The following is a 72089-nucleotide window of genomic DNA, read 5'->3' as shown; positions in this document are numbered from 1 at the left end:
TTCCATACAAGCGGAGCAATATTATTGGCGATTAACACGTCCACCTTATTCCGTATAGGATGCACTATTCAAAGTCCTTGCCATATTGGCACTTGGTTGCCACTTAAAATCAGCAAAAGTCTCCGAGTACAGTGCAATCTTCGCACTCGGCATAGAGCGCCGTTAGCAAAGGCCTACACCCATGCTTGGGGGTTAGAATACTGCGGCCTACACCCATGCCCGGGGGTTAGAATACTGCGGCTTATATCCATGCCCGGGGGTTAGAATACTGCGGCCTAAACCCATGCCTGGGGGTCAGAATACCGCGGCCTATCGTTATGATTTGTTTGTATTCCTTTCTGGGTTTTAGCTCACTCCCCATTATCCTATGATCGACTTATATACATTTATACATACATTCAAGACATACGTACATTTATACATACATTCAAGCATACATGCAGTCATTCATTCATGCATTTTATTCATTTATTCAAAGTGTTCTTTATCAAAAAAACCTAATAGATATTTGAACAGTGTAACTTGGCAAGAAAAAAACTCTCATTCCTTCTGCCGCAGACAATGAAAGTTTTGGGGCAATTGTGGGAGCCAGAAAAAAATATATATCAGCTTATTGGGGTTAACCGAAATAAGGCCTACAATGGGTCCAGCCCAAACTAATATCACACCCCCCATCTATATAAAGGGGGGGCATCCCAGAAAAGGAGGTATGTTCTCTTTCCCTACACTACACACTAAGCACTCTACATTTTCTAGACTTTCATTCTGCTTATCAGGTGACTGACTTCACCATCGGAGTGCCTCCGGCCGGTAACCCTGGTTGGGTGGCGCCGATTATGCTCATCTTTGTAGGTCTACCAGGACAAAGTTCATCTCTTCGTTGGATCACTACAATCCATATGAGAGGATATTTCATGGTCTCACAGTTTACATGACTAAGTGCTTATGTGGGGTGAAATTTAATTGTTATATGGTAGAGGAATATATAGAATTATTGTGATCAAACGTGTAAGGCAAGTTGCGGGCACGTGTAGGTTAGTGTGCTAAATTAATTCTATTGTCATTTATAGGATGTCAGGAAGAGGTCAAACCCGTGGTGGTAGAGGCGGGAGGTGTAGTAGGGCTCGCTGAGGTGTGCATGAGGTACCAGTCCATGAGGTTCCGGTGCAAGAGAAAGAGTCCGGCTAAGCTAATGTGGCCGAACAAGTGGGACAGGCGGGAATCCCGGGACAAGCGGGTCAAACCACAATGGGGGCCCTAGCTCGAGAAATGACAGGGGCTTTAAGAGAGTCTATGAACTTGTTGAGGGTGGAGAATCAAGCCCGAGAGAACACCACGGAGTCAAGGGCTAGTTTTCTTACTAGAGAGTTCTTGCAATCCAAACCGGATGAGTTCCATGGTGGCCCCGAGCCCAAGAAAGTGGATAAGTGGCTCGAACAAATTGTGAAGACATTTGAGATGCTTCACATTGAAGATAGTGAACTAAGAGTGACTCTAGCGAGTTACTACTTTAAGGGAGATGCGGGTCAATGGTGGAAATATGCCAAGGGTAGAGTGGAGCTGACATGGGAAACCTTTGCGATTGCTTTCCAAGATAGGTACATACCCCCCACTGCTAGGGAGAGATTGAGGCAAGAGTTTAAAGACCTCAAACAACTTGAAATACCTGTGGCCGAGTTTGAGGCGGTCTTCTCTAGTTTGTCCAAATTTGCACCAGAGTTGGTGGCAACGGAAGAGCGTCGTTGCATTGAATTTGAAAAGAAATTGAAAAAAAAAATTATGTTCAAGCTTGTCGAAAATATGATTCGGGAATATGACCGTCTTGTAGAGACGGTGACACGCGTAGAAATTTCCATACAAGCCGAAGAGGAAAGGCTTCGGAGTTCGAGGTCTAGGGGCCAAGAGTCTCAAGGAGACTATAGGCAGAACAAGAAGAGCAGGAACACCTATCCATCCCAATCCCAACCACAGCAATCTAAATCCACTTTTCCTTTGCCTAGTGCGGGTCCGGGAAAAAGTGCATCCAGTAGCTTCTCGTGTTTCAAGTGTGGCCAACTGGGTCACAAAGCCTTCTCATGCCCATAGAAGGAAGGAGGGTAGTTAATATTACCACCACCTAACCGATCTCAAAGTCAGTCTCAGTTTCAGAATAAAGGTCAAGGGTTTAATTGTTATCAGTGTGGTCAACCGAGGCATATGAAGAGAACTTGCCCACTTTGGGAGGCTCATATGGCGTAATAGGGTCGAGGCAGACTTAGAGCCACCAGCAAGCTCAATCAGTCCAAGCTTCGCGAGTTAATCAAGGAACCGCTTTGGCTTAGTCAGTACAACAGGCCTATGCTCCAAGAAGGGAGCAAGTTAATCAGGGGCCACAAGAGCGCGTGTATGTTGTTACCATACTAGAGCAGTTGCCAGAATCCTCAGTTGTGAGAGGAATTTTTGTTTTGTGTAATTCTTTGGCTAATGTATTGATAGACACGGGTGCGTCTCATTCATTTATATCTACTGCATTTGCTTCTACATTGGGGTTAGAGGTAGCACAGTTAGTGCCTCCACTCAAAGTAGAGTCACCTGTTGGGGGTACAGTTGATTTAGACCGGGGTTGTCGTGATTGTGAAATAGAAGTTGCCGGGCGTCGACTTCCGTTTGCTTTTGTTTTGCTAGATATGTTGAGTTTTGATGTCGTTTTAGGCATGGACTAGTTGTGTTCTTACCAAGCTGTGACTAATTGTTATCGTCAGAAAGTTACGATGTGCACTTCGAGCAGTGATCGTTTCTATTTTCTAGGGAACCGAGTTGATAGACCCTTGTCGCCAGTTGTTGACCCTCGTAGTAGGAGCAAACTTAATGGCCTTCTTGCAACTCTCTTGGATAGTGAGAGTGATGGGGCTCGTGTTGAGTTACCAAGGGTAGTCTGTAAATACCCGGATGTCTTTCCAGAAGATCTTACTAGTTTACCACCTCACCGGGAGATTGAGTTCTCCATTGAATTAGTGCCTGGCACGGCACCGATTTCCATGTCACCGTATAGATTTGCACTCGCCGAATTGCATGAGTTGAAGATTCAACTCCAAGAAATTTTAGACAAGGGATTGATTCGCCCTAGAACATCACCTTGGGGAGCACCGGCTCTCTTTGCGAAAAAGAAGGATGGGTCATTGCGGTTGTGTATTGATTACCACAAGTTAAATAGAGTTACAGTTAAGAACAAGTATCCTCTACCCAGAATAGATGATTTGTTTGACCAACTTAGAGGGTCTCGTTGCTTTTCAAAAATAGATTTGAGGTTAACGTACCATCAGTTAAGAGTCCGGAAGGAGGACATTTAGAATACGGCCTTTCGTACTCGTTATGGCCACTATGAATTCCTTGTATTGCCTTTTGGGTTGACCAATGCACTGGTTTCCTTTATGGATTTGATGAACAGAATTTTTCAGGGATACTTGGACCGTTTTGTGATCGTCTTTATGGACGACATATTGATTTATTCAACCTCCGAGGAGGAATACGAGACTCACTTGCGGGTAATGTTGGGTTTACTTAGTGAGCACCAATTGTATGCCAAATTTGAGAAATGCAAGTTTTGGTTAATTGAGGTGACGTTTTTGGGGCATGTAGTGTCTAAAGAGGGAGTAACTGTGGATTCCTCAAAGATAGATGCCATACAGGATTGGGAACAACTCAAGAATGTTTTTGAAATCCAAAGTTTCTTGGGATTAGCAGGGTATTATCGACGTTTTGTAAGGGACTTCTCTAGACTAGCTACACCTTTGACTAGGTTGACTAGAAAGCGTATCAAATTTGTGTGGAGTGAGACATGTGAAAAGTCATTCCAAGAGCTTAAGACTAGATTGACTACCGCACTGGTTTTGATAATTTCGGAAAGGGGTTTGAATTACACTGTCAATTGTGATGCGTCCAGGGATGGACTTGGTTGTGTCTTGATGCAAGAGGAAAAAGTTGTGGCCTACGGTTCACGACAATTGAAAACTCATGAAAAAAATTACCCCACCCATGATCTAGAATTAGCAACGGTGATTTTTACTTTGAAAATTTGGAGGCATTACTTGTATGGTGAGAAGTTTGAAGTCTTTTCCGATCATAAGAGTCTAAAGTATTTGTTTTCTCAAAAAGATTTGAATTTACGACAATGGAGGTGGATGGAATTTATGGAGGATTATGACTTTGAGTTACACTATTATCCAGGGAAGGCCAATGTGGTGGCTGATGCTTTGATTCAAAAATCTGTGAGTAGTTTGGCAAGTGTGGCTATTTGGGAATGGGATATGCTAGATGTTATTGGCAAGTTAGATTTGCACTTGGGTGAGTCCCGAGAGAGTGCTACCTTGTTTACTTTGAATACTCAACCTACCTTGGTTAGTAAGGTCATAGAGGCACAACGAAGACATCATGATGTGGAATCAATCTGTGTTAAGATTTCCAATGGGAAGGAGGAGAAAGGTTTGAACGTTCACTCGGATCTGATTGTACGTTACCTAGACCGTTTGTTTATACCAGAATCTTGTAGAGATGAAGTACTTCAGGAGTTCCATCACTCACGCCTTGCGGTATACCCGGGAGGCACTAAAATGTATCATGATCTTAGTCGTCAGTTTTGGTGGAGGGGTATAAAGCGGGATGTTGCTTTATTTGTATCGAAGTGCCTTACTTGTTAACATGTGAAGGCCGAACACCAAAGACCAACGGGTTTGTTACAACCCTTACTGATAGCCGAGTGGAAATGGGAGCGTGTTACCATGGATTTTGAAGTTAGGCTTCCTAGAACACAACGAGGCAATGACGCCGTTTGGGTGATTGTTGATAGGTTGACTAAGTCTACCCATTTCATTCCGATGTGCACCAGCGACTCAGGTGAACGCTTAGTAGAGTTGTACATTAGAGAGATAGTCGGACTTCATGGAGTCTCTGTGATTATTGTGTCAGATAGGGATCCTCGTTTTATTGCCCGGTTATGGCAAAGCCTTCAAGAGGCGTTGGGAACTAAGTTGACTCTTAGCACCACTTATCATACTCAAACCGATGGACAGTCAGAACGTACCATTCAGATTTTAGAGGACATGCTTAGAGCTTCTGTCCTTGATTTTAAGGGGCCTTGGGAAAGGCACTTACCATTGATTGAGTTTGCTTACAACAATAGTTATTTGGGATGGCATCATTTGAGGCCTTGTATGGCCAACCTTGTAGATCACCGGTTTGTTGGGCCGAAGTGGGTGATACACCGTTACTGGGTCCAGAAATTGTTGGAGAGACAACCAAGAAAGTTATTCTCATTCAGAACAGGTTAGCTACGGCCCAAAGCCGACAAAAGAGTTATGCCGATAAGAGGAGACGACCTTTATTTTTTGAAGTTGGTGACCATGTGTTTCTAAAAATCTCACCAAGGCAGGGTTTGATGAAATTTGGTAAGAGTGGTAAATTATCTCCACGGTTCATTGGGCCTCTTGAGATCTTAGAGAAAATTGGGAAAGTAGCATACTGGTTTGCTTTACCACCACAACTTTTAGGAGTTCACAACGTATTTCATGTATCTATGCTTAGGAAGTATGAACCCGACCCTTCTCATGTGCTTGATTGGGTTGACTTGGAAGTAGATGAGGATGCCTCTTATGAAGAACGACTGGTTCAAATATTAGATACCTGGGAGCAAGTGCTATGGGGCAAAACTATACCGTTGGTAAGGTGTTGTGGAGACACTATGGGGTTGAAGAAGCAATGTGGGAACGGGAGGCAGAAGTCCGCTCCAAATATCCGAATTTGTTTGAAAATGCTCAAGTTGCTTTTCTTTGTAATATTCCCTAATGTTGAGGGAAACGTATTTAAAATTGTTGACCACATGTTGTTATGTTGTTGTTATACAAAGCATGAAGTAGTTACGGATTGTCATTTCTTTGCTTCATGTTTAGGTTAATGTGGACGGTTGTTATTAATGAGATAACCATGGTGGAGATGGCAAAAAAAAAAAAAAAAAATTGTTGAGAGTTAATATTGTGATTTTAAAATGAAATAGTGTGGTTTTGATCGCTAGAAACCCCGTTGTGTGGGTAGTTGGATTTGAAATTTTGGGGACGAATTCTTTAAGAGGGGAGGTTGTAGCGATCCCGATTTTGACCTGGTCAGCTCGTCGGCCAGCTTGGTCAGTCTGCCCGGTCAGCTCGTCGAAAAAAAAATGCAAAATGCATTCAAAATTGCTTGAGTCGCACATGTCGAAAACAAGGGAGGGCTTGTTTGGCTACTGCAATAAATGCAGGTGCCGGAGTGCAAGTGCGGGAGAAGCACTGCACGTGCGGTGGTGGGTGAGTGAAATTTTGGTCTTTTCTTCTCTTTAGGCTAAGTGTATCTCAGTCTTGTTAGGTCTCTCTCTCTCTCAAAACCCTTTCATCTCCCTTCTCTCTACATTTCCCTACGCCAAATTGGATCAAAACCTTGATTTCTCAAGATCCATTAGAGTTCTGCCATAGGTTCTTCATCAAAGTTGGTTAACTTCTTAAGGGCTTCGTTGTGTGCGGTAAAGATCGAGTTTCAACACCGTTGATTTTGGGAGTTTCATCTCATTTCTTCTTCAAAACTTGAAGTAGAGATTTTCTTAGAGTTATATATATATATATTTTCAAGATCTATATGATTTTTGAAATCAGTTTTTGATAGCTTTGAAAATTGATTGTTAATTCAAGAAGTTGAGCGATTTTGAAAGTGAGTTTGTCTCTTATTTTTTTAAAATGATCTTATGGGTTTTGATCTTCGTTGATTGAAGAAAAGACGATTTTGGAAAGTTTTCTTTCAAAAGATTTGAGTTGTATAGTTTTGGTGAGAAAACCTAGAATTTGGGAATTTTTTTAAAAAAACTAAAAATCCATGAATGATATTGTTATATTTATTTTGTGTGCCAAAATAAATTGATGTTTGGAAAATTTCTTATTTACATTTATATAAATGATGAATTTTAGGGAATATGAGAATTGTTGTTCATTTTGAAAATTATTGTTCAAAACGTTGAAATAGTCTTGAAATGACTAATAGTTGAGGATACATGAGAAGAGGGAATTGTATTATTCCTTGGATGATGAATTGGAATAAAAGTATTTATATTCATCTTGTGTTATTGGCATATCAATTCATTTGATTACATTAAACTTTGAAAGTTGATTTGAAAACTTGCATTGAGAAAAGAATGTTGAGAAACAAGTTTTCATGGATTGGTTTTGGGGTAAATACGTTAGTAAGTCTTGATAGGTGGTGTTGATGATATTGAATAAGTTAGCCTGAGAGTCTGGGGTGAAAGACCGAAAACTCGCGCGGATAGATGTCGAGCCTTCCGGTTAATACCGTTAAAAATGACAATTTGGTAGTACTCATATAGTCTACTTGCAGACACCAACCTAGGGATTACCAAAGTCGTATTTACCGCCTTGAAATAAATTGTTAAGTTTTAAACAATTGAAATTGCATGACATCATTGAGCATGATGGTTTTTAAAAGATAAAAATGTGATTTATCTTCAAAAAGGGCATAGCATGGCATGTGCATTTCATCTCTTGAGACTTGTATAAAATGTATATACTTTGTTAAGGATTTCCTACTGGGCTTTATGCTCACCCTACGGGATTTTTGTGCAGGAAAAGATGTAGTGATGTTGCCTAACTAAAGGCGAGGAAATGTATGTTGAGAGTACGAGACTCTCATTTTGCTGTGACTCTATGTATAAGCCAAGGGTTGTATATATGTGGGTTTGAATAACCGTTTTGTGTAACCAGGCTCAAGCCTTGGAAACTTGTAAACCCTTGGGGGTATTTATTTGTTTATTTATTTGTTGTTGGATTCATGTATTGTTACATTAAAAACTATTGTATCATGTAATGTAAGTTTGGAGATTTATATTCAGTTTTCCTTGAAAGAGCCATGATTTTTGTATTATCATTTGAGCTAGAAATTTGGGGCATTACAATTGTTGTAGAAATGCATGAGACTTAGGTAAATTGAACCACATTCCTCATTTGTTGCATTGGACGTTGCATTATATTCATTTCGTTGGAAATATATCTGTTTTTGAGAAATGTTTGGAAATATATCTGTTTGCAAAAAGATAGATACTTGGTGAATCTGGGTAAGGGGTGTAGAAACGCGCGGTTAGGTGTCGAGCCTTCCAGTTTGCTAGTAAAAATGACAGCGGTAGTGCATTAGGGCCTACTTGCAGACACTCACCTAGAGATTCACAGAGCCTGTATTCATGTAACAGAAATGGTTCAAAATAGAAATGATTTTATATCTATTGTTGCATCTCAGCATTGCATGCTTTATAAAAAGAGAGATAAACTATTTTATCATGAGCATACTCCTCTTTAGTCTTGTTATGGTCCATATGTTGTGTAGTATATCTCTACTGGGCTGTGGCTCACCCTATAAAGGAAACCATTTCAGGTACAGGTACTTTGCCTCCGCCAAGGCACTGACTTGGGAGGACTCGGAGCTAAGGCTTCATTTTTGTTTTATTTTTATTTATTGAATGTAAGCCTAGGGCTGTATTTGCGTTTAGTTGAAACTCAATTTGTTGTATAAATAGATATACCCTGCCCAATTTTTTCGGGGCGCTACAATTGGTCTTGATGAGGATAGTGGAATTGAGTATGTATTACCACTCACATTTTGAAATTTTGGAAAATTTATCTTTATTGAAAATTGTTTATCTGTTTAGAAATATATGTTTTAGGCTATTAGTGGAGGATAGCTATGATTGTTGTAAAAATTACATGACAATTACGAAAATTGAAACTAATTTCTCATCCATTTGCATCGGGCATTATTTCATATTTATACATTGGACATATTTATCGTTTTGAGAAAAATTGGTGAATTTGGGAAACATGTATTGTCTCGTTGAAATAAGTTGGGCTGAGTGTCCATGGTAAAAGTCTTAAAAACCGTACGTATACATAGGTGCCGATCCCGCGGACGAAATATCCATAAAATGGCAATAGTAGTGCTTGTATAGCCTACGTTTACATGGGTGCTAGTTCACGGTTTCCCGTGGACGAAATTCCCATGAAAGGTTGTATTTGTTTTGAGATTCCCAGAATATGATTCACTGCCCTATGTTCTATTGTAAAGGAAAATGATTTATGAATCATGATATTAACTTGGCATTGCATAGTTTTGGAAAGAGTTATAAAATGTTTTGGCACACACATTGCATATGCATTCTCCTTATAACTTTGTTAAGATTCATATACTGTGTTGGATTATTTCTACTGGGCTTTGGCTCACTCTACGTAGGAAAACATTTCAGGTGCTGATGATATGCCTCTGCCAAGGTAATAGCTTGGGAGGACTTGGAGTAAGAGCTTCATTTTGTTGATTTTATTTATTTATTTATTTATTTATTTATTGTATATGTTTTGTACGAACCAAGGGCCTTTATCCATATTGGACTTAAATTCCATTTTGTGTAACCAAGTACTATCTTGGAAAGTTATAAGCTTTTAGGGCATTTATTACCTGTTTTACTTTCATACCATAACTCTTATTGTGATATATGCTATAGATTCAAGGATAGGCTTGTGAATATATGTTGCCCTTTTGTAAACTCAATTGGAATCTATGAAAGATAATTACTTATACTGGTGTAGTTAGTTAATGTATACGATGGATGGTTTTTGCCTATTATTTCGGGGCTTTTCAACTTGGTATCAGAGCGTACCAAGTTTGAATACTTTGGGTACGCGGGAAGTAGTTCTTACCACAGTGGGTTTATCTCGCTTAATAGAGATGTTTGTATGTTCGGTATGCTATGTGATAACATGCTTATATGATTATATGGATATGGGATTTAATTTCTAAGATATCGATTGTGTCTACAAGTTTCTAGAAGTCATATTAGAAGAGTACTTGATCACTGCTATTTCTAATTGGAACTCTGGCAATGCGGCAAGACGATCATTATCTAAGAAGGAAATTCGCGTATTTATGTGACTACGTGCTTATGTAGAGTGAATTACTACTGTCCATTTTCTTAGGACACGAGTGAGTTACCTTCTGCACATTTGTAAATATGCTAATCTCTTATGTTACCTGCATTACGATGTCAAGACGTAGGCGTTGTGGTGGTAGGCATGGTAGGCCTAAACGACATGAGGTGCCATTACTGGATGAAATTATGGCGCAGGAGGAAGGGGTTGGTCAAGCTAATGTGGTCAAACCAGTTAGTCCACAGACCATGGGCGCTTTAGCCCCGTGAAATGACCAAAGCTTTACGGGAATCTATGGACATTCTCAGGGTTAAGAATCTAGTCCGGGCCCAAGTTGCTGAAGTAGGGCTGTCATTCTTGAAAAGGGAGTTCTTTCGGTCTAATTCAGATGAGCTTTTAGGTGACCCTAAGGAGCTACTGAAGGTGGATGCATGGTTAGAACAGATGGTGAAGATGTTTGAGATACTTGGCATCGAAGACGATGGACTGAGAGTAACCTTGGCATCCTTCCAACTGAAGGGAGATGTGGGTCAATGGTGGAAGTATGCGCGTGGGCACATTGGAGTGACTTGGAAGGCCTTTGTCAACGCCTTCTAGGACAAGTTCTTGCCTCCCACTGCTAGAGAGAAGTTGAGGGATTAGTTTCTGAAGCTCAAGCAGTTTGGTTGGCTAGTAGCCAAGTTTGAGAAAGCTTCACAAGCCTGTCTAGAGTTGCACCAGAACTCGTGGCAACAGAGGAACATCGTTATATCGAGTTCGAGAAGAGATTAAGGACCAGGCTTCTTTTCAAGGTAGTTGGGTCGATGATTAGGGACTACAGTGGCCTTGTGGAGGCGGCTGCTTATCTTGAGATCGTAGTTCAAGTAAAGGAGGAGCGGATGAGGGGCTCCAGGAGGAGTCATGAAGTTTAGGGGGAGAATTGAGACAATAAGAGGCAGAGGGGTTCCACCCCACAACAGTCCCAAGTTGCACAGTCTAGATCCACCTTTTCTATACTGAGTTCGGGTTCAGGGAGAGGTAATCAAAGAGGCCTTTCTTGTTTTAAGTGTGGCCAGTTGGGTCATAAGTCACTAGCTTGCTCGAAGAGAGGAGGAGGGCAATAGTCTGCACCGTCTATGGCTCACTCTCAAAACCAGAGTCAGTGGAGAGGGCAGTTGCTTACCTGTTATCAATATGGGCAGTCAAGGCATATAAAGAGGTTTTGTCCTCAGTTGGGTGGCACATCTAGTGCATCTGGTTCGAGATAGACACAGAGCCACCAGCTTATACAGTCAGCACAGGCCTCAAGGGCCAATCAGGGAACCTCTCCAGCTCAGCCAGTGCATCAGACTTATGCCCTGAGGGGTAAACAGGTGGAGTAGAGACCTACGGGGCTTGTGTATGCTATTACCATGCCAGATTTAGTGTCAACGCCTTCAATTGTGAGGGATACTTTCTTTTTATGCAATTCTATTGCCAATGTGTTAATTAATATAGGTGCATCCCATTCTTTTATCTCTTCTGCAATTGTATCGGCATTGGGGTTAGAAGTGGCTCAGTTAGCATCTCCACTCAGGGTAGAGTCTCCCTGTGGGTAGTGAAGTTGTTTTGGACTAGAGGTGTTGGGGTTATGATATAGAGGTTTCCAATCGCCGACTTTCTTTTTCTTTTGCGTTGATTAACATGTCGAGTTTTGATGCTATATTGGGTATGGACTGGTTATCATCGTATCGGGCTGTCAAATATTGTTACCATCAAAGAGTTACTGTATGTACCTCGAGCGGTGATTGTTTTCATTTCATAGGGGACAAAGTCAATAGAGCCTTATTGCCTATATGTGATCTACATAGTCGAGGCGAGCTTAGTCTCCTTCTTGCTACATTCTTGGGTGTCGAGAGTGATGTGGTCTAAGTTGAGTTACCGAGAGTAATTTGTGAATACCTAGATGTCTTTCCCGAGGATCTCACTGGTTTACCACCTCACCATGAGATTAAGTTCTCTGTTGATCTAATGTCTGGCACAGCACCGATTTCTATGGCACCGTATAGAGTTGCGCCTACCAAATTTAGTGAGTTGAAGGTTTAACTACAGGAATTGCTAGATAAGGGTTTTATCCGTCCTAGTACTTTGCTTTGCGGAGCACCGACTCTTTTTGCCAAGAAGAAAGATGGTGCATTACGACTTTGTATTGATTACCGAAAGTTAAACCAGGTAACTGTTAAGAACAAGTACCCAATGCCTCGTATAAATGATTTGTTTGATCAGTTCAAGGGATCTTGTTGTTTCTCTAAGATAGACTTGAGATCGGGCTATCATCAGTTGAGGGTAAGGAAAGAGGATGTTTAGAAAACGGCATTCTGTACGCAGTATGGCCATTACGAGTTCCTGGTGATGCCTTCTGGGTTAACCAACGCACCAACCATATTTATGGATTTGATGAATCGGATCTTTCGTGAGTTCCTAGACCGTTTTGTAGTTGTCTTCGTTGATGATATTTTGATTTACTCACCCTCCGAGGAGGAACACGAGGAACACCTGCGAGTTATACTTGAGTTGCTTAGAGCCTACAAACTATAGGCTAAGTTCAAGAAGTATGAGTTCTGGTTGAAGAAAGTGAAGTTCCTAGGCCATGTGGTATCTGAGGAAGGGGTGACTGTAGACTCTTTTAAGCTAGAGGCAGTGCATGATTAAGAACAACCTAAGAAAGCCTTTGAGATTCGTAGTTTCTTGGGGTTGGCCGAGTATTGTTGTCGGTTCATAAAAGATTTCTCTAGATTAGCCTCACCATTGACTAGGCTTACAAGGAAGGGAGTTAAGTTTGTGTGGAATGAGACCTATGAGAAGTCATTTTAGGAGCTAAGCATTAGACTTACCACTGCTCTAGTGTTGATTATTCCGAAGAGGGGTTTGGGCTATTCGGTGTATTGTGATGTTTCATGGGAAGGTTTGGGTTGCGTCTTGATGCAAGAAGGGAAGGTAGCCTATGGCTCACGTCAGTTGAAAACACATAAGAGGAACTATCTTACCCATGACTTAGAACTAGCAGCCGTAATCTTTGCTTTGAAAATTTGGAGGCATTACCTTTATGGTGAGAAGTTTGAACTGCTTTTTGATCATAAGTTTGAAGTATCAATTCTCACAGAGAGATCTGAATTTGAGGCAAAGGAGGTGGATGTTTATGGAAAATTATGATTTTGAGTTGCACTATCATCCAGGAACGGCCAACGTAGTGGCCGATGCCTTGAGTAAGAAGACCATTAGCAGTGTAGCGCGTATTGCCATCCATGAATGGGAGATGTTGGGTGCTATTGGCGAGTTTGAATTGCATCTTAGAGAGTTCATTGAGTTGGTAACTTTGTTTTCGATAGTTGCACAACCTACACTTGTGAGTCGAGTTATAGAAACACAGAAGAGTGATCTTGAGGTAGAAAGCCTCCTCTAGAAAATATCTAGTGGAAAGGTAGAGAAGGGCTTAAACGTGTACTCTGACTCGAGCGTTAGATATCTTGATTGTTTTTTCATGTCAGAGTCTTGTCAAGAAGAGGTACTCCGAAAGTTTCACCATTCACGCCTTGCGGTGCACCCGGGAGGCACAAAGATGTATCACAACCTTAGTCACCAATTTTAGTGGAAGGGGATGAAAAAGGATGTAGCCGTGTTTGTGTCGAGGTGCCTTACTTGTCAACAAGTGAAGGCCGAGCATCAAAGGCCAGTGGGTTTGTTGCAACCCTTGCCTATAGCCGAGTGGAAGTGGGAGCATGTCGCGATGGATTTTGTTATGGGTCTTCCGAGGACTCAACGGGGTAATGACGCCGTTTGGTGGTGGTTGACCAATTGACCAAGTTAACGCAATTTATACTTATGCGCACAAGTGACTCGATAGATTATCTAGCTGACTTTTACATTAGGGACATAGTTCGACTTCATGGGGTCCTTGTGACTATTGTTTCAGATAGAGATCCGCGTTTTACGACTTGGTTGTGGCAAAGCCTGCAGAATGCCTTAGGCACTAGGTTGACTCTTAGTACCGCCTATCATCCTCAGACTGACGGGCAATCAGAGCATACTATTCAAATCCTTGACGATATGCTTCGAGGTTGTGTCCTCGACTTTAAAGGGTCGTGGGAGACACACTTACCTTTAGTGGAGTTTGCCTATAACAATAGCTTCTAGTCGAGTATTGGCATGGCACTATTTAAGGCCTTATACGACGTGTAGATCTTCTGTGTGTTGGGCCGAGGTGGGTGATGCACCTATGATAGGTTCAGAGTTAGTTCGAGAAACGACGGAGAAAGTTGCACTTATCCGTAATAGGTTGGTTACGGCTCAAAGTTGTCAGAATAGTTATGCTAACTATAGAAGGAGACCGTTGTCCTCTGAGGTGAGAGATCATGTCTTTTTGAAGATATCGCCTAGAAGGGGTTTGATAAGGTTCGAGAATAGTAGAAAGTTGTCTCCTAGGTTTATTGGACCTTTTAAGATCCTAGAACGAATTGGGGAGGTAGCTTACCGTTTAGCCTTTCCGCCACAACTTTCAGGAATTCATGATGTGTTTTATATCTGTATGCTTTGGAAGTATGAGTCGGATCCTTCACACATGTTAGATTAGACTAAGTTAGAGGTGGACGAGGACGCCTCGTATGATGAGTGGCCAGTTAAAGTTCTAGATACTCGAGACCAAGTCTTGCGAGGCAAAACGATTCCTTTAGTAAAGGTGTTGTGGCGACCCCACGGGGTTGAGGAGGCCACTTAGGAGCGTGAGGTGGAAGTCCGTGAGAAGTACCCAAACCTATGTATTGATGTTTAAATATATATTGAGAACTTTGTTATGTTACTGTAATATAAACATTATATATGTTTTGGAAATGTGAATTGTATATTCAGTAATGAGAATATGTTTATCTTGTTAATGAAAATGTATGGCTGGCAAATGGGTCATGGTGATGAATTTGAATTACTATCATTGTGATAATCAATTTAAGCTTGGTTTTTAATGTTTGGCTCAAAATTTTGGGGACGAAATTTCTTAAGGGGGAAGGTTGTAGCGTTTCTGGTTAGACCCAACTCATTTGATGATTTGGATCTGAGTTTCACTGTCTTATACAGTTATTCATGTCTTGTTTCCCCTTACTTCTCTTTGAGTTTGGCTATTGGGATATGTTGGTTGTGTTTGGAACAGGTTAGTAGCTTGTTTTTCAAACTATTGTTGACTAGAATTTTGTTCCTTCGCTCGAGCTTCACTTCTTGCGCTCGAGTGGTCTTTGTGAACTTTCAGTACTTTTGCAGGTCTGCAAAACTACTAGGAAATGGCATTCTCTACTCGAGCTAAGCTTCTTGCGCTTGAGCGGTGTTGGCTCGAGCAGCCCTTGTTGCGCTAAAGCGTTGGTCTTATGTCTGTAAAACTTATGGGATTTTGTATTCTTCGCTCAAGCGAAACTTCTTGCACTTGAGGGGTGTAACTTATTGTGTCTGGTCACTCGAGCAACACTTCTTGCGCTTGAGCAATCTATGTGTATATTAGTTCATGAAAAGCCACTTTTGAATCACTTTTTCATACCTCTCTCTCTCTAAACTTTTCCAAACCCTAGATCCACACCCTCTCTCTCTCTCTCTAAAATTCTACTTCTCTCTACAAGTACACCTAGATCCATCTAGTTCCTCACTTGTGTCCCTTTGTTAAAAAGACAGAGCACGCCATGGGCTTCCTTTTGATCCGAACAAACATGGGTTTTGACATTTTTGAAGCATCTTCATTCTCTCTCTTTCGTCTTCTATGCTTGAGGTAGGGATTTTTCGCACCTTTTATGAGTCTTAACTTAGTTATTTGCGATTTCTAAACAATATTGTGATTTTGAGGATTTTTGAAACAAATCTTGGGTTTTGGATTCAAAATCAAAAGAGGGGTTTTTACAATGGATTCTTGGAAATGTTTATGGTGTTGGGAATAAAGTTAAGTTGTGATAAAATGGTTGATTTTGATACTTGGGATTGATATTGGAAGAAAAATGGGTTTTTGCCCTAATAATGTCAAATGTTGATTTTATATAAATTATGGAATTGGTGTCAATTGTTTATCTGTTTAGAAATATCTGTTTTGGGCTATTGGTGGAGGATAGCTATGATTGTTGTAGAAATTGCATGAGAATTAGAAAAATTGAAACTACTTTCTCATCCATTTGCATCGGGCATTATTTCATATTTATACATTGAAAATGTATATCGTTTTAAGAAAAATCGATGAATCTGGGAAATATGTATTGTCTCGTTGAAATAAGTTAGGCTAAGTGTCTATGGTAAAAGTCCTAAAAACCGTGCATATACATGGGTGCCGATCTCGCGGACGAAATATCCATAAAATGGCAATAGTAGTGCTTGTGTAGCCTACATTTACATGGGTGTCGGTTCACAGTTTCCCACGGACGAAATTTCCATGAGAGGTTGTATTTGTTTTGAGAGTCCCAGAATATGATTCACTGCCTTGTGTTCTATTGTAAAGGAAAATGATTTATGAATCATGATATTAACTTGGCATTGCATAGTTTTGGAATGAGTTATTAAATGTTTTGGCACACACATTGCATATGCATTCACCTTATAACTTTGTTAAGATTCATATCCTATATTGGATTATTTCTATTGAGCTTTGGCTCGCCCTACATGGGAAAACATTTCAGGTGCTAATGATATGCCTCCGCCAAAGTAATAGCTTGAGAGGACTAGGAGCAAGAGCTTCATTTTGTTGATTTTTTTTTTTTAGCTTTATATATATATATATGTTTTGTACAGGCCAAGGGCCTTTATCTGTATTGGACTTAAATTCCTTTTTGTTGTAACTAAGCACTGTCTTGGAAAGTTGTAAGCCTTTAGGGCATTTATTACTTGTTTTGGTTTTATGCAATAACTCTTGCCGTGACATATGTTATAGATTCAAGGATAGGCTTGTGAACATATGTTACTCTTTTGTAAACTCAATTGGAATCTATGAAAGATAATTACTTATACTGGTGTAGTTATTTAATGTATATGATGGATGATTTTTGCCTATTATTTCTGGGCATTACAGAGACAAAGTGTCTCAGTAACTTGACCGTTGCAAGTGCTGCCTTAGCAACTTAGTTGCTCCAGTTTTCTCTTTTGATCAGCAATTTCAGATGGCAGTTGTACCGGCAATACTTGGAATGGCGGTGCTAAGACAAAGTGCCTCACCAACTTGATCGCTACAAGTAATGCCTCTATAACTTGACTTAGACATTTTCCCCTCATGGAGTCCGCTCGGACTGCTTCGGCCCATTGTTGACCTACTTCTCCTGGGTTTTAGCCGACGCTCCTTCAGTTATTCCTTGTCACCTAAAGAGGGTGGCCGCTACACTTTGGTCCATACTTGATTTGGACTTTAATTTCTGACCCTCTATAACATGTCAAAATTTGGAATAATAAAAATTAAAATGGTGTGAGGGGGAGATAAAAGTGAAATAAGAATTTCAAAATTTTAAATATTTCAAACAATTTTAAGATACTATTTTTAAAATTATTTTTAGAAATTGATTACAGTGAGAACACATTGTCCAGAGAAGATGATCCTTACTGGAATTTCCATCTTGTTTAGATGTTTCTAGACATTCGAGAGGAGAGAGAGAGAGAGAGAGAGAGAGAGAGAGATAAAACCACATAGAAGTGTTCCTCGTTGCCATTTTTGAGTTCCTTCGTGAAGCACACTAGAGAGAGAGAGAGAGAGAATGGAAGGAAGAGATGAGTGCATCGGCATCGTACTCTATTTTTGTGGATCTATGTCGAATCTTACTCAAATCTCAGCCTAAGGTGGTCAGATCTTCTCAAATTCGGCAGAGCCACCAGCAAAGGAGGAGGAACTGAAGCAGCGGCGACAACATAGCCACGAGAAGCCATGCTAGTGACAGGAGAGAGAAGATGAAGAGGAGAGAGAGGGAGAGAGAAAGAGAGGAGGCTGAGGAGAGAGAACAAAAAACAGAGTAGTTTGGTCTTTTTTCAAAGAGATATACAACATATATATACTTAGGTAGTTTGGTCTTTTTTTCAGAAGCATACCTTTATAAACATAGTGGGTGTTTGGGAAGTTGTTATTTTAGTAGGTTATTTTAGTTTTTGAATTTTTTTGTAGTTGGATATGATGTTTATGAGAGAAAAATTAAAATGATTATAGATTTGATGTGACATTTTATCTTATTAGTTATTTTATACTATTTTGTCTTTTTGTGAATTTTAACCAAAAAAAATTAGAATCTAACTTGCCAAACACATCCTATGATAATTTAAAGTGTGAATTTTTAGATTGAAGAAATTCAATATTGGACTTATAGATCGAATGCCCTTTGATATATTCGTTTATATTCCTTTGGTGCATATTAGCCACCTTTACACTTTATAATTATTTTTGTTTATAAAAATTATTAAAATATTTTGAAAAAATTCTAATGTTTATCTCAAAAAGAGCATCTCCAATGTTGAATAAAAAATTTCATTAAATTTGAGTAAAAATTTGATGAAAAGTTTGATTTGATACCGTTCACTCCAACTTTGAATTAGAATTTTCATCAGGTTTTTTCACATCCCCGATTGTTCCGAAGGACGTTTAGGCGGATATTATGGAGGTCATCTGGACATGAACAAAAAATTTGATCAAATTTTCTCTTGGGTGGACATCCGGGAGGATGTCCAACCCAACGATAATAATTAAAATTTGATGAAAGATGAAAGGCTCTCTTCATTTGATGAAATTTTTTATTTTCTCCTCATTTGATATGAGTTTGATGCCAACGTCAAAGCAGAAAAAGTGAACCTCTTTCATCAAATTTAAATTTAATGAAAAGTTTGAGTAAGGGTTGGAGACACTCGAACAACTCAAATTATAGCTTTTTAATTATTTTAATTTTTCATTAAAAAAAACTATTTTAATTTAAACCTACAATTTTTAAAATAGTATCAATCTTAACCATCCATTTGTATCTATTAGTTATATAACTAACAAATAAAAGACAAATTAGGTGCTTTAATCACTTTTTTTCTTTTCTTTTCTTTTATTATTGATAGTCACTTCCGACTCTTGCTGTCATTCATTACCACCCTCATCTTCTCTAATCCACTACCATCTCTCCATCCCTTTTTCCCACCCATGAGTACTTTTCCCCTTCCCCAGCTTACTATCGCCTCTTTCTTTTATTTTCCAATCCATAGCTACTACCGTGGTCTAGCTCCACTAACAAAAACTAATTAAATTATTTAAATTGGCTATGTTCCGTTAATTATAACTAACAAATAGATGGTTACAATAATGAAATTTCAAAACTTGAGGGTTTTAAATTGGAACAAGTAAAAACTTAGAATTTGACTTGTTACCTAGGCCAAACCTTTTTTTTTGTAATTTTCCATAAATATTTTTATGCTTGCTAAAACTAAAAAATAAAAAAACATATTTAGTACATGAGTACATCAAAATCTTATTTTGAAAAACAAGTGAAAGAGGTAACCAGTGGAAGGTGGTAGTTTAAGGTGATTGTCGACCTCTAAGGTCATTTGTAGCAAGAGATGGTGGCCAAATATAGTTCTTAATGGTCAAAGATGATGACTAGAGTTAGTTCCTAATCACTAGAAGTGGTTATTCGAGGTAGGGTACATATAGATCAGTTTGGTTCGAATAAACACTAAATTTAGAACCAATTTAATCATGATTAAAGTAGCTAAACCACTAAGTGCCCCCAGGGGGGGCAAGACTCACTCCAAAATATAAGAAATCCTCTCCTATGTTGTGAGATCCCTAACTTTTGTAAATCCTATTTAGGCCCTCACTTTTGAATTATTATAATGAAAACCCTCGATTCCTCGTTTACTCACAATTTTAACCTTAGAATCGAAAACGCATCGCTGACGAACCAGTATGAACTCTAATTGATCCCAGTAATTTAGGAATAAATTTTAATTCCCTAATAGTAATTAATTAACTCCCTAATTAAGGATTGGTCACTCAAAACCCAAAGTTTTGGTTCACATTACATTTGTTCAGTTGATTGCTATTTAATTCGAAAAAATAAATAAATAAATGAATAAAATTTAACCGAACTAAATTCTAAAAATCTAATTTTATTGAATTCTACACTTCAATAGATTTTTCAAATCATAAATTAAAGCCCTAGCCCTCATATTTTAATTAAATTACGTTTTGACCCTAACTAGTAACCATTATATATATGCACATTTGTACCTTTAGATTTTATTATTTATTTTTTTTCTTGTACACAAATATCTTCTAATTAGATACAATTTGAACATGAAAATGAAACAAAATCTTCCTCAAATCCAAAGCCACCCCTTGAAGATATATATATATATACATATGTGCGTATGTACTTTGGGAGACAAATTGCTAGAGTCATGGGATATATTTGACCTAAGTACAAATTTGAATATATATTCATATATATATATATATATATATGCATGTACTTGTAACTAGAATAAATTAAGTTAGACCTAAGTCTGACTAGATCATATTTAAGTATATAATTAAGGTTCTAATCACCCTTCATTCCATTACATTCAAACTAAGTCAAAGAACTATTCAATTGAATTGAAACCAAGGGCATTTTAGACAATTCACACCATTTTTTCTATAACAACACCACCACCCTCAGATTTTACACATCTCATACACTCACATACCTACACATTCAACTGTGAGAGAGAGAGAGAGAGAGAGAGAGAGAGAGAGGAAGAGAGTGAACTTTGGTGGTGGTGAAGAGAAAAGAGAGAAAAATTTGTGCAACTCTTCATAAAGCTTCAAGTAAACACCATCTCTCCTTCTATTTTCTCTTTCAAATACATGTTCTTAGAGGTTTTAAATATTATTTTTAGAAGTGTTTTAATGGTGTTCTTGTGTTAAAAATTAAAAGAGTTGAGCCTTGTTCCACCCTTACTTGTGTTGTCTCTTAATATGAACAAGACTATGATTTCCAAAGGCATACCTTAATCTAAAATTCTAAGTTAAATATATATTATTTAACATATTTTCATCACAAAAGAAGTAAATAATTACCCATGGTTACCCTCTTTTCTTACTTTTTCTCTTATTTCAAGTTTTGTGCACGAAGAACCAGTATTTACAGCCCACTTGCAAAACTTTTAGAAAAATGAAAAAAAATCCCCTCAACCTCATTTTTATATAAAAACCTTTCTTTGAGTGTTATCTTTCATGGAAAATGTTTTTATTAAAAATGAGTGAGCGATTTGAGAGAAAATTCGATTTTCGTAACAGTCGACGAATCTAAACAGTGCTGGAGGATTTCTTAAATAACAAAAAAATCCAGGGAAGCTATTCCACTTCTCAAAAATGTAAAATTAGATAAAATTCTCTACAAACAATGGAAAGGCCAAGTTTTTTTTTTTGGGGGGGGGGGGGGAATCTAAAAATGTCTCTTTAATTGTGAACTTTAAATTGCACCAAATCTTGAAATTTATTTTTATTGACGAATTCATGCTCTGAACTTCATGGATGTGCTTATTATCACTTGTTCATACCTTGGTATGATATTTTCATGCGTTACGGTTATAGTCCTTACCATAGTCCTTTGATGATGCTCATACTTATGTAGAAATTATTATCTCAATAGCTTGTTCTAACCTTAACTCAAAACATCTAACTCAATGGGAAACTTAATTGGGGTGGCAATTGGGTTTTGATCACTTCAATAATTTTATGAGATAATGTTGTATAGATTGATGGGATGTATTCCATAATTGAAGATAAAATTCTTGTACAAGTTGTGTCGTGATACTCAAGCTGGCTTAGGTTTAGAATGCAGTCCTTTATGTCAGCCGTGCGATGGTCTTGCTGAACACAAATGAGAATGATTATGGTACATATGAGAATTCATTTGATAGGTCGGAACACAAATGAGAATTCTTGTGGCTGTAATGGGTTGTGACTATTTTGTAATCCAAGATGACACAACTTGGGTATATAACAATAGGTGTGGGGCATCTAGAATTGTGAACAGGACAAAAGATATCGGTTTGCCTAAAGTCAAGCTTGGAGTGTTGCCTAGAACTAACTTGATTAATTGTTATTCCTAAGAACTGAAATTTATTATAAGCTTTGATTGATTATTGTTTCCGCTATTTGATATGACCATGCCATTGTTGTAATTATGTACTGGATTGGGAAAAAAGAGACGGGGTATGTATGCGTTTACTAGGCATTCTAAACTCATGGTGTTTCATTCTAGGTATTGAAGATGATTATCTGGGGTGAAGATGAAACCAAAACATTTTAAGACATTTAGCTATCATAAAACAAGTTAGAGATTGTCCATCTATAGTCTTATCTTTGTTTTGGGAATCTAAAATTGATGGAACTTCTTGTTTTGTAACTAAGTTATAGCATTGTAATTATTATTTTGCTTATGTTGTAATCTATTCCATATTTTCCTTCAGTTTATGTAGACCTTCTGTTAATAAATTGTTAATATTTGTCAAAAATGTAACTTTTCTATCTAAGAAGATTGGACTTTGAAAGGAGGCTAATTTGACTCCTCCGATCTTTCTTAGGATCTTACTTTATTATTAACCAAAGGATTTATTAGTGACGTTTCTCAAACTTGTAACCTTAGATAAACCGTGTATTTATCTGTTAATATATTCCTTGATATTCCCGATTGTTTAGGGCATCACATATGTAATCTGAAATTCTAGTTATACCTTTATATAATCTTGAGTATTTACAATATATTTAGTATATTGACCTCTAAATTCTAAACGGATTTGGTTTGATCCCTTCAAAATCTAAATAATTTTGTATTATCACTTGAAATCTTATCCTAATTTCTTACTTCCCAATATTTTCCAACTACTTATAATTGGATATAACAAAGAGTAATGTTAAAGATCAAGAATCCAAACATAAAAGTACTAAGAAAAAATATATGTGATCTAGACTCAATTCTTGCATTGTGAAATTCATACATAAAATGAATTTGAATCATACATTTTTTTTCTTGGTACTTTTTTATAACAAGTTCTTCATCTTTAGCATTATTGCACATCTTACATCATCCGTTTTATTCAGACTGTACATGCTTTTAAACTTTGTATTATATCATTATTTTCACTTGACCCTCATCTCTTAAGCGAGAATGATGATAAGAATTTTATAACAAACATTCATTTTATGTTATTGTAGTAACATATTTCATTAATATCAAATATAATTAGGACATTTTTTTATTTAAAAAAATTTAAAAAAAATACCATCAATAAAATTGGCAATAAGTCCAATTTAAGGATTGCTTGAGGTGTTTGGTCCACTGGATAATTTTTTTGGGTGAAAATTACACACTTTGTGAAATATTGTGATGAAAAGTACCTTTTGTTGTTTTAGAAGACATTTTCTTTCCAGTTTTTCCTTTTTATGTTGAATTTTTTTAACCTATCTGTTCCAATGTTTAAAAAACTATTGAAATTACCATCTGTTGAAATTATCTATTGAAATTCCTAAATGTTCAAAAAATTTATTTGTTGAGATTATCTTTACAAATTTTATCTGTACAAATATTTTGAACCTATTTGTTAGAGCATCTCCAACGCTTACTTTTTTTTTATTATCAAATTTGAGCAAATTTTTGGGTAAAAGCTTCATCTGATACCCAAGCATTTCAAGAAAATTTTCATTTTTCATCAAACCATCGGTTGATTGGAAGAACAACCAGGTGGATACTTGGTTGGTCGATTGGTTTGTGTAAATTGACCAAAACCTATTCCCAAAATATTGGTCAGTTATGGGCAAATTTGCAAGAAAAAGGTTGTCTGGGAGGACAATCGGTCGGTCGGTTGTCCGGTATACCTACAACACGAATGATTACCTGCAACACCAACGACTACCTGCAACAATTTGATAAAACATTGAAGGCATCCGTAATTTGATGAAAAATTGAAGGCATCCTCAATTTGATATAGATTTGATATCATGGTTGGAGCAGCAAATCTGGACTTATTTCATCAAATTTAAATTTGATGAAAAAAATATTAAGCGTTGGAGATGGTCTTAGGGGTTTTAGGTTTATTTTTCTCTCTCTAACGAAATGAAAACATGTAGCAGGCTCTTCTCCACTCTTCTTCCAATCCCAAGAAGTGCCACCGCCTCGTCCTAGCGTTGCCCTTGGTACGTGCTCGTCATTCTCCTCCTCAACCACCACCATCACCACCACCACCACCACCTCTTTCATTGTCATCTTCTTCTTTTTTATTTTTTTCTTCATAGATCTAGAAGGCACAACTTGCTAGGCTAGCGATCGGTGGTTGGGATTGGGTGACGGCACCGCCAATAGTGGTTTCGTCGTCAAGATTGACGACTCATTCCCTTCTTCCACTCCCAGATCGGCCTCATCCCTCCACTCAAAATTACCCTAATTTAGAGCCTAGGTTTTCTAAATTGAAACATCGTGTTCAAAGGCAGGTTCTTCTCTTCAAACAAATCTAATACTTTGAGTCCATGACGGCTATCGACGTGGCATCGTCATCTTTTGGGAGGGACGACGATGCTGTCGAAAGAGGAAGAGAAAACCAAGGTGAAGATCGGAGCTAGGGTTAGAGATCACTTTTTTCGCTGTTCTTGACGTCGATTGAAACTTCTAAAGGGTGGTTGCTCATGTCTGCGTCATTGAGATCGGGGTCGCAGTCCCCTATCGCATAATGACCAAAATACCCCTACACTACTTATACTCTCTCTCATAGTTTAGATTTCAATCATCTCATCTCTCTCTACTCAAAAACAAAAAGTTCTCCACTTCTCTCTCTCTCTTTCTCCCGCTCTCCTGCTAGCTGATCTCAGCATCACTCAACGCTGTCTTCAATCATCAAATAGGTCGCTTCACCGCTGTTTAAGAGCTATTGTACTATTGCAAATCCGCCGCTAATCTCTCTCTAATTTCATCCACATCGATCTCTTTCTACTTTCTGTCTCTCTAGATTTACCGTCAACCCACATCGATCTGCCACCGTTATAACTAGATTTGAACCACCGCCTTGAGATCATGTACTTCTCAGTACTGATTCTGCACACTACCGCCGATATCCATCAGTCATGGAGGCTCTATCTTGTAAACCTCTCTTTCTCTCTATATATCTATATATTTGTGTTATTCTCTCTCTATATATCTCTATATCAAGCAACCATCAACAACAACAATGTTCCTAACCTTTCTCCAGAAGATGTCATCGAAAAGAACCGTCTCTTTTACAGATCTTACATTGCCCTTGGAAGCTACTAGGTTCTGCATCTCTCTCTCTCTTCCCACCTCTCTCCTTCTCCCCCTCTCACTCTCTTACATTGGATTTGAATTAGTTCAATTTGTGTTTCTTGACTCGAATACGAACTTGTGATTTTTAACTTGTAATCAATGAGGCCGATTCCTCGGCTACCACACCTCTCCAAGTCGTGAAATTGCTCACTTTGTATATTTCAAGTCCCGATAATATGAATGAAGGTGTTGGTTAAAGAATTGAACATATTTGTTGTTGTTGTTGACCAGATCTATTCAAATCTATTCAAAATTTGAATAGATCTGAGGCATAGCTCAATTAGGTCAACTGTTGGTTAAAGAATCGAACAGATATATTAATTTGTTATTTTTGTTGACCAAATCTCTAACACATTTGTTCAAAATTTGAACAGATTTTTTTTTGTAGTTATTGATCTGTTCTGGTTCTTATTGTTCTTGTTGATGATGAATGTTGTTGTTGTTGCTAATGAAACAGATTTGTAATAGCATTGAACACATCTGTAATGGCTCAGATTTGTACAAATTTATTGTTGAACAGATTAGATCACTACTTGAAAAATAATGTGAACAGATAGATTTCAACAGATATAGAAAATTAGGATAAGAATTTCAAACATATGGCATTTGTACAAATAAAAATATTGAATAGATAAAAAATTGGACAGGTAAAATTTGGACAGATAGAAAATTTACATAGATAAAATTTGGACAGATAGATAAAAAAAACATTGAATAGATAGACAAAAATTGAACAGATATACAAAAAAAAAAATTGAACAAATAGACAAAAAAAAACTTGAACAAATAGTCAATGAAAAATCGAATAGATACAAACAGTCAATGGGTAAAATTGGAAACAAAATATCCTCTAAGACTTCTCATCAAACTATTTCACAAAGTATAAACCTTTCACCAAAAAAAAAAAGAAAAAGAGAGAGACCTACTAGACCTAATGCCTTAGACAATTGTTAGAATATATTTTTCACAAATTTTCTCATAAATCTATGCATTAATTAGGTTTTTAAAATTGTATTGTTGCGAAAGAATATATATTAGAAAAATCTGTACAAAAAAATAAATAAATAAAAGTAATTCATATTTTGACCTCCCTTAGATGAAAATTCTAGTTCTTCAAACTCGAACAACCAATTGATTACTCATCACTATCATTGGTTGTTTCATTCGCCTTCCATAGGTTAATCACATTGTCTTTTTTTATTTTTCTTTTTTATAACAGTAGGACTTATTTATTATTTGAGTAAATTATGTTATAAGTCTCTAAAATTTTCATCTTTTTTTTGGGGAGGGGGGTAAAGTACCAATAAATCCCAAGTTGAGATCTTATAAACCATTTAGTCCTGCTTTTTTTCTTGTGGACTAATAAGTCTCATTTCAATGTAAAAGACCCTTTTGTACATTGGCCCCGGTATATTGTTTCCGGAAATGTAGGGGTAAAAAGGGGGTTTCGGTGATGTTGATTTTACTAATTTGTACAAAAGCTTACTGTATAGTTTTTTGGATTTCTCTACCAGCCGATCATTCCAGAAATGATGTTAATGGCAACGTTGGAGGATAGCAATGTTGCTTCGTAAAATGTTCCTGCAGTGTTTAATGATTGGGAAATGTTAGCTTGATATTCAAATTTTCCCCAATTAACATTTGGCTTCCCTTCCAAACCCTAGAAATACAAAATTCAATTTGATGTGTTGTAACATTGAACCGTCGAAATCGAGTGGGGCTATGTAAGTTTACTTCCTTCGTTGCGGTTCGCGTCGTAACAACCTGCGCCGTGAAGTTAACCACCACCCAGTATCTACGTCTCTGAATGTGTCAGTGAACGATGGCATCGAGTATGTATCATCCAACTTCTTATTTCATTATGTTTGATGGATCGTTGTCGGTAGTGTGCTTGAGTGTGTTTGGTTAACATTAAAGTATTCGATCTTAATGTTTGATGGGGGTTTGGATTTGGAGAGGAGTTTAGATTTGGAAGCTGTATTCTGGGTAGTGTTACTTTTGGTGGAGAACTATGGTTGATATTGCGTCATTTATTGTGTTGTGAGATCTTTGATTGCTGTCAATTTGGTGGTGGTGTCATTGTAGAGTTGGTTATGTTTAGTTTTTGTATTGACATAATGCGTCCCCTGTTTTTACAATTGTATATGTGGCTGTAATTTTGTGGAGTGCATGTACCTGCACTTCTTGCAACATTGTTCCTTTCAAATCACATAATGGTGCATGTTATAACATTGAAATGTGATAATGTGTGACATGTTCGCGGAATGCATGTTAGTAAACATTACACGTAGTGGTATGTTGATTGTTTTAAGTGGCATTTAAGTTCGTGGTTACATAAATGATTTCCGTTAGTTAGATCGTCCAAATATAGGTGGGTTACAGTTCATTTGAAGTTGTTAATTGTATTTGTGAATGTTTTATGGGTGACCATATTTGTTTTACAGTTCTAATGTGTGATGTATGCTAAAGTGTCATCGGTAACAACTTGAGGAAGTACATGATATTGTGTGATGGTCATGGTAATATCTAGTATGCACATTTTGTTAGATTTTATTTTGTTGATCTGCTGGCAGTTGTTGGTGTGTTGTTTTGAAAGGAACAATGTTCCAGGTTGTGTCAGGTAGTGCGGCATGCAAACGTAAGACTAGGAGAGAATGTCGCGTTCAAATGTTAGTGGCCAAACATCAACCCGATTGCCAGTCAAGAAATTAAAAGAACTACCCTTCAAGTAATAGAAGGGTCAGACCGATGGTAGTAGAACCCGTCTAGGCTAATGTATCGATCTAATGTTGCCGGTGTGATAAAGACGGTGCTTGAGCTGTATTGAAAGACGGACATGTGCGACAACTAAAAAAAAACCCATTTTGGTTGATGATTAAGGTTATTCGGGTGCATCGATTGGATCCAAAGGCTTTTTAGAAATGCAATGCAACGATGTGCCGGATAATGCAAACATACAACCTAAGGAACAAGAAATTTTACATTAGGGAGGGCGGACTCCCGTTGAGAAACAGCGACATCAAGTTGTTGTTTAGGGTTCAATGTGGTAAGGCCAAGCTTGATTTGTGGCATAGTGTGATGGCTCAATCAAATTTCATACAGAGGAGGTATCCGAACATTGGACGAATCTTATCGAAAGTTATCAAGGATTTACTAGTAATAGCAATGACAGGTGATACTGAACTTGATGAAGAAGATGTGGCAAAGCTATTATGTTTGTATGTGATAAGTTGTTTTTTGCTACAACAATTGAGTCTATAGCGTGGTCATTTGTGCATGTAATTAACAAATTGGAAACATTACGGTTGTATGACTAGACAGCGACGATACGTAACACCCTAATTGGATTGTTGAATGAGTTGCACACCAAGCCAGAGAGGGTTACGGGTTGTGTTGTCGCGTTATTAGTAAGTTTTTCTCTAATTTCTCATGTTACACAAACCTTTTCGTAACTAAATGCAATTGATTGTGTGTGAATGTGGTTAATGGTTTTTGGGTTTTGCTTGTGTTGTAGTTTTTGTTGTGTGAGCATGCATCGATCATGGAATCGAAAAGGTGTAATATGTTTCCAAGATTTTGCAGATAGAACATTGGTACGCTAATCAGCAAGTTGAAAGGTGTGGATCTATCGGTGAAAGGCTATGTTAAGGTTTGATGTAGTGTTGAATACAAATTTGTCACTTTCGGGCCACCCATCTAGAATTTACAATTACCTCATTGTGTGTAATGTATAGGTGAATTGTGAGAAAATTCAGGGGACAATTGTTGAGCGTTATTTTGTGAATCATACACTGTGTGGGGAAGGAAAAAAATAGAATGATAAAGTTGTGTTGGAGGTTTAGCCGGTTAATGTTTAGGATGGGCATCACAAAGATATGGATGTGGAACCGAGCTTTGATTGTTGGCAGCCGGATTCGCCTAATGGTGGTGATATTGAATTCAAAATAGTGAAGGGCATCGACCATCACCCCAACGGTCCATCAACTATTATGGAAAGAAAATGAGAGCAAATATTAGGTGCCGATAAAGTGTGACTTATATTATTTCCTGACCTGCTGGACATATCAAGCACCCCGATAAGTGACACAAACTGCAATGACCCCGATAATGCAGCTAAACAACTAAAGAAAGTTGTGTCCAGAATTAAAGAATTAGAGGATGATGTACGTGCAAAGTCAACACGTGTGCGTGAGTTAGATGAACATGTTGCGTCGTTGGAAAGGTTGGCCGGAGTGCATGTGACGAACTTCTTTATCGGGTTTGATAGTGTGATCGTATCGAAAGATGCTAAAATCTCACGGCTTAACAAGGTTATCGGCCAGTTGAAAAAAATAATAACCAATTTGGAGGACCACGTTGACGATCGCGAGGCGCACATAGTCACGTAATCTTTTACAAATAAGGCCTCAATTGAGTGAACGCCCTCAGATAATCCATCAAATAATAAACCTAGTTTAGGTGGCATGTCGGGAGTGACAGTGTGTAGCGTTCATATTACGTGTGGAAAGCAATGCAGGACAGTAGTAAGGGGACAAAAGGTGTGTTGATGCAGTGTATGGAAGTGAGTGCTTAATTAATGGTTGAGTCGATCGAGAAGTTGAAAATGATGTGGTCCGAACTGACAGGGCTGAAATACGTAGCATCTTGGAGGGCGTAACAGACAAAACGAGAATGGTGGACAGCGTTGGAATAGTTGAAGTGGACAAAAAATATGTCTCAAGTACTGGGCCAAAGATATCTTTGCTGATCAGGCAGGTTAAGAACAAGCCAAGACGGGAGTTCAAATTATCAGACTATGAGTACGCTTGGGTTATTAGTCGTGTCAAGCGTAGGTGCCAAATGACAAATAGTAAAGCAGCAGATGCTGCAGTAATTTACAATGTTGAGGACATTGACGTGGAGCGTAAGTCATGAAATGGCATTGGGATGAATGTGAAACACATTGTATGGACTATGCTACAATTTGACGAGATGAAGTTGTTAGAGGACATTCACAACTTTGATGGCGATGGGTAATGTATTTATCTGTTGCTTTTGTGTATGGCATGTCTTAGGCAGTTTGTAAGTGTTGTATTGTTTTTGTTGTAGACATTGAGCAATGTATTTCAGGTCTGTTATATGGGATGGTGGTGACAACGAAATACAAGTGCATTTAATGAATGTACAAAATTTGGTGCAGTCAAGCTCAATACACGGGAATGTACGTGCTACGTACAGTTTAGTTCTTTCTATTCGAGGAGGGGTGGTAGAACGTAGTGTTAGGGGGGTGATTAATGGTTAAATGGCTCGTTTACATTGATGTCGCATGTGTTGTAGGTTATCGACGCGTACGCCGTTGTGCTAATGGATTTGCAGAAGGGATCGGCCGAAAGGATGGAAAATGTAGACACATCGTACATGTACAGCAGCATATGTTCAGTATGTATTTGTAAAGTAATATTTCATCTTACAGGTCCTTATTTGAAGATGTCAACTGCATGAAATTTTTATTGTGATGGATATACTAATATTGAATTGTGAGTAGGACATATGAGGAACATGAGTGCATTGTCACACGCAAAATATCTTAACATACACGCCAAAGTAGCATGGCGGCACAAATACATCCATTACCTGATCTATCATGCCAACCATTAGACTCTAATGGTGTAGGATTTGGAAAGTGGGACATGGAAACATTTCAATTCGATGAGGCGGAGATGAGGGGTGCAAGATGAGCATTACAATGTGGCGCTGAAAGTGGTACGCATGATAATGTGTTTGTAGTGTCATGGTGTAGTTTTGAGTTGTGTAAGATTTTGTGAATATTAAAATGACAACTAGCGAACAAATGTAAAACCTTGGTCGGTTTGTTTGAGCATTATTGTTGCTATTTGAAGAGTACATCACAATGTTCATGTCTCACTACAAAATGTACATTCATTTGATAGAAAGAGTAGGTGGTCGATTACCATAATCGCTTTGTCAAACCAAGGTCGGCAACCAACAATGTGCTAAATTTTGATGGAACGCGTGTGTCGGTTGTAGACTGCTCGCAACAGGACCCGGACTCCTAAGTGTGTTTGATGTTGTCTTTGAAGTTACTTACTTTGTATTGTAATGGGTGTGATGTGGTGGTTTTGTGTTGACATGCAGGTCGGACTACACTATATTTGTCTATTTCATCATCCGGCAATACCTTCACGGATTTGAAATTGACACCACAATGGCTGGACTTTCCCCGGCTGCTATGTGTGCTGCAATTGTTAAAATCTTTCTAAATGACCTGGAAAGAGAACTGCGAGCTAGGTCCGATTGATAGATTTGGCCAGCCTACCAATGTCCCCCACCCCCCGTTGCCATTTTGATTCGATTGGATTTTGTGGTTTTGATCTAGCTGACCAAAAACTAAGACACTTGCATTGTGCCGATTTTTGTGTCTGTTAGTTGGTTTCAAATATTTGGCAGGTGGCGTTTAGCCAATTTTTTTTGCGCAATGTTATGTTGTGAATAGTAAATGCAGGATTTTGTAGAAATGTTATCGTGGAATAAAGCCAATGTTTAGGGACTACATCAATTTCTGACTATGTTGTGTTTTATGTGAAGTGAGTATTGTGTGGCAGACTGGTATGATTGAGTATATTTGAATTCGAGGTCACCTTTATCATTTTGGCACATTACGACAGATGTAATGTCAGTATGATCTTCATGTACTAATTTTAGAAATCGAATTTGTATCAGTTTTACAAGTACGCAGATGTTTTTTTTTTTTTTGCTCTCCCATGTTGGCGCGGCATAAATGTGTGCTATAGATGTTTAATAGTTGGTCTGGATGGCTGGCAATGGTCTATGATTTTCATGAACCCACCAAGTGTTTTCATTTTGGGTTTTTAAAATGAACTAAACACCCCGGAGCATTGAAAATGACCATCCAGATATTTGGTATGTACTCACTCCCCTATGTCGCACAAGTTCATAAGAGTTGATGTTCCAAACTGGTGACTACACAAAGTGCAATAGTTGCCTAATATATCTGAAAAATATGAGGTAATAAACATTGCAAAATCTTGCCTTTCGGATGGTCTATTTTAATGGTTGAAACCCACCTTACCCTAAGAAGAAGCAGAACAAGGAAATGGTGTGTTAAACATTGTACACACTGTCGGATGTGATGCCGGTTGGCCATATTATTTTGTAAATCTACTGAACAACATTGCTAATGGTTTCTAAAAAATGTAACACCTATCCATTCCCCATAATTCCATCGCACCCTACCTCTCATTGTTGTAACCCAAAACCAGTTAATAAAACAAACACATCTGGGTGCAAAAAATTGCAAAATCAAACATAAATTCTTATTATATAATCAAATGTATTCCACGATCCAACCAAAACACAAAACAAATATTTAAAAAATGTCATAACCATGAACTAAAAATAAACATTCACCTGTTCCATAGTGTTAATGTGAATGAGACAATAAATTATTATGTCTGATAATGGAAGATGTATTCGTGCTAAATGTGTCCTCCGAACATTCAACGAATGTGCACTACATCAATTCCTTATATGTTTTCCTGTTGTGATTACCCATTTTGCCATATCGGCCGCAACAAATGCGTAACACCACCTTCTCCTTGGATGGGATCCTCTTCCGTTAGGGTCTTCCGAGTGGTCGCTTAACAGTAGGTGGAGCACTGAGGTAATCAGCAGGTGTGAAATTGGGTTTGGCTACTGTCGGAATTGGGTGAATAGACCCAGCATATGCTACTTGGAATTCTTTAACATGGTAGTACGGATTAATGGAATCGTATATGTTTTTGCCGCTATTCCAAAAAGTAGCGACCGCATAGGGACACGGAAAACCATCCAATTGCCACTGAAAACATGAACAGGTACGCGTACTGACGTCGAGCAAAACTAATGGGTGCGAACATACCTTAAACACATTAGCGTCGGCCTAGCTAACAATCCACGATCGAGTAGTTTTGAACGCCGATTCTAACATCTTTTCCATCTTCAAGCAAATCTCCCCACCCCAAACGCTACTCTTAGCGTTCTGCGTGTTCATTTGTTCCATTATTTGGCCCCTAATTGCATCCACCAACTGAGTAATAGGGAGATGGCGAGCTTTCCGAATCCAATTGTTGAATGACTCGACAACGTTAGACCACATCTCGCCATACCTGCAGCCCCTACAAGTAATACAATTTTTTTAATATACACCAAACACAACAGTAAGTTCAAATTAAGACCACCTAATCTCACTACAAACTACCTGAAATATGCATTTGCCCAGTATTGTGGATGCAAATCTTTTAAACAATTCCCAACAACTTCTAGGCTACGTTGTTGCTGTCATGACCCGAACCTGCCCCTATAGATTAAGGTCATAACCGGCCAGCAATCATGAGATTACCTACGGCTTCAAACAGAAATCAATTAAAAATTAATAATATGGAGCCAGATGCAGAAGTAGACTTAAAAATTTGTCCAATGAGCTGTGCTTATATGGCATATCAAAACATTTCCCATATACTTAATAATAACTCACACCACATATTAGTAGTTAATATCTTGTACACCCAGGATTATTCAAACACATAGTTAGCTATATCAAAAGCTTATACACATAAATGGTCTATCATGACCAACGGAAATAACAAAAGAAAATACAAAAGATCATAAACAAAGCCTCTTGCATTAGGTACCTGAGCTAACTTCACAAAACTCGAGTTCATTTCTCAAACTCCACTAAGGTTGGGGTTGAACGTCCCTTTGCTCACCTACACACCTATAAATAACAATGAGCTAACGCCCAGTGAATAATACCAAAGTAAAGGGGTTATATGAATGAGATTCATATTAAGTACATCGAACCCGTAAATTTCATATACGAATGGCCTTAGGCTCATTCTGTGTTTTTGTTGTACATGTCAAACGGGCTCGGGCCCATTTTATATTCTTAGAAAACATACTAAACGACCTTGGGCCCATTGTAGAACTTGTCAAATTTATCAAACGGCCTTGGGCCTAATTCAAACACTTCAAACGGCCTCAGGCCCATTATTTCCATATTCATATTTATGCGCATTTAATATTCATGATCATGATCACCTTTTCATTCAAACAGCCTTTGGCCCGTTACATTCATGTTCAAACGGCCTTTGGCCCATAATAACATTCAAATGTATCAAACGGCCTCATGCCCAATTTGTACATATCAAATGTATCAAACGGCCTCAAGCCCAATTCATACATATCAAATGTATCAAATGGCATCAGGTCCAATTCATACATATCAAACGGCCTCAAGCCCAAATCATGTTCTTCGTAGAGTCTTATACAAAAATTAGGCGTATAGAATACTCATTCATAATTCAAATCAATAAATCCATGAAACTTATTCAGAAGTAACATTTGGAAGATAACATACTTGAAAATATCCTTACTAAGACATTACTCACAGTGTTCAGAGTGTTGATTCATCCTCGTGGATGCTCCTACACAATTCATAAACATACACAAATCGAATCACAATGCTATTTAATCCACTCCTTAACTTATTTAATTCTCTTAGGATCCTTTCTAACCTTTTAATTCATTTAGAATGCACAATGTATGACTAAGGGTGTTCAAATCATGAACTTGCATGGCTTATCCACACCTTCAAATAATACTTAGAAATTCTTTCAAAACATGGATTACAAGGTTCATGCTCAAAGGATGAAATTCAACGTTCAAACCAAAAGAATCTTTTCTCTCTTTCCTAATCATTTACTTATGTTGTTTCTTAGCTTATTGGTCCTCAATAAGTCATAATTCATGCTTAAGAACATCCAGAAAGAGATGGGAACGAAGATATGTGCTTAAAACATCTTTTGAAAACATGCTGAAAATAAGTTGTTGGCTAAAGCCAGCAGAAGACAAAAACTGAGCTCGCTCGAGCCACCATTTGGTCGCTCGAGCCAGCTTTTGCAGAGTGCAAAATATTGGGAGCTCACAATGTTAGTTCAAGCCACCACTTGGTCGCTCGAGCCGGCTGTGAATTTTCTAGGTTTCAAAACATAAAATTTGAGTTCGAAAAATACATTTTAACATGTAAAAGCTTGCATGGTCATTTCAAGCTCATGAAAACACTTTGATAATCATAAACACATTTTAGAAAACTCAAATACAAGATCATCCATAAATCATTTGCCCAAAGCCTTATGAATTCACCAAAATTGAACTCAAATCTTCATGCATGTGAAGATTAATTTCAAAACTCTTTTCATGACTTTCCAAACATAAAATTAAGCTTCCAAGACTTATGAAACAATTTGCATGTGCAATATAACTTCCAATTTCATCATGAATCATAGATTTCAAACCCAAAATGATAAAATTCTACATATTCGTATTCCAAATTCAACAGGGATGACAAGGATCATGCTCAAGAGTATGAAACTTTTCCAATTCATGAATTCATGTATTTCAAACTTCAAGACTTAGAAAGCATGAATGCATGTAAGTGACAACTCCCAATTCAACATGATTATCAAAGTTCATGCTCAAAACTTGAAGAATCAAACTAAATACTTGCATGTATGTACAATTTCACCTCAATTCCTACAATCTTTGTTCAACTCAAACATTTAATCTCATTATCTTCTTAAATCCACAATTTAAGTAACTTAACTCCCAAATTGAAGTTCAAACTCTTACCTACTATCTTCAATGAGGCTAGGTTTAGCAATTTCTTAAGCCTAGCTTCCAAATTCTTCAATCCTCTAAGCTAATTCCTCAAGATTGAGCTTCTCTCTGTTTAAGATAAAGATTTCTCTCTTTATATACCTTAATCTTAGGAAAATGGTGAAGATGAGCTCAAAATTATGAGCATAAGCACTAACTCAACATATATATAGTAGGTGATTAGCTTAAGCTAATTAAGCATGATAGGGCTGGGCGTAGGGTTATCCGAACCACCCAAACCGCCCTACCCGATCCGAACTGCACATGTATGGGCAGTTTCACAAACACATTAGGATAGGGTGCGGTTTGGATTTTATCTAATTTTTGAGTTGCGGGAGGGTTGCGAGTTTGAACTGCACCCGCCCAACCCGCCCGCATAAACCTCTTTTTTTTTTCTTTTTTTCTTTTTTTTCTTTCTTCAAATCTGACTGTTCATCTCACTTCATCTATAGACTATAACAAACAAACAAACAAACAAACAAAAACCTAATCTTAATCTATCTTTCAAACTCCAAAACACAAACTCACCCTCTCCTCTCATCAATCTGTCTCTCACTCTCACTCTCACTCTCGCGTTTTTCATCTGCACTGCACCGATTGACTCTCTCTCATTGCAAGATCGACCGATCGATCTCACTCTCTCATTGCACCGATCGACCCCACAGGTATGCCCCTCTCTCAGTCTCTGCCTCTCTCTCTCTCTCTCTCTTTCTCCCCAATCTTTGATTTTTTTTTTCAACATATCAAATCTCTCTCTCTCTCTCCCTCTCTCTCTCTCTGATCTATCTCCCTCACTCTCTCATCTCATCAGTCTCTTACTCGCTGGTTTTGCATCTGCACCGATCGACTCTCTCTCATCGCAAGATCGACCGATCGACCTCACAGATAAGTCTTTCTCTCTGTCTCTCTCTCCTCAATCTTTATTTTTTTATTTTATTTTTTTTTTTGCAACATATCAGACCTCTCTCTCTTTGATCTATCTCCCTCACTTTCTCACCTCATCAGATTTGTTTATTTTATGCAATCAGATCTCTTAATTTTTATTTTTTTTGTAGCAACAGATCTGTCTGTGAAAAGTGGAAATTGAATGTATGTGTTTGTTTGGAATTAAATCTGTTTTTTTTTTTTTTTTGTAGCAACAAATCTGTGAAAAAGTGGAAATTGAATCTGTGTTAATGCAAATAGATCTATCTCTGTTATTTTATTTTATTTTTGGGAATTGAATCTATGTTTTTGGAATTAAATCTGTGGTATTGGCATTAAATCTATTGTTAAATCTGTGAGAAGTGGAAATTGAATCTGTGTTTGTTTGGAATTAAATCTTTTTTTATTTTTTATTTTTGTAGCAGTACATCTATAAGAAGTGGAAATTGAATCTGTGTATATGCAAATAGATCTCTCTCTCTCTCTCTGTTTTTTTTTTTTTTTTTTTTTTGAATAGAATCTGTGCATTTGGAATTGAATTTGTGCTTTTGCAATGCTCCAACAAATTTGTGAGAAGTGGAAATTGAATCTGTTATTGAAATTGGAATTGAATCTGTTGTTAAAATTAAAATTGAATCTGTGATTGTGTTGAATCCGTATTGAATCTGTATAGAATTGAATCTGTATTGAATCTGTTATTAAAATTAAAATTGAATCTGTGACTGTATTGAATCTATTGTGTTTTTTATTTTACAAGTTTTTTATAAGTTATAATTCATTAATTATTAATGTTGGAGCATTTTAAAAAATGGGAGGAAAAGGGTCCAAAATAAATATTGACAAATGGGGGGAAAAAAAGGTTTTCAAATAAATTTTTGAAAAAAAGTCCAATAAGCAAACTGCCCGCAACCGCCCGCACATCTGCGAACCTTATCCACACAAACAGCAAACTGCAATGCGGGTGGTTGAGGGTTGACTTTTTCCCAAACCGTATAGATGCGGACGGGTCCAAACCGAACCGCAAACTATCCCAAACCGAACCCCGAACACCCCTAAAGCAAGATTAAGACTGATACCTTACTTAATTTAATTCAATTTAATCTAATTAATTTGATCCGAATCAATTTTAATTAAATTTCACCGTAGGCTCTAAAATTTACGTCGATGACAATAAATTAATCAATTTTGATTTCTAACGCCTCTATAGCCCTCAATTTCGGATTATAGCATAAATTATAATAGATATGTTTATAATCAACAGATAGGCATTCAAAAATCACATGAACGCATAATTAACATCAAATTTCATGTCAAGCACATTAGCACTCATATACTTAATGAATTAACAGTATAATACCGAACAGGGTTGTCACAGTTTCAGTATCTCGATCTTCTGATTGAAACATGAAACTGTGGGTACATAAGCACATTTTTGTAACTGGCGCATCAGCCCAATTTTGTGCATCGCATTCACATATTTCTTGCAGTCTTTGAGGTTCATTTGCATGTGTAATAAGCAAAATGTATGGTGTGCCAAGGGAAACACAGCTGGCATTGATTGTAGCAGCCCATGGTTACGGTCGGACACAAATGTCAATGTCCTACCGCCCTCGACAACTTCTGACAACTGCCGCAAAAACCACTCCCAATTACTTGCATTTGTTGGACAATCTTCACTGTATTTAAAAAAAAATTTAATTCTGTTGTGTACAAAACAACAACAAGAATAAAAGAAATAGAGAAAAGGAGAGAATATGTTTGATTACAAAAATCAAACTCGAAATAAAAATAAATAAATAAAAAACAGATTTTATTTTGTTACAAAAACAAAATTAAAATCTGAATAAATAAACAAATAAAAACAACACTGAAAGTAATTAAATAACTTACTTGATTTAATTTCTTCGAATTATTTTTCTGATCAAGTCCAGTGTTTAACACTGTGTCCTTAAGACAGATTCGTCCTCTCCACGGTGCTTTCAGAATTCGGACGTCTATCTCCCAGGATGAAATGATCTACCACAAACAATAGCAGCACTACTAATTGTTTGCCTTACGAACACACTAAGTGTTTACACTCTTTCTTTCGAAAATAAAATGCAGCAAGATGAAGAATAGAATTAACAGAGGTGAAATACGAAATTTCTGAATGGAAAACATCAAATGATGGTGGTCCTATTTATAGATGTGAAGGTGGCTCTTGGATTTGAATTGAACAGGTATGTGGCTCTTGGTTTTGAATTGAACAGGTATGATACCTGTTGGGTTTTGAATTCAAACAGATTCAACAATTCAAACAGATAGCAATTACGGGAAGGGCCCTGTTTGGGTGTGCATTAATTCCAAAACAGTTTATTTCTGTTTGAAACCGGGAAGGGCCCTGTTTGGATGAACAAAAAATCCAAACTAATTTAATTTGAATTCTGGATTTTATTTTAATAAAAAATAAAATTAAATTCAAATGTTTTTGGCCCAAAAAGATTAGAAGTCCAACCCAACCACGCACCCGCGCCCAAGCCCAGGCCCAGCCCAGCCCGCCCGGACGGACGGCGGCGGTGGCGCGTGGTGGTTTTTTTGAGTCCAATGGGTCTAGCCCATTTTGCCCATAACCTCTCCCTCTAAAACACTTGGGTACCCCTTGGGGCACACCCCAAGTATCTCACCCTAAGCCTTATAAACCCTTTCAAAACTTCCCACCAAATCAATGTGGAACAAGCCAATTTACAACCTTAAGGAATTTCCACCAAAAACTCCATTTCCATGGAGCACACTTTGGCTTCAAGTTCCCATTCACTCGGTAATGGTTTTGAGCAACCAAATATACCACGTGAATCACAACGCGGCATAGAACGCGTTACCACTTTGACCCGAGTAAATCGACACTCGGGGCCCACCTAAAAAATAGACCTAACTTAGGAAAAATTAACCATTTCCAACAATCCCCCACATGAATGGAATTTGATGACAACGGAAATGCAACAATATGCAGACTTTAACGAAAGAGTATAAGTTGAAAATATCTTGCATCAGGATAGGTAGTTTTCGGCTTTGAACCTTCCCTAGTGATAACCTATCGGACTTACTGGCTAACCAATGGACGCGATGCCTTGAATTGTTCAGCCGTTTGTGTAAGCCAAGACAACAGATTTCACACAAAATATCTTCTAACACATCGTGGTTCTCACTGTTGTGTTCATTTTGGCCTTGAACGCACCTGGTTTTCATAAGTGTTTCTAGAGAATTTAGCCTCTTCATTCTCATAGAACCGGCCCCAGTTCAACACTCATATAGGTGATTCTTATTGTGAGTTTCTCTTTATACTCGTCTTGATTTTATGCCTTAATCAAGATATAAGTAATCATTAAAAACAAAGCTTATCCTTATACCCCTGCAGACAACATATGTTGCAGATATCACTCTCACCATAGGAATGGGTAGGAATTTTAATCCCTTGGTGATTTCTGGTGAGCCATACATAACTTAGTTGTCCCTTTGAACTTAGTTCTTGGGATCTCCATTCATATAAGTAGGGTTACCATTATAACGACTCTTATGTAATAGGCTTTAATCCCATCCCCTTCGATGAACTATACACTAGCTCTTTTGTCAAACCTTTTGTTAACGGATCCGCAATATTCTCTTTAGATTTTATATAATCTATTGAGATTATTCCGTTTGGCAACAATTGCCTTACGGTATTATGTCGACGACGAATATGTCGTGACTTACCATTATACATATGATTCTGTGCCCTGCCTATTGCAGATTGACTATCACAATGAATGCAAATAGCTGGCACAGGTTTTGGCCACATTGGAATGTCTTCTAAGAAGTGACGAAGCCATTCTGCTTCTTCACCTGCTTTGTCTAAAGCAATGAACTCGGATTCCATTGTGGATCGTGCGATGCAAGTTTGTTTCGTGGACTTCCAAGAAACAGCAGCGCCTCCTAGAGTAAAGACATATCCACTAGTGGATTTTGAATCTTTAGTATCCGATATCCAATTGGCATCACAATAACCTTCGAGTACTGCTGGATATCGAGTAAAGTTCAAACCATGATCACGAGTAAATCTTAGATATCTAAGAACTCGAATGATCGTTTTCCAATGGTCTTCTCCAGGGTTACTAGTGTACCTACTCAATTTACTGATAGCATAAGCTATATCAGGACGAGTACAATTCATTAGGTACATTAGGCTTCCAATGATTTGGGAGTATTTTAACTGAGACACTGCATCACCTTTATTTTTTGATAAATAAAGACTGATGTCTACAGGTGTTCTAGCTAAATTCAAATCATCCTTGATAAATTTATCAAGAATTTTTTCAATATAATGAGATTGAGATAATGCATATCCGTCAGATGTTTTAGTAATTTTCATTCCTAATATAACATCTGCGACCCCCATATCTTTCATATCAAATCTTTTGTTAAGCATCTGCTTAGTTGATTTGATCATGTTTTGACTGCTTCCAATGATAAGCATGTCATCCACATAAAGACAAACTATGACATATCCTTGGTCAGTGTTTTTAACATAGACGCATTTGTCACATTCGTTTATCTTAAACCCATTAGTAAGCATTGCATGATCAAATTTTTCATGCCATTGCTTAGGTGCTTGTTTTAATCCATAAAGGGATTTTACAAGTCGACAAACTTTCTTTTCTTGCCCTGATACTACAAACCCTTCGGGTTGTTCCATATAGATCTCTTCATTTAGATCACCGTTTAAGAAAGCTGTTTTAACATCCATTTGATGTATTTCTAATTTAAACAACGCTGCTATAGAAATAAGCATGCGAATGGATGTTATTCTTGTCACAGGGGAATATGTGTCAAAATAGTCCAGACCTTCCTTTTGTCTGTAACCTTTAACAACAAGTCTTGCTTTATACTTGTCAATTGAACCATCTGCTTTCATTTTTCTCTTGAATATCCATTTATATCCAAGAGGTTTAGAACCTAGTGGAAGATCCACCAATTCCCAAGTATGATTTTGCATAATGGATTCAATTTCATTATTAACAGCCTCTTTCCACAAAGGTGCTTCAGGACCTGTCATTGCTGCCTTAAAGTTTTGAGGTTCATTTTCTAACAAGTATGTCAGAAAATCTAGACCAAAGGATTTTGATGTTCTCGCTCTCTTACCTCGTCTTGGTTCATCATTAGTTAAATCCTGTTGGTCGAGACTATTACTAGTCTCTTGTGTTTGATTGTCATTAGTCTCTTGACTTTGTGTACAATCATAAGTTCTTTTCTGTGAACTTAATTCCTGTCCTTTCTTGTAAGGAAAGACATGTTCAAAAAACACAGCATTCCTTGACTCTATAAAAGTGTTCACATTTATATCAGGTATATCTGATTTATAAGTCAAAAACCGATATGCACTACTATTCTGAGCATAACCAATAAACACACAATCTACTGTTTTTGGTCCAATCTTAGTCTTTTTAGGAACGGGTACTTCTACTTTTGCCAAACACCCCCACACTTTTAAGTATTTGTAGGAAGGTGGTCGACCTTTCCACAATTCATAAGGAATGCTTTTGGTTTTCTTATGGGGTATTCTATTAAGAACATAATTAGCAGACAATATTGCTTCCCCCCACAAGTTCTGTGGTAAGCCTGAACTTAGTAACATGGCATTCATCATTTCTTTTAGGGTTCTATTCTTCCTTTCAGCAATTCCATTTTGCTGTGGAGAATAAGGGGCTGTAGTTTGGTGAATAATGCCATGTTGTGCACAAAATTCATTTAATGGTGCATCATATTCACCACCCCTATCACTTCTAACCATTTTAATGGTTTTACCAAGTTGATTTTCAACTTCTGTTTTGTAGAGTTTAAACATTTCTAAGGCTTCATCTTTACTTCTAAGTAAATAAACATAACAATATCTTGTGCAATCATCGATAAATGTTATGAAATACTTTTTGCCTCCTCTAGTTTGAATAAATTTTAAATCACATACATCAGTATGAATTAATTCTAGTGGTTCGGTTTTTCTTTCAACCGATTTAAATGGAGCCTTAGTTAGTTTCGCTTCTACACAAATTTCACATTTATGATTAGGATTAATTTCAAACTTTGGTATATAATCTAAACCAATTAATCTACGCAAAGCATCAAAATTCACATGTCCTAATCTACCATGCCATAAATTTGACTCAAGAATATAAACAAAAGATGTGTTATTCTTATTCATAGCAACTTTCGGTACAACTGTCATTACATTCAACTTAAAGAGACCATCACTCATGTATCCCTTACCAACATACATACCACTCTTTGTTAATACAAATTTATCAGACTCAAATACAAGCCTAAAACCATTTTTACTTAACAAAGACCCAGAAACTAAATTCTTCCGGATGTCAGGTACATGCAGTACGTTGTTGAGGGTCAGTTCTTTCCCTGATGTCATCTTCAAGATCACTTTCCCTTGTCCAGCCACAGTAGAAGTAGAAGAATTTCCCATGAAAAGTTGTTCACCATTTGCTGCCTCATTGTAGGTAGTGAACATCTTCTTGTCCGCACATATGTGACGAGTTGCTCCAGTGTCAACCCACCACTCTTTGGGATTTCCAACCAAGTTAGCCTCAGACACCACAGCAGAGAGGTTGATGTCATTCACTCCGTCAGAGATGTAATCCAATTCTGTTACATTGGCCTGATTGGTGGTCTTCTTACTTGTACTTCCATGATTCTTCTTAGGGCGGCGGCAGTCAGAAGCTCGATGTCCAGTTTTGCCACAGTTATAGCATTTTCCTTTGAACTTCTTGCTACTATCGCCTTGTTTAGGACCATCTCCAGTAAACTTTCTCTTTTTGTTATGTGGTTTATGAACTTGTTCAACCACATTTGCCTTGGACTCAATGGGATTTTTCCCATTCCTCTTTTCAGCCTTTCGGTTATCTTCTTCAATTCTTAATCTTACAATCAATTCATCCATAGTTATCTCTTTGCGTTTATGTTTTAAATAATTTTTGAAATCTTTCCAAGCCGGTGGTAACTTTTCCACTAAAGCAGCGACTTGGAATGACTCGCTAAGAGACATACCTTCTGAATGAATATCATGCAAAATTATTTGAAAACTTTGAACTTGAGATATTACCGTTTGGGAGTCTACCATAACAAAGTCCAGAAATTTACCGACGACGAATTTCTTCGTGCCGGCATCTTCTGTCTTGTATTTCTTCTCCAAAGAATCTCACAATTCTTTTGCTGTTTTCAGAGGACTGTATACATTATACAGCATATTGTCAAGGCCATTTAGGATGTAGTTTCTGCACAGGAAATCTGAATGTTTCCAAGCATCTACAGCGGCAACAACTTGCCGATCACTTTCACCCTCTTTAACTGCTGGAGCCTCTTCATGGAGAAACCGGGCCAAATTAAGAGTTGTAAGATAGAACAGCATCTTCTGCTGCCATCTCTTAAACTCGGTACCATTAAATTTTTCCGGTTTTTCTCCATGATTGATTGGTACATGAACATGGTTCTGGATAGGGACCGATGTAGGTGTAACAATAGGAGTACCACTGCCAGATGCAGTTTCAGTTGTAGTAGCCATAATCTCTGATTACAAAAATCAGAAAATATTAAAACACAAATTAATTTTCTAGTTACTAAAACCAGAAAATAATTATAACAACAAAATAATTTTATTTTCCTTGTTACTAAAACTAGAAAAATAAAATATCACAAGAATTTTCTGTAATACCAAATAATATTCTGAATTGTTAATGACACCAGTATCGTACTACTAGTAGTTGTCAAAGAAAAGAGACAGTATATTACTACTATCTGTCAAATAGCATAAATCACTATTTGTTTTTCCAACCAGAATATTAATTTGAAAACACAGAAAATTAAATACAATGAAGATACCCAAAAAGGAATCTGTCTTAAGATTGTTGGACAATCTTCACTGTATTTAAAAAAAAATTTAATTCTGTTGTGTACAAAACAACAACAAGAATAAAAGAAATAGAGAAAAGGAGAGAATATGTTTGATTACAAAAATCAAACTCGAAATAAAAATAAATAAATAAAAAACAGATTTTATTTTGTTACAAAAACAAAATTAAAATCTGAATAAATAAACAAATAAAAACAACACTGAAAGTAATTAAATAACTTACTTGATTTAATTTTTTCGAATTATTTTTCTGATCAAGTCCAGTGTTTAACACTGTGTCCTTAAGACAGATTCGTCCTCTCCACGGTGCTTTCAGAATTCGGACGTCTATCTCCCAGGATGAAATGATCTACCACAAACAATAGCAGCACTACTAATTGTTTGCCTTACGAACACACTAAGTGTTTACACTCTTTCTTTCGAAAATAAAATGCAGCAAGATGAAGAATAGAATTAACAGAGGTGAAATACGAAATTTCTGAATGGAAAACATCAAATGAGGGTGGTCCTATTTATAGATGTGAAGGTGGCTCTTGGATTTGAATTGAACAGGTATGTGGCTCTTGGTTTTGAATTGAACAGGTATGATACCTGTTGGGTTTTGAATTCAAACAGATTCAACAATTCAAACAGATAGCAATTACGGGAAGGGCCCTGTTTGGGTGTGCATTAATTCCAAAACAGTTTATTTCTGTTTGAAACCGGGAAGGGCCCTGTTTGGATGAACAAAAAATCCAAACTAATTTAATTTGAATTCTGGATTTTATTTTAATAAAAAATAAAATTAAATTCAAATGTTTTTGGCCCAAAAAGATTAGAAGCCCAACCCAACCACGCACCCGCGCCCAAGCCCAGGCCCAGCCTAGCCCGCCCGGACGGACGGCGGCGGCGCGTGGTGGTTTTTTTGAGTCCAATGGGTCTAGCCCATTTTTCCCATAACCTCTCCCTCTAAAACACTTGGGTACCCCTTGGGGCACACCCCAAGTATCTCACCCTAAGCCTTATAAACCCTTTCAAAACTTCCCACCAAATCAATGTGGGACAAGCCAATTTACAACCTTAAGGAATTTCCACCAAAAACTCCATTTCCATGGAGCACACTTTGGCTTCAATTTCCCATTCACTCGGTAATGGTTTTGAGCAACCAAATATACCACGTGAATCACAACGCGGCATAGAACGCGTTACCACTTTGACCCGAGTAAATCGACACTCGGGGCCCACCTAAAAAATAGACCTAACTTAGGAAAAATTAACCATTTCCAACAGCATTTTCATAATCAACTATAGCAAAAGCAACCGGAAACAAAACTGCATAAAATTCACGTGCACGAGTACATCAAGCCCCACCATGTTAATTTATACACCAAAATGGAACATAAGGTGAAACACAACATTAATTCCATTTTTGTGCTGTGTGTGAAGTGAACCGATATGTTAAGATTGAAAAAATCAATGCAACAACACTACGAAATTGGATAAAACACACACCTTGGTTGCCATCCTTAACGATTGCCGCAAGCGAATTACCCTTGAACTTACCCTTCAAGAACATTCCATCTAGAAACAAAAGTGGCGATAGTGCTTGAACCCATCTATGCATGCACGAAACGAAATAAAATACCTAACAAACCAACCAGTTTGTTAATCAAAATCCAAATTTATGTAACTATGTGGGTTGTTCTCTATGACCGCGTTGCTATACCACCTTAGTTAGTCGAACGACATGGCGTGATCCCCATATACTTCACCCCTCGCTCTCTCTACCCCCAACCAAGCAACTTGATAACTCATGTCCAGTCCATGTTCGTTTTTCATACCAAACACCACATCCATTGGGCGTGTAAAGGGCTGCTCACGAACACGGTCTGCAATAACGTCAGTCACCAATTCAGACCCTGTCTGTGGGTTCCTATATGTCTGCACAGCAGCACCGCATGAATGCAAGCTATTAAACCTTTTCACACACAACATCTCGTTCGACACTAATACCCTTGCATAAACCAACCACACACAACTAGCTGACACGGTGAACTTACACACCGCTGTAACTCGTATAGCATCATTCTTTATGTATTTAAATTAAAACCCACATTCAACAGCATACTTACAAAGAACTGTTCGAAATTCATGGGCCCTGCCCCAAAACGATTGACCAACATGTGTAATACCAAATGCCTATCCAGCGGACAAAAACGTCTTGGATTTATACGAACAATATAACGGCAACAAATCGGCCTAGTCTAGATGAAAAAATCAAAAATTAATTTTGAAAAGTTGATAACCAAAGTTAACAATGGGTGGCCTGAAACTGGTCAAAACTGGCATGCTTATTGCAAATAGAAAATGCCAAATACTAGTTGAAAGAAAGGATTGAAAATGAGAGCTGACAGCAAATTATAAGCCCCACTTACCAATAAATAAATAAATAAAAGAAAAAGTAAATTATAAACCTTACCCACAAAAGAAAAAAGGGTCATGCTTAAGTGTGCAACCCCCTTAAGGTTGCACACCATATGCAACCCAATTGTTAGCCGTTAGATTACAATAATTGATCAAGACCATTGAATTGTTTAATCCTGAAAAAGTTGAAACCGGGGCAACCGGTTAATGCTTGTATTTGCATGATTGCATCCCACTCACTCTCTGTATTTCGTCTCTATCTCTCTCTGTTCTCCTCTCTGTGTAAGGTTGAGTCAGTGTAACCGTTGATTTCCATTACAGGGAGAAGCCCCTGTTGGGTTCGTTCCATTGACGAAGCTCTGTAGGGAACAGTATAACGGGCGATTTCCAACAACAACGTAACTAGAAGGCTGTGTTGGTTCCATTGCTGAAGTGAAGCCCTTCTCTCGAACTAGATATGAGGTATGGAGCTGTGTCCCTCTCTCTGTCTCCCTCTCTGTCTCTCTGGCCCGTTCACTTCAGCTATTTTCCCTCAACTAAACCCCCATCCTAACTTCAACCGCTCTACGCTTCGCTCCAACGGAAACCCCTCCATTGGCAGCTAACCTTTCTCTTTCTGTTTCTCAAGCGAGTGTTTGTGTTTGCACAAACAGGTAACCCGTGTGAAAATGTCATGTTTGTGTTTGTGTTAACAATTTTTGGTCATCAAGTAATTGTTGGTAGTAATGTCATGTGCAGTATGGCCCCAGCGGAAGTTAAAAGGGAAGGTGATGGTTATGACATTCCAAATGAAGCAGATGACATCCGTTTGATGAATGAAAGTCGGGCAGAACCTGATCATGGTTGCGAAGCTGTGCAACCCCCTTAAGGTTGCACACCATATGCAACCCAATTGTTAGCCGTTAGATTACAATAATTGATCAAGACCATTGAATTGTTTAATCCTGAAAAAGTTGAAACCGGGGCAACCGGTTAATGCTTGTATTTGCATGATTGCATCCCACTCACTCTCTGTATTTCGTCTCTATCTCTCTCTGTTCTCCTCTCTGTGTAAGGTTGAGTCAGTGTAACCGTTGATTTCCATTACAGGGAGAAGCCCCTGTTGGGTTCGTTCCATTGACGAAGCTCTGTAGGGAACAGTATAACGGGCGATTTCCAACAACAACGTAACTAGAAGGCTGTGTTGGTTCCATTGCTGAAGTGAAGCCCTTCTCTCGAACTAGATATGAGGTATGGAGTTGTGTCCCTCTCTCTGTCTCCCTCTCTGTCTCTCTGGCCCGTTCACTTCAGCTATTTTCCCTCAACTAAACCCCCATCCTAACTTCAACCGCTCTACGCTTCGCTCCAACGGAAACCCCTCCATTGGCAGCTAACCTTTCTCTTTCTGTTTCTCAAGCGAGTGTTTGTGTTTGCACAAACAGGTAACCCATGTGAAAATGTCATGTTTGTGTTTGTGTTAACAATTTTCGGTCATCAAGTAATTGTTGGTAGTAATGTCATGTGCAGTATGGCCCCAGCGGAAGTTAAAAGGGAAGGTGATGGTTATGACATTCCAAATGAAGCAGATGACATCCGTTTGATGAATGAAAGTCGGGCAGAACCTGATCATGGTTGCGAAGCTGGTCCGAGCAATGAAGAAGCAACCAACATGAACGTTGAAGATGGCGGAGCCGATGTGAAAAAAGAAATGGTTGACGATGCTCATCGCAATGACATGGTTGGTGATGTTGAACGTGCTATTCTGGAACAGAAATTTGATTCAGTCGAAGATGGAGAAGATTTCTACAATGCGTATGCTAAAGCCAAGGGATTTAGTATACGAAAATCCAGATTTAACACAAATAAAGAGGGAAAGGTCGTTAGTAGGCTGTGGTTGTGTTCAAGGGAAGGTCAGAGATTACCAAAATACTTGGACCGTGTTGCTGAGAAGAGTAGAGCTCCCAAGGCACTAACAAGAGTAGGTTGCAAAGCCCAATTTCGCATACGGTACGATGCGGATGCTGGTGAAGGGGGAAAGTATGTTGTGACTCACTTCGTCGCAGACCACAACCATGAATTGGCGGAACAACACTGTGTGATGTATCTGAGGTCACATCGCAGTTTAAACAGCGGTGACAAAGCTCAAGCAATGGCTATGCGCAATGTCGGTGTGAAGACTAGCCAAATCATGGACTATATGGTAAATCAGTCCGGGTCTTATGAGAATGTTGGTTTCATCCGCACGGATCTGCACAACCATATTCAAGCCGAACGTAGAGCAGAAGTTGAGGATGGTGATGCGCAGGGTGCGTTGGTTTACCTATGCGCAAAACTTGATGTTGATGCACGTTTTTTTTACAAGTATGATGTGTGTAACGATAACAAGTTACAAAATCTGTTCTGGGCAGATTCGAAATCGCGGGCCGACTACGCAAAGTTTGGTGATGTGTTGATATTTGACTCAACTTACAGAACCAATGCATACAAGAAACCGTTTGTCATGTTGGCTGGTGTGACTAGCCACTTTAGGACCACGATATTTGCATGTGTTTTGCTAGCTAATGAGACAATTGAGACATACACATGGGTTTTGGAAACATTTATGGAGGCGATGGGCAATAAAGCACCTGTGTCCGTACTGACAGATGGGGATAAGTCGATGCGAGAGGCAATCAGAAGAGTATTTCCAGATGCAAGACATCGATTATGTAATTGGCATCTTGGGAAAAATGCTGTTTCAAATGTTCACATAAGTGGCTTTGCACATGCTTTCAAGCAGTGCATGGACATGGAAACGGATGAGACAAAGTTTGAGCATGGCTGGACGACAATGGTCGAAGAATTTGGACTTCAAACCAACAGTTGGGTGTTGGAGACATATGAGAAGCGTCATATGTGGGCTGAGGCATATATGCGTGGACATTTCTTTGCTGGGATGAAGAGCACTCAGCGCTCGGAGTGTATGAATGCTTATTTCAATCCCTTCCTCCAACACAAATTGAAGCTATATGAATTTGTTAGGCACTATGATCGGGCTCTTGCAAGGATAAGGTATAACGAGGCTGGAGATGATGCTGAAACAAATAACACTTTTCCGGTATTGATTACTCCATTGCGAGATATAGAGAGACATGGAGCTGAGCTATTCACCCGAAATATATTTAGAATGTTCCGTGATGAAATCTTAGAAGAGGGGAAGTTGAATGTGAAGGATGTGTTCCCTTTGCCGGATGGTCAGAAATGCTACTATATTCATAAGTACAGAGTGAAGGACAGATCATGGATAGTAACACACAGTCCAATGGATGCTGCAATGAGATGTTCTTGCATGAAGTTTGAGTCGTTGGGGCTACCTTGCTGCCACATGATATGTGTTATGAAAGCTGAAAATTTAACGCAAATTCCCCCAACTTGTGTGCTGCATAGATGGACAAGGGCTGCAAGCAAGGATGGCCAGCAATGGCCTCAACCCTCAATTGATAGCACTACAACACAGACAGCCCGGTATGGGATATTGTGTTCTTCCTACAACGAAATGTGTTTCTATGCCTCGCAATCAACGGAAGGTTTCAAGGATGCTAGGGATGCATGTCTTCCAATGACGACCCGGATGAAGGAGTTATATGAGAGGAATTTGAACGGTGGGAATGGAGACAAAGGGAAACATTCATTCTGTCGACAATTTGGAGTAGAAGATCCTGATGTTGTGAAGACAAAAGGGAACCCAGGACGGGCCTCGTCCAACTGTCGAAGACCAAGAAAATGTGGGAATTGCAAATGCATTGGGCACACAAAGCGAACGTGTCCTAAGGTTCGGTTTAGCCGAACAGTGGGTAATAACTCAGATGCAGATACACCCCACATAACTGACCGTGAGTACAATGCGGAGTCATTGCCCGTTCGCTGCAAAACTGGGTTGGTGGATCCAAGTACACCGCACATTAAGCAACGGCGACTATTTTTTGATGTTTCTCCTGATTCCAAGCAGCCTGTGGGCCAATACGGTAGTGTTGAAGCAGCAGTGTGGAAAAATGATTCGAACACAATTGATGAGGTGAATCAGGTAATTGTATAATTTGTATGATTTACTTATTCCCTTAGCTATTGAAAACACATGGAAATAATGTATGTAGTTTTCATTTTGCACGGATTGCTGTACGTAACGTGTAAATAATTGGTTATGTACAATGCCAGGAAATGGCACAACGTTACTTATGTACAAGGCCACGAGTTGTAAATTTCCCATATTGTTTAGAGTGATGTTGTCATTTGTGTTTGCAGTGACTTGTCATTTTCAAAACTAACTGAAGGTGAGGTGAGATATATATGGGTTGTCTGTGTGTTGTTTTGGGTGGGAAATTGGCTTATGTCTGTATTCCAAGATTCCTATTGCGGGTTGCTTGTTTCTGTTCCATATTTGGTTGGATCTAACTGAAGGGTTTTTTTGCGGTGTGGTTTATCAACTAACGATGTGTTTCGCTTCGTATTGATTTGTTATGACTTGTGTCTGTAAATTAGTATTATATTTCGAGTAAAATACGAATTTTGTCCAAGTGGGTTTGCAAAATTACATACCAGCACATGCATTTTGTATATAATCCAAGTGGCAGTTAATTTTGGGTGTTACTTGGAGAAAGTAACCCAACGAACTCGTTACTTTATCTCCATGCCGATCGGTATATGAATTACGAGTTACGAACAGGAGTTGTGAAATTATTTAATGTTTACTATGGGTTTATTGTTAGTAAAATTATGGTGGGCCTATATGGACAGCAACGAAGCAGTAATTTAAAGTTGACAAGTTCAAGAAGAAAATCAAGCAATTGTGGTATTGGTTCAAATGCCTGAAATGGATGAAGACTTCTTTCGATGAAGTGATGGTAACAAAGTAGAAAGTAACAAAGTAGAAAGTAGAAAGTAGAAAGTAAGTTGTTGTGTTGTTGTGTTGTTTGTAACAAAGTAGAAAGTAGAAGGGAAAAAACTACACAGAAGTTACAATGTAGAAAGTAAGTTGCCACCTGTCGAAGTGCATATAATTGAAGTTACCACCTGTGCCCAGGTCCTTTTAGCCTTTCCTCGACAGATACAGACTCCCAATTCGTTCATGTTTCCTGTTGGAGGGTGGCCACTAAATCCATGAGCACTGCCAGTAACTGCTCCAGCGTGTAAGTCAGGTGGCATGCAAGATTCAATGTTAGTTGAATGGAGCAGCTGTTGGGAGGATGTGGGAAAAATAGGTGCAAAGAGGAATTTTTAATCTAATATCCAATCAGAATGTAGGTGAAAATATGAGTGAACTTTTTTTTAAAAAAAAGTAGTTCCCATTTTTTGGATTATAAACCCGAGATGTATATTTTGTTTTTGATATAAACAAGTTGTGTATTTTCGTTACGTAAAATGTAGGACAACAATTGTGTTTAAGTCATTACAATACAGAAAAAGGTTATTTCAAACGTATTTTCAAGTTTACCGACATTGAATATATTTTGATTAAATTACAGGGAAAATTCAATATTTGGCAGAGTTTGATGATTCATAGTCAGGGGCAGTAACTGTGAGTGGCCAAGTGTTGCGGTTCATTGACCCAGTTTGCAAGGACTGTGGTTGTGTTTAGTGGACAATATTCTGTCGATTTTTGTCTCATAATGATGAGGGACATGCCCCACAATGGTGAAAAGGAAGGTCGACAGGGAAGAGTCAATATTTGGCAGAGTGGACTTGAAGATTCGAAGTCGGGGCAGTTACAGTGGCAGTTATGGTGTAGACGTGTAGGATCATGCAATGATGGGCCACAAAAACAGTATACGGATATCAATACTAAACCTCCGCTTCTATCTGTCGAGCTCCCTTTTCTTGTGTTTATTTCATGGCCACCAACTGTTTTAAACTTCTGTCGACAGAGCAAGGCTCCTGCTTTGTCTCATGCTTCCTCCTGAAAGTGTGCCCGCTAACTCCGTGACTGGTGGTAAAAACTTCCCCTATCACTTCTAGGTGACCCACATGCAGAGAGCCCACTTTCAGGTCGTGGACATTCCTTCAGACTTGGCCACATGCCCTCGATTAAGTGGACCATCTGTCGACAGAGACTGGCAAAACTTGGTGCAAACAATGGCCCCCATGTTCAAGTTAAATATTGCGGAAGTGATTGAGACCCCCCCAATCACCACCACCACCCCCCCCCCCCCCCACACACACACACACGTGGGGGCTGCTGTTTGGAGAAGGAAAAAAAATAAGAAATTGAAAAAAAAAAAAAAAAAAAGTGGCCAATCAGAGAGAGAGGGGGTCATGGGGATCCAAGTCATATGATATTTAACTTCAACGAGGGGGCCATTGTTTGGGCCCAAAACAAGCATAAAGTACAGCCCAATATAAGAGCTTTTAAATATACTGGCCCCATCATAAGCTATAAAAGACCCACCCTTTCAACTTCAAACCACTTCATTTCCCTCTGATTCGAACTTCCCAGACTGTACTCCTTCTTCTCAACCATTGCCGTTCAAAACCAGAGCACCACAAAACCCTAAGCCATGGCACCGAAAAAATCTCAACCATCTCCATCTGAGGAGAACAATGAAGACCTACTCCGCTTCCCGGACCCTATCAGAGCACTTATCGCTCCTCTAAAATTTGCTGCAACCCTATTGCCCAGCCCAAGCTCTGTCGCTAAGGCTACTCTAGGCCCTACCTTCGCGTCTTACTTCCCAGACGAGCTAGCTCCATACTATCCCCTTGGTAATGGTGAGAACCTTCTTCTCAACCAAGCTGGACTCAAGTGGACTAACTGGAATGTCAGCAAAAACCCACTCAGAGGGTGGAGGTCACCAGACTCTGATTGGCGAAGCTGGGCCAGGAGAATTGAAGGTCACGACGCCGAAGTATGGAAGCACCAGGGCATTGCTGAAGCAATTAGACTGTCGACTAAAATTTATGACGTGGAGAAAGGGCTGATTGCTGCTGCTGCATGCTTTTGGTCGCAGTCTAGTAACTCCCTACTCCTCAATTTTGGTATGATTTCCCCTACCATCTTAGATGTAGCTCACTTGACTGGTCTGCCAATCTTGGGCAATCCAATTCATGCTCTCCTTGAGCCTCCAAAAGTGACATTTACTTTAAACACTGACATGTGCTATACAGATTTTGCCAAAAAATACCAAGGCAAGCGTGGTTCCCCTGTCGATGACAAAGAAAGAACTGCTTTTTACTTACTTTGGCTTTGTGAGTTTCTTTTTTGTGTCCCTGGGTACAAGATCACGAAAGAATACCTCCCCCTTGCCTTGTGTATGCAAGACGGCCAACTTATGGCTTTAGCCCCTTATCTTCTTGCCACCCTTTACAAGGCCCTATTTTCCTTTGTCGACAAGAAGATTTCTGGCAACTGTGGTGGCCCCTTCTGGCTCTTCCAGGCCTGGTTGTATGCCTATTTCCCTGAGGCACGACCCCCACCACCTAACACCTTGAAACCTGTTTGCCACTCCTATGCTGAGCAACTGCTCACTTATAACAGCCATTCAAAACTCACTTTCACAAATCATCTTACCATGTTTTACAACCTTCCTTCCCAGAGACCTTCCAACCTGTACATGCCATTTCAAAACTTTGAATTCTCCTCCAGTAGACTTCGCTTCCTCTTCACAGACCCTTCTGATTTACACAATGAGCAAGTCCAAGAACAAAATGAGAGTTGGAGACACATTCTCACCTGTAGACATGTCTTGGTTGGCTGTTCCATATCCTCCGCCAAGCTATCCAGCTGCAGTTTTGAGACATACTGTCCCAATCAATGGTCCAGGCAATTTGGTCTTTCCCAGGCTATCCCTTATCCTTATTTCCACCCAACCATCCATGAGGAGATTGGGTCCAGAATCCACTTGAAAGATCCTACACAAGCTGAATCCATTCTGACAGAGAACACCAAACTTTTCCAAGATTTTGGCCCCTTCTTCTTCAAACCTGCTTCGGACTGCTCGGCTGCTTTTGACCATTGGTGGGGACTTATGACTGCCATTATTTTCTGCAAGCCACTTGAAAGCTGCCTTAACGATACTTGTATTCATATTCAGGGCCGCATATCCTCGCCTTCCAAGCTTAAGGCTACAGGTATCCTTCCTTCATATACTTCATATCCCTGACTGTGTCATGCAATTTGTTTTGTTTTTTTCTCTACAACACTAACTTGTTTAACCCTTGACAGCCAAAATTGTGCCTGCTGCTGAACCATTGGTTAGGGACCAACGTAAAGGCAAGGATCCAATGGATGCAACTACTCAGACAAACACCCCCTCAGTTCCGAAATTAATGGCAGACTCTTTCGCAGCCGCGCAGACACAAGCACAGAGAGGAGCTACCACCCGTACCCCTGCTGAGACAGAGGTCACGGCGAAGAAGAGAGAAGAGCCTTCCACTGCTCCTGCTCTAAGCACAGACCTAAGTAAGTGGGATATCCCTCTCAGCCAAATGGTTGGCGAAACAACATCAAATCCTTCAGGGCAGCTCTACCAAGTAAGCCTTCACTTTACATATTTACAGCATCTGAATTTGCATTCACGCCCGACTGATCACTTACTTTTGTGCAGAGAAAAAGAAGGAGATTACTCCTTGCTGCTGCTGATGATGACGATGCTTCCACTTCTCCTCAACACATTCATCAAATTCCCAGTCCAATCAGTAATGTACCCACAGAACCCACTGTACAACCAACTCCACCACCACCTGAAGCATCGCAACAAACTCCCTTACAACCTGCTTCACAGTCTTTGCCACAGCAATCCACACAGTCTGCATCACAACATCCTTCCACTTCTCCTCAACACATTGTCCCTTCTGTCTCTAGCCCTCAACCATCACCATCCAACCCCTCCAATTCCCAAACGTCAAACAAAGAATCTCAGAGGATTGAATTTGACATTTCAATCAACAGCCAATCCTCTCCAACAGATGACAACACAAAATCCCCTCAACCAGAAGTTCACCACAACCAAGGTAAATAGAAATACAAATGTTACTGTTCGTTTGGGAAAAAAAAAACTTCTCTTTAAGTAACTGGTATTGTTCTCCAATTTACAGGGATGGACATAATACAGGACTCATCTCCACGACCAATGGGCGAGACAGAACTTGAAGGTCCTCATGACTTTCCCCTGCTAGCAGAACCAGAGAAACACCCTCAAGGCGCTGATGCTGCCATCTCATCAGTACCAGAAACAACTCGTCCTCATGCGACAACCACAGCTGAACAAGGCCAACCGTCTGCGTGCACGTTATCAGGACAGGTACTACCATTTCCAACCTCATCCTATTTACTCTTTATTACTTGCAAGCATATATTCTCACCAAACTATTAATGTTCACAGGCCGTCGGTCCATGCCAGGATATTTGGGCCGAAGTTTCTATTCTTCAACAAGATCTAGACGAAATATCCCCATTGCCTCAAAGGCTACATCTGTTTGATGCTGAAACTCAACAAACCTTAACCACCTTCATCAACCTCATTAACACCCCAGTTGAAGAAATCATTCTCCACAAACCTGATGAAACCTTGGCCTGTCTTTCTGCTGTTGTAAACCTCTCCCCTAATCCTTTCAACCCCATTCAACTAAAGCAATTGGCCAAGATCATCACAGAATGGCCAACCCTTTCAGAGATGGTTCAGACTTGCTCGAAGGATATTCAAACCAATAAGGATTTCCTAAACGAAGCCCACACCATATCTACTTCACTCAAACTCAGCCAGCAGACCTCTGCAGCCATTCTTCAGCAACACTCAGCACTTGAACTTGAGGAAGCCAAACTCATGGCAGAACTTGCCTCTGTCCGGCAAAGAAAGGCTCATCTGCAGCAGCAACACGACCAGCTTAATCAAGAAGCAAGGATGATGCTCTCCCAAATTAGACATCGTTCTGCATCCATTCAGACAACTAAAGCTGAGTTGGACCAAGCCCAAGCCATGCTGGCAGATGCTCAATCAGAGTGGGGTGTTCTAGGCGTTCTGTTCCCCAAATCCTAGGCTAGTTTATATATGTATTCTTTTGTATTGCACACCTAGGAATGATTTGGAAAGGTAGGAATGATTGCCTTTTTAATGATAAGATTGTTGATGGGCCTGAATTGGCTGAGATGGTGAAAGTGAGGGTTGCACTTTGCTGTAAGCAAAGTTATAGAGGCCTACAGTATTCAGTGGACGACATATATTGTATTCTGGATAGTATCAAAGTCTCATTTAGGGGGTGGTGTTTGATGTTTTTTGAAACTGGGGTGCAGGAGTTTGGTCAAGCTGTGGTATGCAGGATTTTGGTCAGTCTGTGGTATTACCATATCTTCTTGGTGGCTACTTTTGCTCTGCTGTGCTTCAATGTTGCTATGCTTTGCCTTATTTTTGGCTTGTTGCTCTGGCTTAGTTTATGGGGTCAAGCATGCTCATTTCTGGTTGCTGCTCTGCTGTGCTTCAAATCTGCTCTGCTATATATGTACTCTGCTGCTGCTATGTGGGATCAACGAATAGGCTTCAGTCTGCTGCTGCATATTGGCCTTTTTGCAATTGTTTGAATGATGTTTTGGTGTGCTGTATTGGAAGTCTTCTGTTGGATTGGGGAAAGTTATTGGAGGTCTGCTGCGGGCCTTGTTGTAATTGTTGGTCTGCTGCTGTACTAATTTTTTTTTTTTGGAGGTTGAAGGATCAGGCTCAAGTCTCAATGGAGGTTGAAGGTTCAGGCTCAAGTCTCAATGGTGGCTGTATGGTCTGAAGTTTGTTCATGCTGCCTTGGAGTTTCATCTGGTTGCCCTATTATGTGGTTTTGTGAGGATGGGCTTGGAGTTACATTGTTATTGTTTTCCTTCTGTTTTTGTTTCTCTTCGTTGGTCTCCAACCTCCTCTTTGTTGATGTATCATTGACACCTTGTATGTGCTTTTCCATCAATACAGTTTTTTGTTTTGCTGAACAAAAAAAAAAATTGAATATCAATAATCTGTGTTTTTAATGGTCTGTTGTATGGTTGTTTTTATTTTTTGTGCAATTTTTCACCGTTTGTGCATTTTTATGAAGTAATCAATTCCCCTTCAAAGTGCATTATAGTCACCGCCATTTGTTTCTTCTGTGGGCTTTTTTTTGCTTTGTTTTGGACAAAATCATGGCATTAAAAAAAATCGAACAAACATAATTCATGTGGTAAAAGCGAACAAACATTACTACTTTCAACTTGCATTGTTTGTTGGACAAATATCACATTGCACTGGACAAACATTAGTATAGTCATTTGGGCAAATATGACATTGCATTGTTTGTTCTGTACTGTACCCATAACATTGGAATTATGTGTACAATCAATACGCGTGGGAAATTAGTATTATCACAGCTGCGACCTAAAAAGTTGTCACGACAAGCTGATGCAGTAATCCAGTTGTGGTTGGGCATCGAAATTACACTCGTACTGGCAGGCCATGATAAAATCGCTGCACTATTTGTTGTAATTGCAATCAATCACATGCACGAACGATACTCGCCCATCTTTGTATTGTTCACATCCATAACGAAGTCAAGCACCAACTTCCGGCGCACAGAAGGATGAAACTATGTACAGAAAGCGAATAACACAAATCAGGTACGGTTACAGCGGTAGGGAATAAACGGATTTATTTCGCAATTGGAAATTAAGCGGTACAATGTACCTTGTGTGGACCGCTGGGTATATCAGGCCGCTGCATGTACTTGATCACAAACATCCCACAGTCGAAAGTGCTACAAATGAAATGTAACATTCAGTCTCTCGTAAAATATAAGCAGGTTCGTTAAATGAGTGATTCAAGAGTGAAGTCAATGTGACGCAGGGTTTGTGGATTACTCGTCCAGCTGTTGTAATGGCCTTTGTTCTAACATGCGCACCTCAAAGGTACGCATGTCTACAGCATATTCATTTCCAAACTGTAGTTGCAGTAAGGCATGCATTGTTTGAACCTGTTGCAGAATGAGACGGTTAGTTTATGTGAAGGATGTGACAGTGTGGAAGTAGATTTGTGAAATTCAGCACGACATACCAACATTTTTGCTGTGTTCAGCTTGTTGGTGTCCAGTGTGGCGGATGCCAATGAGTCAAATAGGTACGCCACACGGTCTACCATATCTATTTTTAGGCACACCCAATGTACTCCTCGATAATTGAAAGGCATGTAAATCTACACATAAACATAAACACAAGCGAAGACATTGTTTAGAGGGCATGCGAACATGTACGCACTTTCATATTTACATTGACATTCAAGTAAATGGGATCGACATTCATATTACCGACGTCCATATTAAATCTACTCGCTTCAATGGGATGGACATTCATATTACCTTCTCACATGCATCAAGCACCCCAGTATATCTGTCATGTCCAAAATATGATTTGACCATATTTTCATGGTTCAGAGGTTGAGTTTTTTGATTTAGTATCAAAGTCTGCATGTTTAGTGTGTAAAGTTCAGTCAGCCAAAGTTTTCTGAAAATATGTCTTCTGCAATACACAACCGACCTAAAACACTTACTTACCGACAAATATACTGGAAAGAACCACGCAGTATGCCTACCGTCTTTGTGTACTTGCCGCTGTCCGTTAGTCAATTGAACCGCGACCAAGTTGATTGGCTGGAACATTGTAACAGACCAGGCAACTTGCGAAATAAGGTTTGCCATTTGTTTAAATGTAATACGAAATAACAATGTCCCTACATGGATATGTCCATCATGCAAATATAGTGGAAATAACATTGTCAGATGCCACGACTTACAGTGTCGGATAACCATGCCCCTGGTTTCAGCGTGCGCATGTCACGTCGCGTAGCACATTCGCAAGGCATTTCATGCAGATTCATAGACACGACAATGTCCCTACATAAAACGTATACATCAATCAGTAAGAAGCAACCTACAGCCTAGTAAAACTTAAACGTATCTGGCTTAACTCTACAACATAAGATTAGTTTTTCCTGTTGTACAACTATGGCAGATATTCCTGATTCTACTAGGCTCCAATCCAATGAAGATTAGTTTTAAGTTTTTAAAAAACAAAATGAAAAGACAAAGTTTTAGATATTACAACTCATGACATGTCCAATAGTATTTGCTAAAATAATATGTGAAAATTGAAATGCTCATTTACAGGTCAGCAAGTTAAAAAAAAAAGAAACACGTTTTTTACAAACTGGAGCCAACAATATCCCAAAATGATCAAAATGGAAAATGTAAGCAGAGTAGAAGAAAATAGGTAGGGAAAATTGCACTTCATTATAAGTTCTCAAAAAAATTTGCAAATCATTGGTAAACTTTATTAAGTTTCATAATTAAAATTATAAAGGTTTCCATGAATGTGTAAATATTTTTGTGAAAATATCAGTGGTTTGCAATTTTCCCAATAGGTACATGTGTGCAGGATAAGACCAAAAGAAGAAAACTTCAGACAGGAAATTTAGCCACTGATCTTTCCGTAGCCCACTGCATTAAATTCAAAGAGAATCCTACATACGACATGGATAAACCCATCATAAACCCATCATAAACCCATCAAAATCATAGAGAATGAAAAATTAAAGAACTGATACCTACAAGAATCAAATAAACATAGCACGACACATGAAAATTGTGGAATTCAAACTTATTTCACAAATACTACGGAATAGGTTAATTGCGAGTACTAAACTCATCCGTACCTTTCATTGTTTCTGTCGTCAAGTACAGAGTCAACAACTTCGTCTTGGGCCGCTGATAAAACCTCTCTGCTCTCCAGTGTTATCAAGTCCTTCTATCAATATAAACAATCAAGTAACATCAACTCCTCCTATTAATATAAACAATTAACTAACTCACCACTGTTCAGAAATGTGATTTGCAAAGTACATAACACATCCTTATGCATCTAAAATTGGTGAAGCGATGTCTAACCTCTGAACGGAACCGCTTGTCCAACCTGTGCAGTTTGGACAGGAGTTTGTCCGAAATCTGTAAGACAATTGTACAACATTTGTTACTGCAAACTTGCAGTAGAATGACAAATATTAAAATACAACACAAATAATGGTTCTATTATGATCAGTAATGCTGTCGGCATCAATTGGTAATGAAACATACGAAAGGTGAAGTGATGTGGCGACTTGGGAATTTTTCGGCAGTAAGTCGAGTACTTATTTTGCTATCGTTGCACGAATGCATATCCCCTACGTCTGTCGCTTCAACACCTCTTCCTCTTCCTCTTCCTCTTCCTCTTCCTCTTCCTCTTCCCTTTCGTGTGGCTGTTACAATTTGTCCCGCTCCCAATGTTTGGGCAACCTTACCAGCAGAAGGATGCACATTGTCTGCTTCTCCTCGCATTGGTGGCAAGGTTTGCAAATCATCAAACGAAGATAAACTCTGTTTTGCAACGTTCCTCATGGACAGAAACTGAACTTAAAGAGATTTGCTTTCTTCGCTTGCGTATGTTTCCTCCAACGCAAGGCGACGGTTGTTGTGCATGTCCCCAACTTCTTGGACGGTACGCAACTGTCCAACGTGCATATCAATTATCTCATTGGACAACATTCCATTCACATAATTGTCCTCCCAATCCACCCCCTGTAAATCTTGAACATTACCCTCATTTGGGCTACCATAATAATTTGGGAAGACCACGCCGCCATCATGCAACTCGACTCCCATGGTAGGGTCAACACCCTTTTCCTCTGAGCGAGCCAATTGTGCTGTTTCCGATAAACCTGCCAGCACTTGCTGCATCATTTGCTTCATTTCAGCAATGTGTGTCTGTTCAGTAAACGGTTGTTTCCCAGACAATATAGCTGCAACCAGTTCGTTCAGCATTCCTTTCAGTTCACCAATGCTGGAGGATATGTTAATGTTACAATTTCTTTCAGTGGACTCCACCTAATCACACAAACACATACATTAACCTGGTACGATATTTCATCTTCAAGTAACCTCTGTGAACTGTGTGAAGCATGTGTACTGATTGCTTTTGCTTACCTTTGCATTGTGAACAGCTTCCTTCCCTCGGAAATTGAGCAACATCTCCCTTATTTCCGCATTGCTGTGAAGCACTTGCTTCATGGTTTCCTTCAGTTCACCAATGTCAGTCTCAACCTTGCTCAAACGAACATCATCAATCCGTGGTTTCTGTTTGTTATTGACATGGTGTGTGTCAATTGCGTCATCAATGTCGTTGCTTTCCGCTTTTGTTGGATGAAACTCCACCTAACATAGTTGTCAAATCGGGATTCAAATCATAAATGAAAATGGTAATGCACTGAATCGTTAATCGAGCTCAACTGTGAATCGTAAAGTTTCCGTCTGCTTTCTTAAGTTGCACACAACATATGTGTACATACACACTTTACATATTAAATATATCTAATAAAAATTAATTACTCCATTCGTCTGAAATGGAAAAAAAATGTTGTTGTAAATGATGCTCATCTGGTGTGGATAAAAACTTCACAGTCGATCCCATGTTTACCACTTTACCTTTTCCCAATTACATAAACAAAGAGAAACTTTCAATTACAAACTAACTAACAATAACTGAACGACAATGTTTTGACCTTTTTACAAGGTTAAAAAACCAAAATCTTCAAGCTTTTCCAAAAATCTGACTTCAGGGCTTAACGAAAATTCATTTCGTAACAGAAGTAGTACATAAAATTGAATTTGTAAGGCTACAACATCGTCCACATGGAAACTTCATGTTTTCCCCCCAAAAGTTCGAGTATTTCAGAGTAAATAGGGAGGGACAAACTGAAAATATGACGTACGCTAAGGAATGGGTCACTGTTTGTCGGTGCTTGTCACCTAGTCATAGGAACACATATTCTGTCTGTCACCGTTATCCATAACACAGGTGGGGCAATGCTGTCAAATGTGCAGAACGAATGGGTTGATTACCTCATGTTGCTGCAACATTTGCTTCCTTCCCATAAGTCGCCTCGTCTCCCGTATTTCGGCATCACCCCAATCATTTAGCCGAGGGATGGAGCGTGTAGTAGCCGACGTACTCTTGCAGGGAGGGGCAAAACGATCCAAGTAAAATAGCTGCATTGTAAGGGGGAAAAGATATTTACTATACACTTCCGAGCAAAGTAATCCGTATTCGCTAACAATGCATACAACTTACAACACAATCATATGTATGTGTTTATGTGTCTCGATGGCAGAATCCCCATGCAGCTTTCCGGTTCAAAAGATAAGCTTTTCGTGGTTACAAAAAATGTGGCCCGTACAGGTATATTTGTCATGCTGTTCAATAACAGGTAAGTTTGTATTTCGCAACGACTGCCATTTTATTGAACCATATGCACAGCAATGGATGAAATATGTAATCGGCATGGTACAAACAAACAACGGTCGATTACGTTACCATTAGAAGGAAAACACATCCAGTTGCCTGGCGCTGAAGTTTCATCTTATACTTCCGAACACCTTTCACAAGGAATTGCAGTGTCACCTTTGCCCAATTACATGCCCCCATACCGGTCACGTCCTTCACGGCATGAACGAACGACAGGCTCAACGCGGTCATTGTGGTAGGACACAACATGGCCCCCAACACGTACAGCGCAAACTTCCGCCGAAACTCGTCATCCGCACCATCACTCTCAGTCAGATAAACTCTCAACTGGTTCAAAGGAATGATTCCTTTAACAGCTCCAACCTCTTCGTAGATATTGGGATATGCGTCTATTGAACCAGTGAACTGCACGTCATTGCCTTCTGACCGTATACCCAATAAGACATGCACTTCCTCACAGGTGAGCCTCAGGTGACGGCCATGAACAGTCAACGAACACGTGTCGGGATCGAAGTTCTGTACCAACCATTGGCACATGTTGTGATCTATACGGGTACACTTTAACCCCAGGAGGCCACCGAACCCAATATCAATGACTGCCTGCTTTTGTGCTTCGTTACACCGGTTCACGATATCAAAAATTGCCTTCAATGATATGCGGACTTGCATTTTACTCTGCAATGTGATTAACGTGAACATTAATACAAAAAAGTAACCAACATTGTGTCGATAGCAGGTCCTCCCCAAATGCAGTTACGAAAACACTAAGCACGTAAGTACCTTTGCAGATTTCTTTGCAACTTCTTCGCCCAGTTCCTTGGCACTTGCCTTAGCCATGTCCTGAAACCTCTTCTTCTCATCACAGGGGAGTTCCTTCCACCTTTCCCCAATATCCTTTCGGCTCTGTAAGTGTTACACCAACGTGACGCACATACAGGACAAATAGGAGCTGTAAGTCCAAAATAATTGTCAGCAAAAGTTGTATCACTCGCAATGTGTGCACATTTTCTGGTATTTACATATGTTTGCACATATAAATTACTATTTCGCACACAGTTGAAATAAAAACGGACATGGAATTTTACAAATAATCGGAGTTTATAAGAACATGCAATATGGCTTCTATGACTGCTGGAAATCGCTGAATGCGACACAATGGAAGCACATGACTGGTGCGCGCATGGAATAGAAGTCCATACTTTGCTATCACAGCAGTCACGTGTTTCCATCACGGTACTCTACTTACTACATGTCTGCACACTAACCATATTCGGTCCGGGGTTGTCTGCTTCTCGTCTTTCCTTGAATTGTTCCTGGCTGCAACCATTGTCAATTTCGGCGCAAGTATATGTTAGATATGGATGGATATATATACATATACGTACACAATTTGTGACACAAACAAATTTGGTCCCAACTACATAATAATGCATCCGTAATGTCCAATTTTGGTTGCTAAAAATATAATAACCACATCATTTCTGCAACAAAAATTATAAATGGTCCAAATTATTTTGGCCCTTACTTTTGGTCTCTAAAATCTTAATTTCTTGTGAGTACAAACTGAAATCTGCACAGGCGCAAGCTATGAGTTCAAAATATGTAATGCAGAATTGTGCAAAAATACTGTCACATGTTTCTGACGAGAGGGATTCGTACTATGAGCCGCTTTGAAGGACACGGATCGAACCTGTAAAAAATAAATGGCCCAAGTGGCCGCTTTCGACGAGGGGGCTCGGTAATGTCAACCCTTTCCATTCCTGAACCTTTGCCACTTGCCTTCAATGTTTTCCTTTGCCTGTAACAAATATCAGCGTAAATGAAATTTTGTTCAAGGCCAAATTACATCGGTGGTATGTACGTTTTGTGCATCCTATCATCTTCGTCGGTTAACTTTCAAGTTAGTCAATCTTGCCTTCCCATTTCAAAAGTTGTGCCATTTTCGTGAAATTGGTAACGTCGTTTTCCGTTGTCACCGAAAATGATGAACCGAATTGGTTTAGTATAACTCAGTGAAATATGGATTTCACAAATGCTCTCCGCAGAATACGCGACATATGCCGTATGTGCACATATTCTGGTAAGAAATCGACACAGTTTTAATCCATTACACGAAATTCATGGTGCAATTTGAGGCTATCGCAAATGTGTCAAACTCAAATCGCACAACCTCCTGATGGCAGTACATAACGGCACAATATGCCATACACGAACAGACCGTGGTATTTAGTAGGTACAGGAAACATAACCTTGCAAACCTAAATGTATCAAATACTGAACGACATAAACTCACAGTTGCTTCGCATTGTCTGACATGTCGCCCATATCCAATTACGATAATTCCTGCAAAGAATTGCATGCAATATTCATAAGGATGCAGAAAGAACGTTACTCCCACATTGTAACAAAACGAAATTGACTGTTAACAACTTACAATCAACGGACCATTGAGTCGTACGTGCATTGTACGAGTGGTACTTTTCGTTTATTTTCAACTACGATATGTTGTCGTTAATTTATGCAGATATGGCATGCCACTGTTTTACGAAAATTAATTGGCCATATGTTGTACTCGTTTTATAGTATTTACGACTTGAAGCCCGAATCAACAACCAATGCGCACACTTGAAACAGGGCCACATCGGACATTCAACCCAACAGCACCCATACGCAACTTACCTTCATGCAGAGAAATAAAAACCCGACTACACTGCTCAACGAAGACCGTCTGTCAGTTTGGAACTCCTCAATGGCAATATCAGTTTGTCACCCGTGTAGTTTGTATACCTAATCGTACGTATGGTTTCAATTACCTAAGGAGGAACAGTTTCATAGTTCATAAATGGTAATGTCGTGCGAGTGGAACACAGTAGGTCATAATAATAATGTGCTCCGAAATAAAAAATAGACAGACTCACACATGCCGGAGAAAATGGTGACTGTTACCGTCGGCGACCTGGCGCAGTCGAAATGGAGACACAGAGAGAGAGTGTGTTACTGGAGGTGGACAGCAAAACCGAAATGGAGAGAGAAGGAGGGACAGCAAAGTAGCCGAAATTTGTATGGGAAATGGAAATGAGTTGGTGAGATTAGAAAGGCTACGGCATGTGTGTCATCATGAAAAGTACTGCGTCTGTGGGATTTCAAAAGCGCTGTCTGCCGACTTTGGTATTTGTTCCAAATTTGGGAGGGAAACGGAAACGTACGTGACACTACATATTAAGGCCAAGTTTGGCAAGTTGGGAAAAAAAACCAAAAAGTCAAAAAGTTATTACTATTCACAGGAAGTCAAAAATTAGGCCTACACAATTCCGAATTCTAATTTTGCCTTACACATTAATTTATACAATTTTTTAATACACATTTTTTTATAAAAGTCAAAAAGTTAACCCAAACATCCACATTTTTTTCATCCACAAAGACAAAAATTGCACTTTTTTAGTCCAATTTTTTTCCTCACTTTTTAAATATAAATAAATGTATTTTTTCACTTTTTGTGAAATATGAGTTCCGTTTGGGTTAGGGGTTGAAATGATGTGTGTGACAGGTGATGTGACTTAAAATAATGTGATCAAAGTAAAAATATTGACTTTTTGACTTTTGGCTTTTTGTAAACATGCCAAACCAGCCCTAAAAGGTGGTTAGGAAGTTGCTATTTTTATGTTATTTTAGTATTTTCATATTTTTTAAATTTAATTTTTTGTGTTTTCAAAGTAATAGATTTTGTTGTACTTGGATATGATGTTTGTGACAGGAAATTTGCACTGATTATGTGTTAATGTTGTTCGTCCCAGTGTATGGATCAGACAGGTCTAAGCTCCTCCAGGCCGTGTCCAAATGATCAAGCCCACCAGATAACCTGCAGGCAAGTTCAACGGGGAACGGAGTAGTCCCCCAGCGAACTCTCGGACGAGCAAGTTGTTGGAAAGAAGCAGAGTATATGGGAGAGGATTCCAAATAGAGAACTTAACCTTTTTCTTGTCTACAACATTTGCTTATATCCTTTTCTCATCATTTCGTTGTCCCTTCCGACCTGCTCTCCTTGCCGAAAGCCTATGTTGTACCTTACCTTGCTCAGGGTAAGGGGGTCCTGTTCCGACGGAGAGGTGTTGTCGTAATAAATGCTTGCCTCAAAGGTCATGGAGGTGGTGCCAGTGGCGGCGGCGATCGCCGTAGGGGGCGCAAAGGTTGTCCCCGAAAGGCAAGTGGAGGATGAGGCTGTTGGCCCTGGGCCAAGGAGGGAGGGACAGCCTCAGAGGGGTCTTCTACCTCAAGAAGGAGGAGTCGGTAGGACCGCAGGGCGGCTGGAGGGAGAAGAAGGCCCAGCCAAAGCAGGGGCAGATCGCCTTGTAGGGATTGTAGAAGAGGCAGCCTTGCGCTCGGCCTCCAGATTCAACGAGGCTGAGCTGCTAAGGGGGTTACACTTCGCTCAAATGGAGGTAACCACCTTAGCAGGGGCCCTGCTGAGGAAGGCGGGGGGTGGCAAACTCAAGGCAGATGAAGCCAAGGCCCAGCTTGCAAAGTTGAAGGAGAAGAGTGCAAGTTGGGAGAGTGTCCACACTGAGCTGCAAACGGTTCAGGCGGAGCTGGAGGACACACGCCGCCAGGTTGTGTCGCTCGAGTTCCAACTTGCTGGCGAGCAGAAGAAGATCGACGAGGCCCAAAGAGCCTGTGCCGCCGCGGTCGAGCGACATGAAGAGGCTATGAGCAATAATGAGGAGCTGGTCAGGCAGAAGGACGAGGTGGATAGCAGAGTAGGCGATCTCTAGAGGGAATTGGAGGGCGAGCGCGCCAAGGCAGGGAAGAGAAAGGGAGGCTCCATAGGGACTTGGAAGCAGAGAGAGTGAATATAGCGATCCCGGTTTCCCTTTTCTTTACTTGTTATATATAGACTTAGGTTCTGTGGAGCTGATTGTTGAGAGTATGTTGTTTGCACCCTTTAATCCTTATTTTCAGTCTTGGGTTGTGTTGGGAAGATTTGGAGTAGGTTGGTTGAGCTTAGGAACCCAGTCTGGTTGCCCAGATTTTGGCTTGTCCGCTTGAGCGGGGGTTTGGACGCTCGAGCGGGGAATACACCCATCCAGTATGTCCTGTGTAGTGTTGGCCGCTCGAGTGGGGGATTACACGCTCGAGCGGGAAGTCGTGAATAACGCTCGAGCGGGGAGTTGGGAGCTCGAGCGGGGACATGTCTGCAAAAACTTCTGCGAGTGTGCATTCGCCGCTCGAGCGGGAGTTTGGCCGCTCGAGCGGGAGTCTGTGAGTGGCGCTCGAGCGGGGGTTTCCACGCTCGAGCGGGGCGACTGGTATAAAAATCCGAGATCCGACTTTCTGGATCATTTTTCATCTCCTTTTTTATTTTAAAACCCTAGAACCGTCTTCTCCCTCTCCCTACACACCTTCTCTCTTAGGTTTGATCTACTTAGAGTGTATTTCTACCCTAAGTCCTTTGTTAAAAAGATAGAGAGGGTCAAGGGCTTCCGTTTAATCTGAACAATCGTGGGTTTGGAGCACCTTGGTTTTCGTCATCTTTTTCATTCCAGTTCTTTTCTTCAAGGGTAGGGATTTCCTACTCCATCTTATAAGTTTTGTTCTAAGTTTTGGTATTTTGATATGTTGGAAATGCTTTGGTAATTTTGGGAAAAACCCTAGTTGTAATAATAAATTAATTTGTATAATTAATTTCAGGAGATTGGGGAATTTTGTTAAATTCATGAAATTGAGGAATTCATTGATTAAATGGAGTAGTTGTGTAATTTAAATCACTCACCTATTGAATTGTTGATATTGATATATTTATTTGCAGTCTAGAAATAACTGTTTTGGGCTATCGGTGGAGGATAGTCGTGATTGTTGTAGACATTGCATGTGGATTAGGAATAACTGAAACTAATCACATTGGTTAAGTCATTAATTTTTGACTATTGCATTGATACAGAAAATACGTGTATTGATTGAGCATTGCATTTGCATACATTGTTTTGTGTGGGAGGAGATAGGGGATGTACTCCACGGTTTAGGGGAAGATAGGGGATGGACCTCTAAACCGGATTTTGTTTGGGAGGAGATAGGGGATGGACTCCATTAGCATCACTTTTATGTGTGCTTATTTATATAGAAGTGTTTTATTGATACAACACTAAAATGTGTATCAATCTGGAAGTATGAAGTGTTTTGATTTGAGCTTGAGTCTCATTTGTTTGTTGATATTGGAAGAATGTGAATATGATATATATAATTCACTGTTGTAAGTTTGGCCAGGTTCTGAGCCATGTTGATAAAGTTGGAAAGTAAAACGTATCTTAGACAATAGTGTCATGAGACTGTAAAATGAAGTAATTGATTATCTTGGTTAACCATCTGTTGAACGCTATTGCTTTATTCATTGCTTATATGTGGTTTAGTATATTTCTACTGGGCTGTGGCTCACCCTTTATGGGAACATCATTTTCAGGTTCAGGTGATAAGCTACCTCCAAGGACTTAGCTTGGAAGGACTTGGACTTTGAAGACTATTTCTAGTTATTTGTTTTATTTTATTGTTAGTACAAGTAAACACTCAAGCCTAGGGCTTTATTTATATTTGAGTTAGAACTCATACTTTTGTGTCCAAGTGTTGGCTTGGAAAGATGTAAGCCGTTAGGGCATTAAATTTGATGTTACATGTAATGTTTTTGTTTAGTAAGACTCTGATGAATATTATAATGAATTATTGAAGTGTTTTCTTTAAATAATGCATGTCATTGATATATATATATAATGGGTAAATTTTTAGGGCGTTACAGTGAATAAATCAACTTGATTTTTTACAGGTATGATATACTGAATAAATCAGAAAATTTGAACGGTTTGGATTATCAAAATTGGGCCTAAAAGTAGGCCCGACGGCTCTGCAAGGACGGGCACAAGGAGGGGCTTGCAAGGAGAGGATCCTTGTACGGGGAAAGGGGGTCCCAGTCTTAATTCATTCTGTCTTTTGTTAGTGATTTTTTGGCTTATGGACTAAAAATTAAAATGAAGACTGTTTGGTTTGTTTTTGGGAGAGTTGTTTTTGAAAAAAAATTTGGGGAGAGAGTTTAAAAATTTTTAGGTTTGTTCTTTTAAATAACAACAGCAGCTCGACAAAATCAAAGCATATTGATATCAAGTTCCTAGTTGTAAAAGAAAGAGTGCAGAGTGAACAGATTTCCATAGAGCACATTGGGACAAACTCCATGATAGCGGATCCACTTACGAAGGGACTACCACCCAAGGTTTTTCATGAGCACACTGCTCAGATGGGTGTTGTTCTATTTGAGAACATTCTGGTTTAGTGGGAGTTTGTATTTATATTACTGCTTTATGTCAGCCTCGAGTTTTAGCTATGTAATTGGATTAATTTCTGCAGAAATGAAATATTCTGTTTATTACGCTCTGTTACGTATTGTGAAGTATTGATCTCAATAAAGTTAAGTAGGACCAGTTGGAAATAGGCATGTATGGATCACATCACATGTAATTTCCATGCTACGCATCCATGATTGATCTATGTCATTTAGCTGTATTAGTATACGTGACCATTGGTGGGTCGAGTTACGATTGATGTAATGAAGACCGCTTTGATCCTATATTAATATAGTTAATGGACAAGATTGTTTGGATACCCTCAAGTTATGATAACAAATTTCTGAGCTCAGTAAAGTTAAGCACATTTTTCAGGATACATATGTGGTCCAGTGGGAGATTGTTAGATAATGTCTCAATGGGACCACATAATTAAATGTGGTGTTATCATTTATAAGAAGCCTACAATTTAAGTGATTCAATTTAGTTAATAGGCTTAAGGGTATATGTGTTATGGACCTAATGTGTAGATACTAGCTAGTTGTATAATTTCTATTTCTATGACAGGCAGAAATAGAAATTAAAACATATTGGTTAAAATTGGTTTTCATTCCTTTTGAACTTCCACAACCTTTCAGTTTTGAAAACCAATAAATAGAAATTAAAACCAATAATGGTTAAAGTTGGTTTTCATTCATTTTTAACTTCCACAACCTTTCAGTTTTGAAAACCAATTACAACCTTTAAAAGGTTATGGTCCGTATTCCTTCCCAAGTGAAAAAGGTGAAAAAAGAAGAACACTGCCATTTTATTTTCTAAATCCTCTCAAGGAAAAACATAAGGCACCAAAGGGGAAAGGATTAGAAGGCAATAACATAATCAATAACAAAGAGTTCATTGATAATCACGCTTCCGTTTAACCGTTCATCAATGGATTCAGGTATGTCATTTTGTCTTGATTTCTTGATAATACACATGGTAAATGATCAAAAGTGTAAGGTTTATGTTCTGAAATTTATGTTAACAATGGTTGTGTATTTTGGGAGAGTTGTTTTTTTGGGAGTTTGGAATGATTTGATATTTTGGGAGAATTTGAGTAGATGTGTGTGAGAGAAAAAGTGATTGGAAAGGAGAGAGGAGAGAGAAAAAGTGATTGATTGATATGTAAGTGAGAGAAAGTGATTTTGAAATTTTTTTCACAAAAACTAAAACCAAACAATTTTTTAGAAATTTTTT

The 72089-nt window shown here is 39.0% G+C and overlaps 2 protein-coding genes across 2 annotated transcripts; both read left to right on the top strand.

The window, feature by feature from the left end:
- Positions 1–48129: 48129 nt before the first annotated feature.
- Positions 48130–51496, top strand: LOC145802034 (protein FAR1-RELATED SEQUENCE 5-like). Its single transcript, XM_082894328.1, has 2 exons — positions 48130–48479; positions 48756–51496. The coding sequence occupies exons 1-2, from the start codon at positions 48475–48477 to the stop codon at positions 51301–51303; spliced, it is 2553 nt and encodes an 850-aa protein (XP_082750454.1). The 5' UTR covers positions 48130–48474; the 3' UTR covers positions 51304–51496.
- Positions 51497–51645: 149 nt separating this feature from the next.
- On the top strand, positions 51646–57705 carry LOC145802033 (uncharacterized). The gene is made up of 5 exons (XM_082894327.1): positions 51646–55328; positions 55423–55730; positions 55805–56210; positions 56295–56500; positions 56582–57705. Exons 1-5 carry the CDS (start codon positions 53759–53761, stop codon positions 57233–57235), a joined length of 3144 nt encoding a protein of 1047 aa, XP_082750453.1. The 5' UTR covers positions 51646–53758; the 3' UTR covers positions 57236–57705.
- The last annotated feature ends 14384 nt before the right edge of the window (positions 57706–72089 follow it).

This window comes from Camellia sinensis, chromosome 11 (genome assembly GCF_055761805.1).
Source record: "Camellia sinensis isolate YWXY chromosome 11, ASM5576180v1, whole genome shotgun sequence".
Lineage (NCBI taxonomy): Eukaryota > Viridiplantae > Streptophyta > Magnoliopsida > Ericales > Theaceae > Camellia > Camellia sinensis.
The sequence above is the reverse complement of the archived record's forward strand: the minus strand, read 5'-3'. Positions and strand labels throughout refer to the sequence as shown.

Bases quoted from the DNA above. Each gene is read 5' to 3' on its own strand.
- LOC145802033 (XM_082894327.1), top strand. From the start codon at position 53,759: ATGGCACCGAAAAAATCTCAACCATCTCCATCTGAGGAGAACAATGAA. The intron at 55,329-55,422 runs GTATCCTTCCTT...AACCCTTGACAG, and splicing joins TTCCAAGCTTAAGGCTACAG to CCAAAATTGTGCCTGCTGCT. The intron at 56,501-56,581 runs GTACTACCATTT...TAATGTTCACAG, and splicing joins CGTGCACGTTATCAGGACAG to GCCGTCGGTCCATGCCAGGA.